The following is a 72,089-nucleotide window of genomic DNA, read 5'->3' on the forward strand; positions in this document are numbered from 1 at the left end:
CTGCTGTGGCCAGGCTGCAGGTGAAAGGCTGGCCTTTCGTCCAGACCTTAGGAAGAAGGCTCACTATCCGCTAGTTGGCTCTTTAGGACCTGACAATGTTGGAGCCACATGTTCTCCTTGAGTGAGGTGGGGACGGGGCTGCCTGAGCCACACAGGACTTACAGGAATGGGAGCCTTTTATATTACGTTGTAAACTTTTACTGAGTGTAGTGTGATCTGCTCTACCCTAAAACTCTGCAAGGACTCAAGCACAGACATCAGAAACAGAATACAGGACCTGCCGTCTCAGCGGGCAGAGCCTCAGAACTCAGTAAGGCCAGTGTCACTGTCCCTTCTTCCAGTGCCGCTTGATCACCCCGTCAATAGTCAACACCTCCCCCACAGATAAATGTCTGCTAAGTGACACACTTGATAAAGACATCCCAAAGCTTTACAGGCGAACACCGACGTGAGTCTGTACATGCCACTGGATGACAGCATTTCCTCAACTCTTTGAAATGTGTTATTCCCGAGGGTTCACAAAAATAAAACTTCAACTAGACAACTGGTGGTTGTAGATCAAATTATTTAATCAGTAGTCCATTCCATTCTAATTTACATTCAGCCCTGGGGCGAAGGGGTAGGGGGGGGAATCACCAAACACTCAATTCAGAAAAAAAAAAAAGACGGCAATTACCTATTTCACAATCTCATCTGCATGCTCACATCTTTGCGTAGTTTCTGTTGGATGGTAATCCATCTCTCCCCTGCGGGAATAAAGTCTTATCTGCTTTGTATATCAACATTTATGGAAAAGAAACCCTGCAAACCAATAAATGTATTCTATAGTGCATCCCACAGGAAATACTGGCAGGCTTGTGGAAGCCAAGCACTGCTACCATCACAACAAAGGCAGGCGGAGGACCTGGAGCAGACCAGACCAGATGTGTAACTAACACACAAGTGATTTATGACAATTGGGATTCTCGGTGATGGGGTGAGTAGGCCCATCTTCCGATCCTCAGGGGCCGGCATGACAAACACCGACGTGACAAACAGCAGGTCCTCCGCCATACTTACTGAATGGAAGAATGAACATGAGCACAGGCAAAGTGTGTTTACTACAGCCACACAATTCGACCCACGAGCATGTCCACACTGGTGCATACACTTCTAAGAACGCTAACAGCAGGGCAGTCACAGAAGGGCTTCGTTAGTTCACAGTGCTCCAAGCTCCCACACTTAGAAGCTGCCCCTGCGCTCCCAAGGCCTTTCAGATGGACCTACCCAGGGGAAGTTAAACAGGATTCCAGGTACCAGTCTCATCATGCACCAGAGAATACGTTCTCCTACAGAAACCAAGTTATTAAAAAGCCTTTCGACAATCTTACTTAGCTAGGAGTGAAGTCCCAGAATCACTCCCAAATAGCGTACTGTATCTCATTTATACAGCGAGGCAAACAACTGGCTGTGGACAGTCCTGTAAGCCTAAGTCATGTAATATTTGCTTCTGTCGGAAAATGCTCCTTTATTAAATCTTAGCATGGTTTTCTCTGTCACTGATTTTTCTATTAAGCTTCTAATCAATGTAAAGTTCCTTAAGAGAAAGAAACTATCTCAAGTTTTCAATTCCATTTTTAAGCTTTGAAAATTCAAAATGGGTATGTCAAAGTATGTACAAACCAACTTGAGGTACAAACTTTCAGAATTATTGGTATTGATAAACAATACCAATAATGATAAAGCATATACAATTACCAGGAGGCTTTTAAGCCAAGAGACACTGGCACTACCAATGGAGTCATGAGGACCAGCACGGCGGTGTTGCTTGTACATTGCAAAGGTCTGCAAAGCAAGAGGCAGAGTCCCGGGAGGTTTCCCATCGACTCATACTCTCCGACACTGCACACCCAACTCTCTGGGAAGCCTAGTGATTCAGGATCATTTTAAAATTGGAGTGGGCAGCGGGCAGCAAAACAAGAGAGCTAGGAAGATGTACGGCTTTTGGCAGATTCGTACACACCCCTAAAGCAGAGATCTGGTTCTCTTCTACGGTTTCCTTCGCACCTTAAAGTCTCAGGAATTTCTTTGTGGTATGAGAGCTTCAGCCCGTGCTGGAATGCAAACACAGCAAAAAAGCAGGTGTTCCTTTCCAGAAAACCCTCATGGAATACAACACAACTATGAAGAAAAACAGGAATGCTTCTATCTGACCAAGGCTGTCATGGAGACAGACCCTGTGGGGATGTGGGGTAGAAATAATCAGAAACTACTTCAAAACTTTGATTGCCTTTCTTCAACAGCAAGGCAATTATATCCCAGCTGGGTTTCCTCCTCTGGAGTACAGCAGTATCTCTGAAATGTCACATTTTAAAGATTAAGGAAACGATCATGCACCAGGCTGAAGGTAGCGACTCACACACATCAGCTAGTTCCTTGATCTATGAGCATGGCTACCAGCAAGAGGATGCTTAGTGGGCAGCAATGCCTCCGCAGGCCGTGCTGTCTGAGCAGCCCCACACAAAGTCACACAGTCAATGGACAACACAGTTTTCTCATTTGGTAGCATGATGAATTTAATGCAAGAGCCACAAACAGGGGCGAGGAAAGAGAAAGGCGGACAGGACTAACCTGCATGGTTGAGCAAGGACTCATGTAGGTGTCTATGTGCAGAGACAAGCAGGGTGAGGCACTTAAAAGCTTTTGGATGAATCCATCCAGGAGAAGCCTGGCCTAGGTCTACATTTATTATTACTGTCATCACTATCAATAATCACACACTTCTCAGGAAGAAACATGCAGCAGAAACATGTGACAAAAGAGCCTAAGATTGTTCTGAAAATGAATTGACATGAGCATCCAGAATGTCATATCTCAATTACAAAAGTCAATGTTTACACTGTCTTATTTCTGTAGTAGTAGTATCTAGTTGAAAATTTTTTAATTACAAAATTATTGGCAATGATATAAAGCCCTGCCTGGTACAGATATTACTGTACTGGCACCCATTTGGTAAGGAAAATATCACCATCCAGCTATATTAAATATCCTTTATCATCCAAATATCTTAAACCAATCCTCTTATACTATAATTCAAAGACATTTTTATCTTTCCCCCATTACTCCATAATCAATATTCCTCTTAGAAATGATAACATTCACATATATAAAATAAAATATAATGCTTTAAAAATCTCAAAAATGTAATGTTAGTAGTTCTAGTTGTCATGGAGTTGCTTTGAATTTTTATTGCCCAGATGGCTTAAAAATAAAATCTTAAATGTCACGTGGCAGTTGTCCTAGCACATCTGTAAACACAACGCCACTGGAGACACTGGCGTTAAACACTACACGCCAGCACTGTGTGGAATTCTAACCCTTAAAGCCTCTTAACATAATCATGTATATCTATGTACAGAACATACATAAATTTCACTTTATGTAAAACATGAAAGAGGTAATCCCAAAATCACACTAAACATAATAAATATAGAACTTGCTTTGTTAAAAATCTACAGTATACATTCAAGTAAAGGCTAAACTTCCAATGCCAACCATATTTGGGACAAAAATTTAATGTTTACAATAATCGGTCCCCTAAAAGTGCTATTTTCAATACCTGGAAGAGGAAATTCGTTCTAGTGCTTCTGTTTCCATCCAAACACACACTCCTCTAGTCACAGAGCCGGCGGCTTCTGTCCCTATCACACACCCAACACCTTTGCATCCTTTTCAACAGCTTAGCATTGCAGCTCTTTGGGGGAAGACAGAGTCCAGACAAACAACCCAGACCATCTTCAGTAAGATGACTGACTTTATCATACACCCTGTTTGACTCAGATGTGAACGCGGATGCACAGCTTAGCAAGAGCACCGCCGTCTGTGCGTCTAAGGTAAGTCATCTCTCTCCACGTGAGGCTTTGTGTAGGTTGAGGAGCAGCCACTGTAGCAACCTTCCCGGGAGCTGGGTCTTGACACCAAGCTCCACTTCTGATTCGTACATTCTCTTCCAGCCTCATTTGGTTTAGTTTCTTCAGGAGTTATATTCAGCGCATTGATTGAACTCCTGGAAGAAATAAGATAAATCTTAATAACTAATTATCTGCTCCTTGTTTAGAGCAGGCAGATGTTCCTGACATCTCAAGTCTGACTGCCGCATGTTTGTGCGAACAATACCTTTCGGGAAGAGAAGGCGGCACACTTAGAGCTGGCTCTATTTGAGACTTTCATCTAGTCATTAGGTACAGGCCTGAGCAGCAAGATCTTCCCAAGGCAGATCAAGGACTTCCTGTGTTCACAGGATGACCTGATTCCAAATGAACACCACCCCCATCTCAACCTCCACGGTGCCTCCTGACTGTAGTACTGACCACAGTCTGCTTCCCGTAGAGAAAACCGGAGTACTGTTCTTGCAAAATGCTTGTGTCTTTCTTCCCCCTCCTCTTAATATTTGTTCTGTAGCTCTTAGATTACTGACATAGAAATACAGACTAAATTATTCTATAAAATGACATGTTTGGGTTTAAACTGCTTTAATACTTTCTCCATAAGGCAGAAATCTACTTTATCACCCTGAGGAAGTAGTTTTTCTTGGCTCTTTGCCTTTCAACACCAGTGCAATGGGCATAACAAAGGAACTTAAACTATGTACTCTGAAAAACTATAAAAATGGCATTTTTCAATACAAACAAAATACTGAGATATTTAGGTCATCCCTGTCTTTCTTCTAAGGCAGGGTCTCACTAGGCAGTGCTGACTGACTTACAATTCACTGTGCACACCAAGCTTGCCTCAGACTTTGAGAGATTCACCTGCCTCTGTCTCCTGAGTGCTGGCATGAAAGCTGTGCACCATTATGGATCGCCCCTAAGTCCATACTTTAAATTTAAAATAAGCCAGATCCTCCCTTGTTGTCCATTAGATTTCTATATCTAGCACAAAGCCTCACACACTGGGCACCTCTGTGCGTGCAGATTTCTCTCCAAAGCCTCTACTGTCACAAATACTAGATATAACAACTTCTCGTAAGCAGGCCAACACTGACCATTTCAGAAGTACGCGGCACAGCCACCTAAAAACAATACCTGTGTTCAGACACACAGGAGCGTGTCTGGCAAATGTCTGAAGTAGAGGGTGAAGCAGGCAGAGACTTAGTCAGTTTCGATGTGCAAGCTGGCATCCCGTTTGCCACACCATGTGGCTTCTTCTGCCGTGGCCGTGAGTGCACTATAAGATTGTCTGGATCAGAACCTGGGTTTTTGGAGTAAGGGAAAGAGCAGGGCACACGGTAAAACATCAGACACAATAAAGACAGACAAACAGGATTAATCACTGCAATTTGGAGTGGGATTTGAGAAAGAACAAATTAATTGCCAACTGTCGCATATTCTGCAACTAGAAGGATCTAGCTTAAAAATGGTTAATAGCTAAAATCATGAATCTTCAAAAACATGGTATTATTATACACTCACAAAAATGCCTTGTTATATGCAAGGTTCTCCTATGAGCTCTATTGTGACTTCAGTAGATAAAACACTAAGTTGATTTTGGGGACCAGGGTACAATTCCTTGTTGAACTGTAGCCTATTATGGGTTGAACTCTGGGGTTCATTCACCAGCACTTCAACACACAGGCGGGCAGAGACTAAAAACAGAAAAGGCTTCCCTTGGACGAAGGCTTCCCACAGACAGACAGACAGACGGCCCTGTGTGCGTGTGTATGCAGAGTCCACAGCTCGGGAGCACTTACTTCCTGAGAAGGCACTGAGCAGCTTCACATTTTCTGAGTTGTGCGGGTCAAAGGTCGTCATGTTTAAAAACTGCTGCTTTAACCAGCTGGCTCTTTCCTCTTCAAACGCCTTTCTCTAGGGTAACAAACAAACCACAGAGTTGGCGATTACTCCACGTCATTCCCCACAACTTCTCCAGCTGTATTCTCTCTGGTCACCTGAATGCTTTTGTATGAAGTAGTTGCCTAGAAACTAAAAGACACTTGAGAAAAGAATATTTAAAAAATAAAAATTTGGGGCTGGAGAGATGGTGCCATGGTTAAGAGCACTTGTTGCTCTTAAGAGGACCTGGGTTCAATTCCCAGCACCCACACGATAGCCCACAACCATCTGTACCACCAGTCCCAGGGATTAAGGACAGAAGAGGGTCTTCTGGCCTCTGAGGACACCAGGCACACAGGGTGCACATACACATAGAACAGAGACATACATTAGGTTAAACACCTCAATAATTTTTAAACAATTTAAATAATAGAAAATCATAGCTTTTACTAACTATACCAACAACTGCTGGGTTTCACCTGAGCAGAGTATTAGCTGCATTTCTGAACACAAAGAACATACGACCGTAAAACTGGTATCAGAGAATACCCTGCTTCGTAAGTCAGCCACTTGGAAGGGACTTTTGATTACATTGGGCATTTCTCTCTCCACTAGCAGTTCGTCATGGCCACTGCAACTGAACCACAAGAGGGCAGACACAGGGTACACCAACATGGCCTCCTCTCTGGTCAGCGGATGACTCCTAACCCACATCTCTCTCTGTGTTCCCTGTGTTGACAAGCGGACGTGTTCTCAGAGAGCCTGAGGAAGACAGCTCCTGATGGAAGAGACTTTGCAATTGTGGAGGAAATCGGTGTTAGGCCTTAAAATAACCAGGACCGACCAAGTCTTCCACTCATAAATAGGAGTTTGGAACCAAGTGTCACCAGACAGCAAAAAAAAAAATCAATGGCAGATAAGGAAAAAGGCCAAGATAGGAAACTAACTGCAGATAACAACGTTTCTGTCACACTGTCACACACGTCAGAGATTCATAAATGCACACAAAACAACAACAGTGCACAAAGAAAAGGAAAATTGCAAACTCTGAAATAACAACTCAGCGGCTGAAGGAAACACTAAAACTGATCCAGAAAACAGCTGATGATGTAGGAGAAAATCCAGAACCTAGAACCCGTGTCAGGGGAAACAAGCAGAAGAAAAACATCTCCAAACTGAAGACATTAGATTCTTCTGGATGAAAAAAAAAAACTAAGACTTATCCTGGCAAAATTAGGAACTACGAAAATCCCATAAACTTCCACAGAAGGGCTGTGGGCAAGTGTCCCACAAAATTACCTACAAAGTAACAAAGGCCATAACAATAGGCCTGCCCTCAGCAACAAAAACTAAAACAATTCTTTCAATTAATTCTTGAGGTGAAAGCTAGAAGTTAAAATTAAACACCCAGCTGACAGATATTCCAGTGTTCAGATTGGTTGTCACTATGCCGTGCTTCATTTTAAAAGGTGGTGTAAGACGGTGACACAGACTTCACAGGAAAGCACGAAGGGGACTGACCTGAGTGGCAGGAACAGTCTGACGCAGCAGATTACAGCATCAACACTAGAGAGGGCTATGGCTTTCCTGGCAGGCAAAGTCTTACTACATTTTCAGGGCCAGGACTAGCTTGTTGGCAGAAGGATTGCTTTGCACGTATGAGGCCCTGGATTCAGCCCCTATCATTTATGCGTTCAAATGCATTATTTGCTTATAGAATGAATAATATAACATAATCATATTATCAACATTATTATCTGGTTTTCAATTCTGAGGTGCCAACTTTAGACAAATCACCATATTCATAGGTATTTTATAGTATTGGGCAGAATATAAATGTGATAGCACCTGGAAAATAAAAACAATCTCAACGTGAAGGGGCGAGCAAGAGAGGTAGGGAAAAGCTAGTAAAAGGATTTTTGCTTGACATGATGGTACATGCCTTTAATCCCCACACTCAAGAGGCAGAGCTCTGTGAGTCCAATTTTTATTTTATGTGTATGAAAGCCTGCACGTGCATCTGAGCACATGCGTGCCTGGTGCCCATGGAGGCCAAAGAAGGCCACCTTCCCTAGAAATGGAGTTAGTTTTAGATCCCTTGGGACTGAAGTTACAGACGGTTGTGAATGCTGGGATCCAGTCAGGGTCTTCTGTAAAAGCAGAAAGTACCCTCTTCTCTCCAGCTCTGAAATGGGATTAAAAGCTTGTGCTACCACACCGAGCTCCCATTAGACATTTCTTTTTCAATCTGTGGTAATATCTAAGGGATAAATCTGAAGATAAAGAGGACACTGTCTCACTCCATAATATTTTGTATAGTCAGCTGAGTTTTAAAACCATATTGGGACGCTTGTGTCTGTAATTTTTGAAAGGGCACTATGGAGGCAATGCATTGCTGACAGAATGCAACCCGTGGACACGTATGATACAAAATCCAAACCGCTAAGTGCTATACATTCCTCTTCAAGGTCTAGGAAACACTGTCTTTTACCACGCTTTCTGCTCTATGAAAAAAGGCTGCTGCTGGTCCTATCTCCTGGTACCACATGTATGCACAATGGAAAAGAGACAGGTGCCCAGAAGAAACTGAAAATCTAACAGAAGATCATCCATATTCTCAGCCTCCCTCCAATTTCCAGTTACTCGTAATGTACAGGCCTCCAGGCCTCAGCACAACTGACTCCATGATGGAAGTGCCACTCAGGCCATGAAACAAAGACAAATTCCTTCGAAGTCCATAGTTCTGGGAATGTCTCTAAACACACTAACCTTGCTTTCCACTTCTGTGGCTCTGCTTCTGGCTAACTGTTCTTGCTAACTGAAGTATGTCAACCCAAGATTGGGTTTTTGTGCTTAAAAGCTCAGCCTGAGGAAGGGATCCCAAACATACAGTGGTCACTGGCCGGATAATGAAGACTTTCTATTGGCTTAAATCCATGAAGTCTTCTCAGGTAGACCCCACAGCGAGGTGCCGTGTGACACTCAGATGAATGACGGCAGAGCCGAGCTGGACCCCGGAGCCCGATGCAGCGGCACTGAGAGCTCACCTCCAGCCCCAAGCGGATCGCAGCTTCTGTAAAGCTTCGTCTTTCCCTCTCAAAATTCTTTTTCTGCTCTTTAAAAAGTGACCACTCTTCTTTGAGGCGTTCCTTTTCTTCCAGCAAGTAACAGTCTCGCAGCAGTGAGGTGGTGTCGTCGTCACAGGTGGTGGCCAGCTGCTGCTGTTCAGGGTTAAACACGGGGAGTCAGGAAGCCCACACAGCCTACACACATTCAAGGGAGGGTTGGTGCGGGAAAATTGTCTGTATTCTGTCAATCATATTTTAATAAAATGCTGATTGGTCAAGCAGGCAGTATAGGTGGGAAAGCCAGACAGGAAGTAGGGGTGGAGCAAAGAGACTGGGAGTATTCTGGGACACAGGAAGCCCTCAGCCACTCCTGTGCAGACCACTGAAGAGGCAGCATGTAACTTGCCCAGCTGAGAAAGGTACGGAGCCATTATGGCTAACATAGATGAGAATAATGGGTTAATATAAGTTACAAGGGTTAACAAGGAGCCTGACCTAATGGGCCAATCAGCTTTATAACTTATAGAGATTTCTGTGTGATTGGTTTTCTTTTTGGGGTTTGCCGACTTGTTGGGGTGCCAGGCGGGATAGAAACCCCAACAAGCCGGCCCTCATACTACAGAGGGTGAGGAAGACGGGTCATAAACTATGAAGAATCAGCTAGCCATTGAAAACCTGCTTCCCCAAGTGCTGCTTCCCTTGGCAAAGAAGGAGCGTGTGAAGAAGGGGTGCAACTTATTACTACTCCTGGTGCAGAACTCAACTCTGCAGACCTTGGACGATGCAGGAGCAGGGATCTAGCAGGTTCAGGAGCACCCTGAGGCCACGCCCACCTACCTGCAGGAGCTGCTGCTGAGCTCGGATCATTTCTTTACACTGCTGGATCTCCAGCTCCAGCTTCTCAGTCTCTTGCTCATGGTCTTGCCGTGAGATGACGTCCTCATCGAGGCCTTCCACGTGGACCTTTGAAACTGACAGAATCCCGTCCGCTGGTTAGTCTGCTGTCACCTGACACAAGCTTGGGTTATCTCGGAAGAGGGCACCTCAGCTGAGAAAAGCCTCCATCAGACTGCTCTGTGGGCAAGCTCACAAGGCACTGTCTCTAGGAGGTTTGCTTTGTTTTTTGTTGTTGTTTTTGTTTTTGGAGACAGGGTTTCTCTGTAGCTCTTGCTACCCTGGAACTAGCTCTGTAGATCAGGCTGGCCTTGTAGACCAGGGAGGGCCCAGCTCAGTAGGGTGGGACCACCACTGTGAAGGTGGTCTTGTGCTGTGTAAGAAAGCAGGTCAAGGGAGCCATGAGGAGCAAGTCAGGGAGCAGCACTGCTCCGTGGCCTCTGCTTCGGTTCCTTCATGATGGCCTGTGAGCTGTAAGGTTAGGTGAACCCTTTCCTCCCAAGTTGCTTCTCGTCATGGTGTTTATCAAAAGACTAGAAGCCCTGCCTAGAGCAGCCAGAAACCAGCACAGGTTTTGTGGATATACATTGGTCTTGAACAGACATTTCAAAATACAAGTTTCCCAAATTTTCCCTTCCTACGCTTCCCACAGGTTTTGTAAAAGAAAGTTATTTTCTTTAGCATTTTACATTTTCCCAAGTCGTAACAAAATGAAATGTTTTAAAGCAAAACGACTCCAAGTTCTGACAACTACACAGTTACATAATTTTAGGGCTAAATAGATTTACAAATAAGCATTGCTGCCAATATTTAACTTATAAACCACATTTATTCAAGACTATCATGAGAAAATTAATAGTATGCCTCACTGTGCCTCTGGTTCTTGCTACCCAGTCTTTAGGAGCTAAAGGCCCAACCAGAGAAGAATGCTAACAAACCCCACGAATGGATAAACTGTTTCCATGGTGACAGAAAGATACTAATGACTATGTGTGCTCACATTAACTCCTACAAATGCAGAGTCCAGCAGCTGCTTAATAAATAGTGATGACGAAACGAGGTCATCTTCTGCAAATCAACGTGGAGTTGTGCTGTCTGCCCTAACAACCCACAGCATTGGTGCTAGAATCCACTGCTCTGACAATTTCAATAAATTTTAAGTAGACTTCACTTACTAAACAGAGATCTTAGTGTTGAAAAAATGGCGGGGTTAGACACGTACTCTGCTCCTGTAGGGCCCATGTTCCGTTTCTAGAAGCCATGCTAGGTGCTTAAAACTATGTGTAACTTTAGCTCCAGGGGAGCCAACACCTCTGGCCCCCACAGGCACCAACAGTCACATGATATACCCATTTAGAGACACACAAACACAATTAAAATGATAAAAATTAAAAAAAAATTAACTTTCCTGACTTAAAAGCACACAAACTTTAGTACATATAAAATGGTTCCCCTTCATGTTCTTGCGTTCCAAGTTAGTCAGTTCACTACGGAGCTGCCTGGGGACACAGCTAGGACGGGAGAGACGCTGGCTGCTCTCTAAGGCTCTGGAGCCAGGGGCAAACGACACTCAGAGCAGCAGGCGGCCTGTGACCAGCAGCTCTGAGCCCACAGTGTGGCTGTGCAGCTGTGCACGGGGCAGAAGTTACCTTGGTTATCAAGTTTTTCTACATGACTCTTCAGAATTCTCCACTGCTTCCTGATGCTGTTTGTAAGCTGCTCTCTCACAGTATCACAGGAGAGGCCCCATCCACTCTCTCTGCTCGGCTCCCCAGCATCATCTTCAATATCAGAGATGACCTACAGCCCAGGGGAACGAAAGAGGAGCGACTTACAATGGCCTCACACCAGGCAGACTGAGGCAGTCTCTCCACCCCTTACCTAGTACCTTATAAACACACAAGTAACACTGAAGACAGAAACTCCCAAATTCACATCTCTTCAACTGACTCTACAGAGCTGTCTGAGGGGAGACAGATGCCGTGTGTGCGATGCTGTTACAAACCCTGCAAAAAGGTAAACTCGGGCTCAATGTCACACGACTGGCCGACAGGTTGGACTGAGATCGGTCAATCTGTCTCTATTAGACTGCCCCCAAAAATGAACGTTTTGAGATTATCTTCGGAGTCAAACGAGCAATCCCAATTCCCTCATCATTTTATGCTAGACATGCTTTCCTTTTAATTGTACCAAGACATGAAATTATAGGAAAATGTGCCAATGTTGATTAAGTTACCACAGAAAAACAATACTAAATAGTCTTTATTTATTACTAACTTTCAGGAAGGTCAAAATCTTTGACTATGAAAAATACCCTCAGGAGAAAGCGGGCAAAAAAGTAAAAGAAAGAGGAGTCATTATACCCCTCCCTGGCTAGATGCTGTGACGTCAGCACTGGGGTACCCGAGGTCCTCTGAGCAGAGCAGCTGATTAAAGCTGGCAGAAGGCTCAGTGACAGCTCTTGCCATCGTGGGCCTATAACCCATCTCAAAGCCTCTGAGACTGCAGACCGAGCACCGTCCCAGAGGTGCAGGACCCAAGCACTTGGGAGCTAAGACACTCTGAGATTTTACAGTCTCTTTCTCCTCTCCTGCCCCAATCCCTGTGTGTGTCCATGCGTGTATGTGTGTCTGTGTGTCTGTGTGTCTGTCAGGGGTGGGACGAAAGCCTAAACATGAACTCTATTCCAAATGAACCTTGTACACACAATTTGAAAGCTATGTACTAATTTGGGGGACTCGATAGCCACTGAGCCGTCCTGGGAGATGAGATCTGTAACTCTCCGCCTGCAGCAGCGCGTCACCTCAAAGCTGCACCCTGGTTACAAACCTGCTACTAACACTCACCAGGCCAGGGAGATGGCTCGGCAGGTGAAGGCGCCTGCACCAAACTGGATGACGTGAGTTTGATACCTGGGCCCCACACGGCGGGATGGTGGAATAAGAGAACTGACTCCCACAAGTGGTCCTGTCTCCATATCATCCCCAGTAAAGTACATTTTAAAAATTCAAGAACCTTAGCAACAGGCAGGTGTGACTGCATACGCCTGAAATCCCAGCACTAAGAAGGTGAAAGCAGAGAGATTCTTAAGTTCTGTAGCCTACACTGCATAGTAAGATTCAGTCTCAAAACAACAAGAAACAAAATTACTCAAAAAAACCCCAAATTACTCCTTTTCCAAGACTGGGTAAAAATTTACAATCACAAGAAAAGTGATTCAAAATCAAAATCAAAAGAAAAAAAAAACAAGTTGGGTGGAAGTGGTGGCGCATGTCTTAATCCCAGCACTCAGCACTCAGGATGCAGAGGCAAATGGAGCTCTGAATTCGAGGCCAGCCTGGTCTACAGAGTGAGTTCTAGGACAACCAGGGCTACACAGAGAAACCATCTTGAAAAACATAAAATAAAACCAAACCCACCTTTCTTTGGAAGGTTCGTATTTTGGCTACTATACAAGCCAAACACAAGTGAGGTTCAGACAGTGCCGAGTGCCCAACGGTCTAACTCCTGTTCCTAATCTGTCCTAAAGCCTTCACTGAAAGGAAACAATGACAAAATCACCTAAATATTAAGAGAAAAGGGTAAAAAACAATCTTTTAACAACAGGGAAATCATTTCTGACTTCCTTTAGCTTTGAACTGTGAAGAACCTCTGGGGGTGTCACCACTGGGGGTGTCACCCCACCTGAGGAAGAGGAAGGCACTCCTGATTTCTTCCCCACATCCGCTGACTAGGAAAGTACTAGTCAGCCCAGAAGAGACCTCGTAAGTGATGTAACCTATGCTGGTCGAAGTTCAAAACTGGCTCAAAGTGACAGACACTGGGAGAAAAACTAAGTTTAAAGCAGCTGTCAGTCAGAAGTTATAAAAAAACAAAAACAACAACAAAAAAGCAACCAACCAACCAGTGCTACCCTTGTTCCAAGTCGGATTCTAAGGAGGAAGATCAGATATTCACATCTATTACCATATACTGTTATAATATTAGTTTCTGACATTAATCAGACTTTCTCACAGGTGTATATAGGGAAAACAGGACACATAGGATTTATTCTGGTAATAGCTATAGTTCCAGGAATATACTTTGGGACACAAAGGATTATGTCCTGTGCATTAATATTAAACAAACAAACAAAAAAACAAAAAACCAAGGAGGTGAGATCAACTTCTAAGCTGGTCAATTTAAGAGCCCATAAAATAAAGAATCCTCCAACATGGGCTAACAAAATGTTCTTTGGTGTCTTGGCTGGCAATTGACAGACCCAAATCAAACTGTTATCTTCAGATTTTAACCACTGTGAACTTAAAGTCTAAAGCCAGGATTGAGGTTCCCACAGCAGGTGCAGGAGTCAAGCAGGCTTTCTCTGTGCTTTCTGCTGTGAGAGCCTCCAGTCTGTGAGGTCGTCTTTGACTGACGAGAGGAGTCACCGCACTTGGCACATGTGGTCACCGTTTCTCTACACGCCTAGCACATGTGGTCACTGTTTCTCTACATGCCTAGCCCTTCCCAAAGTGTTTCTTGAGGAACTGTCGCCATCTTTGTTCTGTCTTTTTGAGACTTAGAACACAATGAGCTTCAATAAAGGCGTGGACTAATGTTTCTTTAGTTCCACAGAGACTACATAGAGTGAACACGGTCACACGCGGCATGGTGGTTGAGTGCAGACACAAACCCAATCCTAGTGCGGCTGTGCTATTAACTGCTGTGCCTCAGTTTGCTCACTGAGATGAGTACAATTAAAGAAGCGTCAAATGATTATAACATTTCAAGCATCATAATGCTGGAAATCATTTCCAGGAGAAACATGAAGGAGGTGATGCTCATGAAGTACCAGATGGTGGTCCCCAGGTGATTTCCAGGATGTGCCTGAAAATGCACAGGGCAGTTTTCAGTTGTCACAGTGACTACAGGGCCGAGCAGTGTGCACTCCCAACACTGCTACCGCCCCCACTGAGTTACCTAGTGAGGCCGGTGTTAGAGACACTTACAACAGCGCCTGTGCCATCGTCTGCCCTCTCCCTGGGTTTCTTCTTCTGGGGAGAGAGAAGGGAAATCATCTCCTTCTTCATCTGCTGGAGGACCTTCTTCAGCTCGGCGTTCTCCATCAGGATCTGCTTCTGGCGGTACTCATAGTCATTCAGCAGGGTTTTGTACATTTCATCTTCATTCCTGGGGAAGAAACCCCAGATGTGAGAACACGTACTGACAGCAAACCCCGGCTACCACTGTCAGGTCACACGGCCATACCTGGCTTCTGTTTTATCGGTCCTCCACGAGCCTCGTTTTCCATCAGCTCGACCCACATAGTTTAAAACGTCCATGGCTACAAATGTAAGCACAGAACACAATCAATCTCTGTACCATGTGCTAAAAACCCTACTACACCTGAGACACACGAGGGAATGACCCTGACCTGGTACATAAGTCAGGACCCTTCACTTCTTCCCTGGCTGGGGAATGAAATAACCCTTGAGCTCTCAAGGACAGAGGCGTGTGCTCACTAGAGGGAGCTCAGTATCACTATTAACTGCACTATCGGGGTGACAAACCACAGGCTGCAGGCCAGCTGCCTACTCTTGAACACAAAGCTTTCCTAGAACTCATCCGCCTACTTATATACTGCCAGGGGACCCTGCCCTGCAGTGGCAGAGGAGAACACTAAGCTCACTGTCTGGCACTTACAGAGAGGGCCTGGCCTGCCTTATTAACCGCATCACTGTTGTCATCCTCAAAGGTACTAATGCTCCGTCTTCCCCAGATGCAGACACATCATTTGGCATAGGGAAAGTTATTCTAATTTTGAACTAAGATGAAACCTATCATTTCTAACTGGGTTTGGGATAAGAAACGGCAACCCACCCCAGACTGCTACTGCTGACATTTACAAAGCTAACTCTAAAATCCCTTCTTTTGACATTTAGGAGCCATGTGATGCTTCCTATCTCCTGTTTTCTCCAGGAAATCAGTGTCCTCTGCCTTACTCCCCAATGCCATACCCATCGTGTTAAACACACATGTGTGGTGGTCTCAATGACAATGGCCCTATGGGCTCATATGTTTGAATACTTGGTCCCCAGTTGGTGGAACTGTTTGGGGAGGGTTAGGAGGCGTGGTCTTGCAGGAAGAGGTGTGTCACTAGGGGTGGGCTTTGGTTCTTCCTGCCTCATAGTTTGTCTCAGAATGTAAGCTCTCAGCAATGCTCCGGCACCATGCCTGCCTGCCTGCCGCCCTGCTCCCTGCCATGATGGTCACTACCGTCTCAGACTATAAGCCCAATCAACTCCTCTAAGCTGCCTTGGTCACTTCGTCTTACAGCAATAGAAAAGTGACTAAGACAACATGGAACTAGTGATGCAAACTAAAACCCAGTTTTTGTTTTCCCCACAAATCAGTTCTCTCAATTTGTAGTTTATAGGAGATTCCTAAATTCTAAAGCCACTTAGAACTTAGAGCGTATGAAGATGCTCCACCGCCACACTTGCGGACACACCCCTGCAGCTGCTCCTCCCGCCACCCACCAGCGCCATACCCAGTCTCTTATCCTTCTTGTTCATAACAAGCTGATGCAGCCGCTCCTTTAGCTTATTGTATTCACGCTCCTTCCTCTTCATGTCATGATTATACTGAGTAGCCCGACTGGCTATGATATTTTGTAATTTTTGTACCTGAAAGCAAAAATACTTTCTATCAAACAAGTATTGATAAAACTGCTAAAATCCATAAATTCAAAAGGTAAAGCAAGTCCTATGCCCATCTTCCCACCAATGAGTTTTTACTTCTAACCTTATTCTTCCTTTGTTATAGCCAGAGGAAAGCACCTAAAAACAGCAGGTGAAGGACAGCACACAGTGGTGCAGGGCTGCCAGCAGGCTGCTCTCTCTCTGCGCAGCAGGCACTGGGAGCCAGGGTCAGGGACTGCTCTTCTCAGTCTGTCTTCCTGTGCAGGCCAGGCCAGCGCCTACTGCTGAGCCACACTCCCAGACTGCCTTTTACTTCAAGGCAGGGTCTCACAGAGCTGTCCACACTGGGCTTCATTCTCAGTTTCCTGTCCACCTCCTCAGCAGCTGGGAAGATAGGCCAGTGCTACCAGGCTCAGCTGGTATACTTTGTTCTTTAGAGTTATTTCCAACCCTGACCACAGAATGGTGTTAGCTTACTCCATACCAAAGACAAACCACCATCAAACAAAATGTAATAATCAACACATTACATAAAAATTTCCTATGCAGTAACTTTGGTTAGATAATCACTATTCTCTATTAAACACTAATTAAACAGCATAAAAAGAAATCTATTTGTTCATGGGCTTTTTAAGAAATAGATTCCTGGGGCTGAGGAGAAAGTTCAGTAGTTAAGAGACTTGCTGCTCTTACAGAGGACCTGGGTTCAATGCTGAGCACCTACAAGCTGGCTCACAATCACCTGTAACTCCAGTTCCTGGGGATCCAATCTTCTGGCCTCCAAAGGCACCAGCCATGAATGTGGTACACAGACATGGAGGCAAACCCCCATACAAAAATAAAATAAAGTATAAATAAAATAGGAATAAATTCCCTTTTAAGTCCCTTAAAGAAAAACCATTAAAATAATATTTTTATAGCTATTATTGACAGGGCTCACAAGACAGAACAAGGCAAGCCTGGCGGTTTGCTCTCAGATGCATCACAAATAACGGCTCCAGGGCACTAGCGCTGTAGCTCCACGCCATCACACAGCTGCCACCCCCAGCTAAAGTAAGAGGGCTAGGTACCTACTAAGCAAAGATTGGAAGTAGGGTATTTTCAGTTAGAAATGAAATTTTTAATATGAATTGCCATAGCTTTGTGCATTCTAGGTAATCTAATAAGGTTAATTCTCTGCTAGAAAAACAATAACATTTAAGACATGCAAGAGGGGAAAAGGAGATAGTTTAGTGGTAGGTAGAGGCCTTGCCTAGCATGATGGGGCCCTGGTCAGGTGAGAGCCAGAGAGGACTTCACTATAGAGGAAGACCTTGCTAAAGCAAGGAGCAGGTGGAAAGGGGTGAGCAGTGCATCTGTGCCAACACCGAGGAGACAAAGGACGCCATGTGCTGAGTTCTCGTGAGCCCTAGAGTGAGTACGGAAGGACGGCACAGGGGGCACTGTCTGCTGCCAGCGATAACCTGAGCTACTAAGTAAGAAAACCTTCTTGGCCCGGCAGGGGTAGTGCACACCTTTAAACCTAGCACTCAGGAGGGCAGGGACAGGCAGAGCTCTTTGAGTTCAAGGCCAGCCTAGACTACAGAGCTAGTTCCAGGACGTCTAGGACTGTCACACAGAGAAACCCTGTCTCAAAAAAAAAAAAAAACAAAACAAAAAAAAAACCACACCAAAAAAGAGCAAACCTTCTTGGAGCAGGGCAGACGACACACACAAGAGTGTGCACCACCATGCTAGTGTGACACAGGCACACACAGGAGTGTGCACCACCACGCTGGCGTGACTCAGACAGGAACATAGGAGTGTGCACCACCATGCTGGTGTGACACAGACAGGCACACACAGGAGTGTGCAACACCACACTGGTGTGACACAGACAGGAACACAGGAGTGTGCACCACCACTCTGGTGTGACACAGACAGGCACACACAGGAGTGTGCACGACCACACTGGTGTGACACAGACAGGCACAGGAGTGTGCACCACCACACTGGCGTGACACAGACAGGCACACACAGGAGTGTGCACCACCATGCTGGCGTGACACAGACAGGCACACACAGGAGTGTGCACCACCACGCTGGCGTGACACAGACAGGCACACACAGGAGTGTGCACCACCACGCTGGCGTGACACAGACAGGCACACACAGGAGTGTGCACCACCACGCTGGCGTGACACAGACAGGCACACACAGGAGTGTGCACCACCATGCTGGTGTGACACAGACAGGCACACACAGGAGTGTGCACCACTGTGAAGGGCCGCATCCACATGCTCCATTACAAGATGGCGCTGGCATCCGGTTTCACCGCCAGGTGAACGCACATGTGCTAGGTAACTTTCCACTGCTGTCCCCGCCTACTCCCGAGGCTTCACCTGGGCTAAATGGGCAGCGGACCAATCCAAGGGTGACACGTCCGAAGCAAGGACTGTTTCCTATATAAAGGAGGGGTTCCCTCATTTAGGGGTCCCCGGCCATGTTAGCTGATGCTTTCTCTCTCAGGACGCATTAAAGCTATTTCTGCAGAAGAATCCTAGTGTCCCGCGTGGTTCTTGCTGGCGAGACTATAGCGTGGGACACACCACCACGCTGGTGTGACACAAACAGGCACACATAGGAGTGTGCACCACCACGCTGGTGTGACACAAACAGGCACACACAGGAGTGTGCACCACCACACTGGTGTGACACAGACAGGCACACACAGGAGTGTGCACCACCACGCTGGTGTGACACAGAGAGGAACACAGGAGTGTGCACCACCACGCTGGTGTGACACAAACAGGCACACACAGGAGTGTGCACCACCACACTGGTGTGACACAGACAGGCACACACAGGAGTGTGCACCACCACGCTGGTGTGACACAGAGAGGAACACAGGAGTGTGCACCACCACGCTGGTGTGACACAGGATCTTTTTTAAAGGTCAGGGGCCATCACGTCACACCTCAATTCCACAATCAAAAGTTCAGCTCGTGTGCGGCCACGGGAGACTCACCTCATCCTTTTCATTTCTCAGGAGCTGAAGCAGATTCCTGTTTTTGACCTGTAACTGTCTGTCTCTCTCCTGGAGCCCAATCATCTCTCGCCTCGAGGTCTCCAGCTGTTCCTGGGACATGAAATGAGCCGTCTGAGTGGAGCTGACAGGGGTCGGGGAGTCCACAGAAGGGCAGGGACGGGAACTCACACTAGCTGGGAGCTGGAGCCCAACTCCAGTGGTACACGAATGTTTACTTCAAGCAGTTACTATCAAGTCTGATGTATAAAACCACATGCCTTAGTTACATTCATTTTTATTCTATTTATACACAAGAACCGCAACATGGTCTCTCAAAAGGTTCTTCGTCTATGCTTCTGTTACTGAAGAGCCCAGAGTTCTCTGAGACTGTCACATTCTCGGAACACACTTAAGAAGACAAGACCCTCCCCTACACCGACACCTCCATCCTGCGAATGCTGGGCTCCAGGGAAGGATAAACGCCGAGTGTGACGACTAGGGACGTTACCAAGTCTGAACTCTGAGAAGTTATTTTAAAAATTCTAAAATTCAAAGAGGAACACAAAGTTCCCAAAACAGGCAAAACAATCATAAGCAGAAAGAATACAGCTGAAGGTGCCACGACACCTGATTCCAAATTATACAACACAGTCATAGCATCAAAACTACAGCCCTACTGTGACCATGGGAGCAGACATGAGAGCCCATGGAATTCAACACAATACAGCAACAAAAATACAGCCTATTGTGGCCATGGAAACAGACATGAGGGCCAATGGACTACAACACAGGACCCAGAAAAGAAATCCACACAGCTACAGCCACCTCATTTTTGACCATGGCATAAAACACATGCATGGAGCATGGAATCAAGTCAGTCTCTTCACTAAGCTGTGTTGGGAAAGTAGGAGAGATGCCTCATCCATCCTATGGATCCAAGACCTTAATATAAGACCACAACCCTGAAGCTGCCAGAGGAAAGAACAGAGAAAACAGTTCAGATAGAGGTGAGGTAAGGATCTGATGAGGACTCCTAAACTGACTTCAAGAATGGACAAATGACATCACAGAACCAAAAAGCTTCCTGCTTATTCACAGTAAAGAAAGCAGTCAGGAGGGGAAAAGGATGGGAGGAAAACTTTGCAAACTACAGGTCTGGCGGGGACTAATCCAATCTACAAAAAGAACTCAAAATATTAACTACAAAAGCCTCAAATCAGTCAATAAATGGACTATTGCACTGACGGGGTAGTTGTCCATAAACAGTCTTCAGCATCTCTAGCCCTACAGGAAATGCAAACTAAAAACTACAGCAAGATTCCACGTGGCCCTTGTCAGAGCAGCTACAACCATCCAGGGAAGAAGCAACTCCAGATGCTGCCCAGGATGCGAGGAAAGAGAAGACTGTGCACAGTAGCTAAGCTATGGAACCAGCCTAGACATATCAACAGACGCATGTATTAGGAAAACATGACAAGGTGTGCATGTGCGTGTCTGTGCACTGAAGTTATAACTACGGACTCATGAATCGGACTCCATTAGCCAGAAAACACATGAGCAGGAGCTGGGTTTTTTTTTTTTTCTAGTACTTGGCGAATTAATTACATTAGATCTAGAAACCTTACAAATTTCTGTCCTGAGCTAAGCAAAGTACCAGATTCTGGTTCAGGTTGAATCCACGTTAAAAGATATCCTCACAGAGCAATCTGCTCTAGGCTCTCTAGTCCATTCCCCACAGGGACGGCCTCAGTCACTGCGCAGCACGATGACACTCGGCAAACGGCACACACAGACAGCACCGTCCTCCAGGGTCACTAAGTCCCTTCTCCAGCCTGTAGTGTCCCCCCAGCCAAGACACACAGTGGGGTGCTCCCCCGTCCTTAAGGCAAACAGGATGTACAAGGAGCTAAAGCATTATTACAGAGACAGCATTACCGCACCAGGTCTGAAGACAGACAAGGTACATGGGCTGAGAGGAGCATGTGGCACGAGAATCTGTGACAGTTAGCTAGGGCATCCCCAAATGTGCCTGGTGCTCACGAGGAGGGCGGCACACACCACATGCATTCATGGCACACACTGCTGCCCTGCAAACATTACAGAGACTATGCGCTCCTGCAGCATCCAGAGAGTCAAGGTTCTCCGGCTTTCTTATCTGTCTTAGAAGGGGTGGGGAAGGAAGAAGATACACAGAAGAGGGCCAAGGAGCAATAGATGGAAAACCCCAAGAAAGCCAATTGCCAAGGGCATACACATGCACACAAAGGCTTTGTTCTCATAAGCAGGGCCTTACATACAATATTGAGGGAAAATATAATGTAACTATAATGTAAGCCTTTCCTATGCCATAATTTAAACATGTGTTCCTCTTTTCTTGGGGGGAAATGTATTTCTTATAGAAAAGCTTTTTATAAAGAAAAGAAAGCAAACCAAAACTGTCAACAACATTGTGTATGTGAAGGAGGCAGGCCAACGGCCTGTTCAAGTACCTTTGCCTTTTTACAGAGAAGGGTGACAAGGGAACTACGGTCTCCCCTGTAGCCGGGGACTCCTTGCTGTCAGTGGCTGTCTGCCTCGCTCCCCTCATGAGCTCTGCTCTTTGGTTCACACACCTTGGGAATATTTTCCGTGGGGTCAGCATGTTATGAAGCACCTACTTTATCAAGCAAAACTGGAAGAGGAGAGTACCCTGATTTTCCTCAGAACTCTTAAGTTCCTAACTTAACTCTTAAGTTTCCTAACTTGCTACAGCTTCAACAAGTCACTAAACAACAAAACCAAGGCCTTTAGCAAAGACAGCAAGAAGCAGAATCACCAACTTGTGCAGATTACTTGAAAGCATTCTCACCTACACGTGAAGGAGCACCAGGCCTTAAACACAGCTCCACTGTGGCACTGTGCCCGCAGCAAGCACAGCCGCAGGAGGACAATAAGATGTACCTTAAGTTTGGTATAGCAGCTCTGCAGGTGGTCCATGTCACTGCCCAGCTTCAGATTCTGGGTTTCCACACTCTCCTGGGCCAGAAGGTTCTTCCGCTGAAGCACAAGTAACTCATTCATACAATTTAAAACAGCAACTATATTTAACTCTCTCTTTGTCTCTTTACTTTTGGATTCTTCATATAAGGAAGGGAAACCGAAGGTCGTCAGTTCCTGAGAGGAGAAAATGTACTCTTAGCAGCGGATATTTCTGGGAGAATGTCAGTCACTGGCAGGATGTTTCAGTGTGGCAGGAATGAGCTACTGTACCCCTTGGTGATAAGCTAGTAACAATGTTGATTCTCAACACTGCAGAGTAGACCCAAGCCACCCTGACACCTAGCCAACCTCACTACATGCATTGTAGAGCCATCCCACAGTGTACGCAGATTTGATAAGATCAGGCAGCATATAATATACAGTTATCAATTTGTCCATTGGAACTTTCAGTATGTACGTTAATTTTTTTCAGTGGATTAATGTATAACTTAGTGAAAAGAAAAAAGTAAAAAGAAAAATTCCTAGATCATTAATATTTATTCAGAGAACAAAAACTTAAACAACTTCTAATTCTCTGCTGACCAATCACCCATGACCTGGCATAAGTTCTCCAGCTTTGTTATCAGTGAAATGAGGGCTGATGGCCGCACAGGGTCCTGAGGCAGATGGCGTCCGGCTGGGCAAGCAAGGCAGCCAACCTTGTGTCAGCGCAGAAGCTCCCGCAGTCTCTACAGACCTAACGTCTAAGTCTCGGCCACTATGTAATGACACACTCAGGTTGGCAAATGCTTTTCTTATAGCTTTGATATTTTCTGGTATATTACATGACTTATGCTCTTCTTACCAAAACAAAAACAAAAAAAAACAAAAAACAAAAACCAAACCATTACCTGATCAAGGTATGAAATACTCTGTTCAATGTTCTCTTCTGTGCAGAAGGCACTGAAAACACCGTGCACATGTTTTGATGAAGGTACTGAAGAGCAGAACACTTGCTGGGAGTACAAACTTGATGGAGACATCTTTGTTTCTGAGGTATATTGAGAGAGATTTTTGCTTTCTGAAAATAAAAAACATTCAAGCAATTAAAAAAACTACCATAATCTCTATTACCAAAGATTCTGAATTACACATAAAGTTAGAGCAAAATACTTTTGTGTGAAATATATACACATTTTTAATTTTTACAAAAATGAGAAAATGACACAATTGCATTAATGCTCTTTCTTGGTAAATATGTTAAATGGATTCACAGCTTAACTTCCACTATTGGATTTATAAAAATAGGAAAAACATATTTGTCCATGCCATTCAGTGTATGTGACTCAGAGTTAGAGACTGAAGGAGCCAAAACATGTATTTCAAATGTGTAAAATTTCCCTCAAAAATGGTAATAAATAATCTATTGCCCACTTGGCTTTTTATAACTTTACTGGAAATGAACACTGGGTGCGTGCTAACCACTGATGGCTGACATCGCATCTTCCATGTCTGTGGTAACTAGTATGCGGTTTTCTCAATAATCCCTCTGTGATGGTGTCTGCTGTTTGGACCCAGTTACCTGCACACAGACTGGGATCTGTAACAGTCATCCAATCTCCCATAGCAATTTCCAGAGCCAGGATACCTGAGGAGATGGTTCAGTGCTGAAACATGTACAAGGGCTTCTGGCGCTCTACGTGAGCATCTCCTTAGGAAGCAAGGGACAGAGGCGTCAAATTTAAAAAGGCGAGACCCAATGAGAGCAAAAAATAGCTTGTACGTTCTTTGAGTTTCATTTTATTTTTATGCAGATAAATGTTTTCCCTGAATTTGTATGTGCACCATATGCATGTCTGGTGCTCATAGAAGTCAGAAGAGGGCATCAGGTCCTCTGAAACTGGAGTTAGAAATGGTTGTGAGCCACCATGTGGGTGCTTGGAACTGCCAATGGCAGCAAGGGCTCTTACCACTGAGCCATCTCTGTAGTCCATTTATATGCCCCTTTCAACAGAAGGTTCTGTAGGTACACAGAAAAAATACTAGGTGTACAGTGTGCTGCTCAGTTTTACCTGGCAATTGACCCAGCTTAGAACCACCTGGAAGGGAATCTCAATGAGGAATTGCCTGAATCAGGCAGTCTATGAACATGGCTGTGGGGGAGTTTCCATTATTAGCTCAAGAATGTGAGCAGCACCATCTCCTGGACTGAACCCCAAACTGTGTGAGAGTGCAGACAGCCAGCTGAACCAAAACAGCGAGTAAGCAGAATCTCCATGTTAGAGCTTCACTGCTCCAACAATGGTGATAGTGAAGCCAACTGTCTAGACTCCCACCTCTGTGACCAGCTGTCTGGACTCCCACCTCTGTGACCAGCTGTCTAGACTCCCACCTCTGTGACCAGCTGTCTAGACTCCCACCTCTGTGACCAGCTGTCTGGGCTCCCACCTCTGTGACCAGCTGTCTGGGCTCCCACCTCTGTGACCAGCTGTCTGGGCTCCCACCTCTGTGACCAGCTGTCTGGGCTCCCACCTCTGTGACCAGCTGTCTGGGCTCCCACCTCTGTGACCAGCTGTCTGGGCTCCCACCTCTGTGATCAGCTAGCTGTCTGGGCTCCCACCTCTGTGACCAGCTGTCTGGGCTCCCATCTCTGTGACCAGCTGTCTAGACTCCCACCTCTGTGATCAGCTGTCTCAGGCACCTACCTATGACCTGCCACATGATAGACCATAACCTGGAATTATAAACCAAATAGATCCCTTTCCCTAAAGATGATTTTCATCAGGATATTTAATCACAACAAAAATGCAAACTAGAATACAGAGACACACAGGCTCTGTGTGTGTGTGTGTGTGTGTGTGTGTGTGTGTATGTGTGTGTGTACCTGCATGAGTGCAATACAAATAATATATATTTGTATCAAGGTTAGAGGTTTCCCAAGACACACGGTACCCGATCTGACTCTAAGGGTACAGGACTCTAATAGGAAATATTTCTGCATCATATCCAAGAACAACTCTTTTTTCTTTTTAAGTTTTTCGAGACAGGGTTTCTCTGTGTAGCTTTGGCTGTCATGGAACTCACTTTGTAGACCAGGCTGGCCTTGAACTCAAGAGATCTGCAGGCCTTTGCCTTCTGAGTGCTGGGATTAAAGGTGTGTGCCACCATCTGGACCCATCTATCTGTTTATATAGATGAGAAGGTGAAATCTTGTTTTGTTTCTCCCGATTACACCATCATATCTTTTACATTCTGAGCCCCAGTCTGGCACAGTGTAGGGAAGAAACTTTCTATGTATGGCCTTTTAGGCAACACCATCTCACACTCAAGGGGCAAGCTGGCAACATGGACTTGGAAACACTGTTTTATCCTCAGAAGATGATGTGCACAGAGATTTACCTACAGGATGTTGTTCATAATACGGAAAATCAAAGCAAAAAAATGTCCACGGAAAAGTGGCTCATGCAATAGAACACTGTACAGATGTAAACAAAGCTGCAGAATTAAAAATGGCTAAGGGATATCAGTCTAGAAATACAATGAGTAAGTGGACTAAATTAAGATGGAACTTTTCTTTATTATTCCCGCTTCTACCTTTCAACAGATGAGACACATTTCGACCACAAGAAAAGCAATTCAAATGAAATTATAATTGGCCACTGGCACCAGACTTTCAGGTCAGGCAGAGGCAGGGGGTAAGGGTGTGGGCAAATGGGAGGGCATGTGGGACACTGGGGACAGCTGCTTCTCAGCACAGCAGACTGCAGTCAAAAGGCTACCCCTGGGCTGGAGGCTCTTTTAATGTTCAAAGATGTTCTGTACTTTTATAGGAAATCTTCCAATTTTTAAATGTTAGAGGCTAATTATAAAACATTATGTGGTTTATCCCATGGGAAGAGGGAGTGAAGGGGGTATAGTGCAGCCTTATCTGAGGCTCAATTACATGGGAACACACATAATTCATTAAGTTGTATGTGTATGTTCTTTACTCTTTACTATAAGCTATAACTCACCATCTAACAAATCAAATTAAGTTTATCATAGTGTATCACAGCATATCATAGCATATCATAGTATAGCATGGGATATAGGGACATGATTACTAATTCTTCTCTGGATATTTAACATGGACAGAAAACACGGCACAATTTAGTGAGGATTAGATCAAAGTTTCCCCTCACCCTAAATGACCTGAGCTCCCACTACACAGCAAGCATGATTTCTAGGCACAAAGGAGACTGAATCTCTAGAGTTCACCTTCTAGGAAAGGTAAGCAGGACACACTACAGAAAAGCAGAACTCAGAGTGATTAGAGCTACAAAGAAAACAAGCTCGCAACATCAAAGGGTTGGGTAGGGAAAATCTAGATCAGTCAGAGAAAGTTACATGGTGATGGGCCAGTTCTAGTTGGCATGGATGTCCCTTAGGGGCTCTTTAGTTAAAGGTTCGGTCCCCAGCTAGAAGCACTATTTGGAAGGTACTGGACACTTCAGGGCTGGAACCTAGAGGAATCGGTTTCTAGGGTGAGAAGTGCTCTGCCCTGTTCCATTAGTGACAAGGAAAGCTAGTGTTTCTACTGTGTGCTTCTCACGCATGCTCAGCCACACCTCAGGCCTGCAACAGTGGGCCAGCACCAGCCAGCCATGGATGGAAACCTCTGAAACTCTGAACCCAAATAAATCTTCACTCCCTTTACCTGTTTACCTGTCACAGCTCACACAAGAGGTGATATTTGAGCACAGACTTAAATACTATGGAGTCAGTCCCAAGACAAGGCTGGAGGGCAGCAAATGACTGCGTGACAAGCTGCAGAGAGGCCCAAGGCAGGAAAGTAACATGAGCTCCTTTATGCTGTAAGCAGCATCATTGTTAGTACTCTGGGCAAACTACAGTTATCAGCAGAAAAGGCTGGGGACGATAACAAGGTCAGTGCCACACCACAGTTCCACCATAGAAACAAACACCTGGAAGTGGCGGAGATGTGTTCTAGAGAAAGAACCTGTAGGTCTCAAGATGGACAGGAATGTGCGTAAAGAAGCCAGGGCATTTCTAGATCACAGAGCATCACACAGTACATACAGCAGATGACACATGGCAGGCACTCTGCAGGCTGGGCAGGTCATACAGTCCGGCACTGGTACCTTGTTCTACTTGTGTGAAATGATAAAGAAGGTATCCGGGATCATTTTATCCCTCAGTGGATGTTTCCAGTGTCATGAAGGGTAAGAAGAATGAGTCTGCATCACGTAAGAAAAACACATTAACTTGATTTTAGGCCTCAGGGACACAGCTCTAAGCAAAACACAAGAGTAAACAAACCCACATATCGGTGACAGCTTTCTTTGGGTGATGTAGGATTCCCTTCTGTATGCTGTGAATACCACTGGTTAATAAAGAAACTGTCTTGGGCCTGCACAGGAATAGAGGTAGGTGGGGAAAACTAAATTGAATGCTGGGAGAAAAAGTAGGAGTCAGAGAGAAGCCATCGAGCTGCCCCAGAGACAGACATGCTGAAACCTTGCTAGTAGGTAACAAGCCTTGTGGTAAAATATAAAATAATGGCGATGGGTTCATTCTAGATGTAAGAGCTAGCAAGCAATAACGCTTAAGTAATTGGCCAAGCAGTGATTTAATTAATACAGTTTCTGTGCTGTTATTTCAGGAGCCTGGGCAGCCTTCCTACTACATTTGGGTAGGTTTTCACTGGTCATGTCTCATAATGGTTACATGTACTTTAGTGTGACTCCTTAAATGAGGCAGCGCATGAAGTATTTACCACACTGCTTGTACATGGAGTGAATAGTTAGTCTCAGTTCACTGTGTTTGTTTTCCTCATTGCCATGACCAACTACAGGAGACAGACAGAGGGCTATTTGGGCTCACTGTTTCAGAGATTTCAGCCTACCAGAGAGGGAGGGAGGGAAGATGCAGCCAAGTAGAGGAGCTACATCACTGGTGGGGAAGCAGAGAGAGAGACAAGGTGGGTACTGTGAGAATGTTAGTATCCACATGAGCAGGCTTTCTCCTTCAATCTATGCATAACGCCAGCCTATGGGATGTGGCTGTCCATTCAGAGTGGGTCTTCACCACTAGTCAGTCCTTAGTGGATGTGTACTCACATCTACAACTGTTCGGCACAACCATGGCCTAGACACAGCTTTGTCTGGTGTTAAGTGACATGATTCTAACACAGGCAGAAATGCACCACTGCTCTCAAGGAAAGGGGGACAGAGATTCAGAGTCCTGGAAACTCATGTCCACGTAGACGCTGGGCAGATCTAATCCACTGTAATCATAGAAAGCAGCAGTGACCTAATCCCCTGTAATCACAGGGCTGGGGAGACACAAGAACAGGACACCAGCTCCTTCCAAGAAGGCTTGCTTGTTTGTTACAGTATCTGCAGGTGAGAGAAAAGGTTTTCCTCACTCATAGAGACTCACAGAGTGCGCTCACCTGCTCCCTAGGACTGAAGTCTCTGTGCCTGGACTTAGTTCTTCAGCAGCTACAATTTTAGCCTGTGAGTTGTTTCCTGTCCTGTTCTCATTCTCTTGTTCTCTCTCTCTCTCTCTCTCTCTCTCTCTCTCTCTCTCTCACACACACACACACACACACACACACACACACACACAAACCATGCAATCTAAGGATGGACCAAATTATATACCATGAGACTTGGGAGAAGTTATTCTACCAGCGATTTTCAAGAAAGGGCAATGTACCTTGTCCTTGGAAAAACTCAAGAGGTTAGTTCACACAAAATGTACTGTAGCTCAACTTAAGATTTTATTTTTATGATTTTAAAATAAGTCAAGGCTAATTTCAAAGAAAACAGTATCAGGGCATCTCCATGTTACACAGCCTCACGCTACCGCAAACCCACTGCAGTGTGGGAGTACCAACAGTGAGCAAGGTCTGCCACAAAGCTGGGACTGGAGCAAAAGTTCCTACTACAGATGGTTCACAATCAAGCAAACAGTTGTACGAGACTGCAACAACCCATGACAAATCGCATCATCACAGGCTTGGCTACGCCCACGGTATTACTGACATTTCAAAATAGGAGGAAAGTTGGCGGTAACAATTTGGGTCATGTGATCTGGATCCTGGCATTTTCTAGCATCTTTTTCACTGTGTGCATGCACAACTAGCTGGGAGAGCCACCCAGACTCTGAGACAGGTGAGGTCTATGTGCGCATTTTGACTGATATATCAGTAACTTAAATGGCACCCAAAATCTATTTCATTCATCTGAAATGTAGAGGGAACAAAATCTACAACATGAGCAGTGAGAACATCAGCGCTCTCAGGCTGGGGCATAGCTCAATCAAGAGCATCCACCTAGAATGGGAGGCCCTGGGTTTCATCCCCAGAACAAAACAAAATTTCTTCTCTTCTTCACACCAGAGAGACACCATCTTACTATCTGCAGGCAGCATGTACATAGATATCAATGAACTCTCCTGTGGGAGAATTTCAACACAGATTCCAATCAATAGTCTCCATAAGAAAAAATTATATTACTTTCAGAAAATAGCAATAATTTCAGTAAAAAAGGTTACATTATCACTTTTGAGGTAGTTGGTTCTGGGTGAAAATGTTGTACCCTTCATACATAAACATAACAAGGGCTCTCTAGCCTTCTGGAAAAGTAATTATGCGAAGCTTAAGAGTGACCTAGTAGCAATTTCTTGGGTAGAATCCCGAAGGAAGACCAGGAAGCAGTGAGACATTGCACTTAGAGCTCAACACATCTTATTCAGGGACCTGAGGACTCGTGACCGGCTTCCCAGAAGGAATATTCTTTGGAAAGAAAGATTTCCCAAACTCATCATTCTCTGTCAAATGCTGGAAACTAGGCATCAGAGCCCTCAACAGGATACCTAAGGCTATGGTTCTGGTTTTGGCCCTCTGGGCCCCTTTCTTTCTCCCACCACCTTAAACAGTATGCATGGGAACCATCTACAACTGCAGAGATTTAGAAAGAGGTGTGCCTAGTGTCACTAAAAGACTGAGTCCTTTCCATCCATGGAGAACATCATTCCTGCAGACCTGGGCCTCAAATCCAGGCAAGCCTGCAAACTATCTCTGAACATCACAACTAAGACATTTCACACACACATTTTGAGTTCTGATTAATTATACCCAGCCTTTCCACCAGAGAAGTTTGCTATCCTCTCCAAAGACTTGGGTTCTTAACAAATCAACAATCTGTAGGGCTTTGGTGCAAGCAGTCTCTAAGAGTCCCGTGCTTGCTGGGACAGCCTTGGGTCATTCTGCTCCTAGGTGAGGGCTGTATCTAGTGAGCAGCTTCTTCAGTATAGACAACATGATACGGTTTCAGTTTGAGAAGTCAGGCTATCAATGTGTGGTTTCATTTCAGCTTTTTCTTCACTCTGTCAGGTTCTTTTCTGGACCAAGCGAGCTATCCTACTGTGAGTAACCTGAGAGCCAATGTGACAAGGACCTGACATCTGGAGCCAAAAGGACACAGGGTTTGCTGAGAGCCAGGAGCAAGCTGAAAGTGGATTTTGCCTGAGCCCTGGCTAATACCTAGATGATGGCCCCTGATGAGCGCCTGAGCCAGAGGAATTCAGCTAAGCTGTCCCAGGGTCCTGCCATATGGAAGCCGTGAGATGACACAAGCTTGCTGTGTTAAGCTGGTAAACTTTGCAATAATTTGTTATTCACTAATAGATGACTTTTCTTTTTTAAAAAAGATACATTTCTGTGTCCTCTCTAAGACTAATTTAAATACATCTTGATGAAATGGAACAAAAATGATACCAGGAACTACAAATGCAAATGAGTGGATTTATGGTGACTAAAGTCTCCTATTTAACCTTTCTGCAATCATGTTGGATGGGTCCCTACTAGTCCATAGGCTTCTGGAGAGGTAGGAAATGTCCCGTCTTTGTAGCTGATGTACAGCAAGGCTTCACACGTCTCCACTCATGGTCCTGAGGACCCACACAGTTCTGCTAGTCTAGTCACCAGCTCTCTTCTCTGGCCTCTCATTTTCACCCATTCCATCTTTCGCAGCTACACTCTTACCCAAATACACCCATAAATGACCGGCAGGAACGGATGAACAGCGCATGACAATATTAACAAACACGGCGGCGATGGGAAGATGCAGCTGCAGAGCCACTGCCTGAGGACGCGCTAGCCAGGGCCCTTTCTCCTGTCCTGGTCTACAACGGGACCACAAACGTGGCAGAGACCCTACCCGCATGGCATGGCCTCTTTACACCGTACATTCTCTAAGTGTTCTTTCCAAGCTGACTTGCAATCCAAGCTTGAGAAGACACGATGCCTACCTAATCCGAATTCCATAATAAACGCCCATCAAGTGTCAGGAAATGACAGCTTTCCATTACCCGGGAACAGAGTAATATGGTGCCAGCTGGCCTTCTAAATACTGCACACGATTTTTTAGATAGTTCACTAACATTTCTGCTAAAATATCACCGAATTGAGTTACCAGATTGTTGGAATATGAAAATAAAATTGTTAAGACTAAATCCTTAAACATTAGTCATCTTCTAAACGCAGTCCCAGAACCTGAAGACTCAGTTATCAGCATCCCATGTTCATATCGCCAATCTCAAAAATTAAACTGATTATTGAGAATATGAGTAACACCTTTAATTATAATTTCATTCCAGAGGAGACTATAGCTTTTAATTCCATCGCAAACACCTCTGCTAACTGCAGGTACAGAAACACACTACTCTAGCCTCTTAGTTTTACAAATTTAAGCCCTGAATTATTTCCCCTGTATGAACTAGGATAATATAACTATATAACTATATATGTATATATTTTTTCCACAGACGTAAACTCTAGAAAAGTCCAGTGATGCTACCATTAAGCGTGCAGAACCTACACAGACAAAAGAACTAGTATTAGAAGGGCTAAAACTAAAAATCTGCTATTATTCTTACTGATTTGCCTTCATGTTGAGTTTATGGCTAGCAGGAAGATTTGCAGTTGGGGAATGCAGTATAAACCATGATGGCCTCCTAGGCCTGGTCCCACATGTGAGATCCTATTCTGACTAAGTCCCTGCCCACAAACCATTTCTCCAAGCTGGTCTCCTTGCTTGTATGATAAGGTTACACTATTTCTTAAGTTTGCTGCAAGAACTTAATTAGACACCAGGTGTAGAACTAAGCAAAGTGCAGTCAGAACACAGGACACTGGTCTAAATGCTTCTCACGTCCACCCCACGCATCCCTGTATGCAATAGCAACACCTTTCCATGCACAGGATAATGAAGGCAGATGGGTTAGGTAATGCATCCAGGGTCACAGGGCTAATGAGGAGCAGAGAGCCGAGCCAGGATTCCAGTCCCGCTCCACACAGCCTCCCTGTTGGCCATCTGGCCCTGCAGTGCAAGACAGCAATCTCTTCTCTAAGAACTTCACCAAAGACAGGATTCTAATCCTATCTCCCGACTGGTCAAAGGCTGAATAAAATAATGTGGAGATGCAAAGTATGATAAAAGATTTCATGTGATGACACAATTTTAGTGATGCTCCTCGCCAAAAGTGGCTGTCAGAAAGTCACTTCCATTTTAGCACAGGCAGCAGGGCCCTAGGTGCTGTAGTTATAGTCCTCAAACTATTGCTGACTGCCCTGACTATTGCTGCGGTGTGTATGAGAGACTTTGTAGCACATATGGACTCCAGGAGGTTGGTCTGTAAGCAGCAGAGGGCTTCACGCCGCTCAGGGTATGACCCCACTATAACCCAGGCACTCATCCTCCAACCGCAGAAGGGAAAAGTGGGACCTACTCCCAAGATGGGCTGTAATGCAGCCATCAAAAATCTAGGGACACACAACACATGAATTATAAAGCATACACCACAAAAAGATTGTTTCAAGAGACAGGGCATGAACATCTGGTTTTTAATTATACACTCTGGAAATCAAATAATTTTTTTGATAAATCTGTATTTTACAAGACACAAGAATGATGCAGGATTCAGTGGTCACTGCCTTATGAAAGAAGAAGTCTACATACAGTCACAGAGAGGCTACTGTCAACATACCTCTTTGTATTCAATGGTGCTTTATTATTAAAGTAAAACAAATTAACAAAAGAATGTGTGATGAGAGTTTGTCTCAGGAGCCTTGAGTACCTGAGTTTGGATTCCAGGAACCCATGGGAAAGCGAGGTGCTGGGAGACATAGGCAAAGACAGGCAGATATAAGGGTGGTCCCTTAAGGACCCGTCATTAGCCATGTTGTTTGATAATGCTGAGACAGGCTCAAAGAATGCCCATCATTCACTCAGGAGACTTTAAGCGTGGGCCAGGATGTGTGAGGATTTGAGAATGCTGTGGCAGTATGTTATTCTTCCAGGTTTACAGTAGTAGATAAATACCTAGATGAAGTCCGTAATCTCTCTCTTTAGTTTTTTCATCAGTATGTGCAAGGTTCCAGACCAGTAACAGACCATGTCTCAAACAAAAGGGGGAAAGCACCCAATGACCCACATCTGAGACACATGCATGCTGTGTGCGCGCTCACCCATGCCATGTGACCCACACAGAAACAAAGGAATACAAACTAGCTCACTCTGTAGCTGAAATCCTTTATAGACTTCTAAAAATACATACTGTTCATCACACTGAAAATCATTTGAAATTCCTTCCAGTCCTTCTGGCCATGGGGCACACTGACTCAAGGGTTCTGGGAGTCAAGTGTTTTATGTCTTCCCTGAAAAGTGTAAAGATCAGGGACTCTGGCTTCAGTTTCAGAGATCTATGAAGCTATGCAGAGACTGACAAATAATGCGAGGAGTAAGAATAAAGAACGCGTGTACCATCTGTTTCTGTAATGCTAGTTAATGGAGAGGATGCCACATATGGCTCACTGTCTAAGTCCCCCGCTCCGTAGATGGCCACAGGAAATAACTGGGGAGGTACAGCCCTACTCTGATGGAAGATGCTGTGGGACCATGGTCTGTACCCTGCCACTTGTATTTTAAATAAATGCTGTTTGGCCAGTAGCCAGGCAGGAAGTAGAGGCGGGGTGACCAGGCAGGAAGTAGAGGCAGGGCAATGAAAATTCTGGGAAGAGGGAAGTTTCAGACTGCAGCCATCACCCAGAGGCAGAGGAAGCAAGATGTGACTGCCTCGCCGAAAAAGGTACCAAGCAACACAGACAAGACTTATAGATTAATATAAGTTATGAGTTAATGAGAAGCCTGAGCTAATAGACCAATCAGTTTATTAATTAATGTAGGCCTTTGTGTGCTTCTTTGGGGCAGGACAGAAGCCTCAGTTAACAGGAAACAACTAAGAGCTGTTTTATCTATAGCTACAAGCCCAGGAAGAAGAGAATAAACTAGTTACAGTCTCCAGGACCTCGGGATCCAGGCCCACTCCTGAGTCAGCAGGCATCCTGGGGAATGGTAGAGATTCCCTGGGCCTGTCTCTGCCTCACAGAATACAATGGCTACTTGCTGACGACTGCTTAGATGCTGTCTTACTTTCTCATTCCAGATCCCACACAGAGAGCTATTCCATACAGAACAGCACTGAAGGTGCTGTGGTCCTAGCTGGGACAACTAAGACCACGACCCAGAACACACTCCCCCGTCCTATAAGAAGTGGTGTCCTCAGCGTTACAGGACAGGCATTCTTTTAGAGCAACATAGTGCAGATTTCCTCCAGACTTAATATTTCTAAGTATGGTCTATTTTTAGCAACCTGACACAAAAATACTTTTCAGTGCTCACTCTACTCCAGGAACTAAAATAAGAAAAATCTAAAAGTACTTTGTTTATTTTTGCTTTTTATCCCACTTTTTTTTTCTTTTCTCTGTTTATTTGAAACAGGGTTTCTCTCTATGTAGTCTTGACTATCCTGGAGCTCACTATGTAGACCAGGCTAGCCTCATACGCACAGAGACCCACCTGCCTGTCTCCTGAGTGCTGAGATTAAAGGCATGCACCTAGATACCTAGACGCAATTTTCAGTACACAAGTGCACATAGTTTTTTATATACTACAATAAAAATATTCTCAAGAAAGACACAGCAAAAGTAGTAGTTTATGGTCACGATGGGCTCTGTAGTGGAAACGAGGACAGAGAAGGGCAGAAAATAAATGTGCCAGAAGCTGGGCATAAAGAACACATGTTCTCTCATGCAGGAGCCTGTCTTTGTACTAGACAAAGTGTCACTTAGAACAGAGGAGCAAAGGTCATGAAACTGGGTTTGGGTAGATGCGTACAGACAAGATGAGGTCAGAACACACTGAGATGCCTGCAGAAGTGTTCAATGGGGGACTACAGTTGAGGGCAGACACAGCCAACCTTTGGCATTGTGAAATGACACCATCCACAAAATTCACCCAATCCAGTTACAACAAAACAAAACAAAATTCTAAAAAACTTCACCCAAATTTCTTATTTTAAGTGAACTTAGGATTTTGTGTTGAATCACATTTAGGTTTTTGCTTTAGTTTTTTGAGACAGGGATCACCTAGAAGCACAGGGTAGCCTTGAACTTGGAACCCTTCTTTCCCAGCCTCAAGCATGCAAGGATTTTACATGTGCCACTAGGCCTGGCTAATCACAAGCACCTGTCACATAGGACATGTTCCAAACACACTTATGCAACCAGCACAGCCTCATGGAGTAGGTCACTGTCACCATCCCTCCTCGCCGACGACAAACATAGGAACAGCAGCGTGGTGACAGAGCGCCTGACTGGGAGAAAACATGGAGGGAGGAGAGGCGTGCACAGCACTCCAGACTGTCACTAGACAGTTCTCTTTCCTTTCCATAAGACCTCGCTATTCATGCACATGGCTCGTCTCTGAAGTCCGCACTGCTTCCCTGACATTTCTGGGCCTCCATCTCAGGCTCTGCCTGGCGCTGTGACTGTGGCCCACTGATGGGCAGCATCTTCACCAACTCTGGAGCTCTGCCACCCAGCCAGCAACAGAAGACAGTTCCACAGAACCTGTGTTGGGGCTGTTTGCACATTGTGTGAAGAGGTGTTGGGGTCATTGTGTAATAAAAAGCTGAATGGCCTACTGGACTGGCCTAGGTAGGAGAGGAGAGGTGGGACTTCCAGGCAGAGGGGAAGGAATCATAGGGAGGAATCTAGGTGTGCCAGAGATGTCAGCCAGACCAGAATGAATAGGATACACAATGGGAGAGTGGTAAAAAAATCACGTGGTAGATCACAGGTTTAAAAATATGGATGAATTTAAGTTTTAAGAGCTAGTTGACACAAGCCTAAGCTAACGCCCAAGCTTTCATAATAATAAATTTGGTGTTGGCATTTGTGAACTGGAGGCCAACAAAAAAGCTTGATACAGACCTGCTTGCGAGGAACCACTGCTGGTTAAGGTTTCTGTGAGCTCCTGTTAAGTGTCCTGTGAAAAGCGGTTACTTTCTGGCAGTCCCGGACCCATGGAAGTCTACAGTCCCACGGACTGTGCCACTTACTGACGTGGGTGGACATACTCTACCACGTCAGAAGCAACATAACCGCCCAGTAAAACGGTTTAGACATTCCTACTGGCTTCTGGTCAAGGTTCACAGCACTGCTCTGGGCTCTGATGGCTCATGCAGTTCCAGCAGCCACCTGTAACCTGCGCCTATCCGATGCTTGGTGATGCTTTGGTGTGTGACAGGACACAGCTGAGACGCCTTTTCTAAAGCCCTCCCACGCTTGCCTTTTACCCCTCCCCACACATAAAATTCCCTAAGTACAAAGTATTCAGCCTTAGGCCTGGCAAGTAGTCACTGAGTGCCCGATGTTTATTGAAAGAATATATTTATTAACATAATAAATCTGCTCTACACTATGTAGAATCCTGGACCTGCATCAAATGGTGAGTCTATGGTTTTCCGTTACCAATAATGAAATGAATGCCATATTTCTCTACTCTCTCATCCCATAAGCCCATGAATTTAAGGTCAGAGGTACGCTCATTACCAGGGGCCATAATTACACAAGACACAGCCTCTTCTTAGGAACAAAGGGCTACAACACGTTGTGCTCACAACTTTTACTTTATCTTGTAAAAGATAAAGTAGCTACCAATAAAAATCACTTTGGAAGCTGGGTCTAGTGTCACAGGGCAATAACCCAGCTACCTGGGAGGCTGAGTGACAAAGCAAAGCAGCTTCAGGATAAAGGAGCATTTGGCTCAACAATAGAACACTTGCCTAAAGGATGCATGGTCCTGGGTCTGGGCCCCCAAGGGATGAGTGAGGGCCTTTAGAATGGAGGGGTGTTGTTTCTTTTTAAATAGGATCAGAACATCATCCCACTTTGGCTGGCTGGCACTCCTAACCTCAAGTTATCCTCCTGCCTCAGCGCCTGTGTAACCAGGATAGAAAGCATGAGCAGCTACACTAGGCTTACCGTTCCAATTTAAAGATGAAACAAATTAAAATTGCGGTGGAAAGTCTTTCTCTCTAGCTGAATGCTAAATGAGGACACTTTCACAAAATCTGCATCCTAGGCAGTTTGGCCCAAAGAGCTGGTTTGTCCGGTTTTAAGAGAAGCCAGGTATATAACTTGATTGGGCTAGGTTTGAGGCCTCTGGGATTAAAACAAAACAAAGTAAGAAGCACAGTTAACCTTCCTGTTTCATATATACCTGCCTCAGCAGGTCCAGACGCTAGGCACAAGCCTTGTCACAAGCCTCACTGTGTTACGGAGAGCGCTCCACATTTCCACCTGGAATAACCGCGTCTCCACATCCATCTTCAAGCTGCTCCAAACCCCCCAACCCCCCACCCCCGTCACTTAATCCCTGGCCCTTATTATCTTCACTGTACAGATGGGGAATGAGAGGAAGCAAGGGTGTAAGATGACTAAGCTGAAGGGGCCCCACCAGTCACCAAAAAAGTCCTGGTTTGAATTCTATCCATTCCTAACCCTCCTCGCGGAGAACCATTTTGTGTGAGAGACTTTCATGCACACCAGGCGGGGGTCCAAAGTGTCACATGGGATCACAGCTTTTCAGACTTGTTTAGTCTGAATGAACACTGTCAGCTCCCTGGGCCCACGGGCTCTCCTGGAGGAAGGAGACTGGACGGGTTAAGTTTGGCTGGATGGAAGTTTACAAATCTGCCACTGTTCTAATTTCAAGACAGTATGTTTCTAATCCAGAGCTTTTCAAACTTTATCCAGCCTTGTAAACATGTCACATCATATACAGACCTTTCCAGTTTGAGATTAAATCACTGGCTAGAAGGCTTTTCTTCCAGCTCAACGGTTCCACAGCAGTACTATTCTCATGTAACTCCCAGCTTGGACTCTAACCCGAATGGAAGAAAATCTCAAATCCAGGAAGCTCTCACCCTTGGGCTAGGGAACCCTCCACCTTCCATACTGTCTAGATTCTAGACTCTAGAAGGAAATCCCAGTTCTCACAACTGCATCAGCGTTCCCACTTATTAGTCTGACACTCGGGACAAGGAGCCCGAATTGCGGGTGTTAATGCCAAAATTCCTTTACTGGTGCTGATGAATTATTTGGCAAGTTTTATTTCCTGGGCCCAGGTGACTTGCATAACCCGGGGATCTGCACTAGGAGAAATGCATGTTGACCAGAGCTCGCCGTTCACAGAACTGCACTGGGAAACGCGAGGCCAAATGATTTCTCAAGCAAGCCTACCGGGGCGATGTTGCAAGTTCTCCCCCTAAACGTGGGGCTGGACCACTACGAAGTACCTTCCCCTGCAGCAGCCGTGGAGCACTCGCTAAGTCCTGTGGCAGCCTCTGAGAAATCGCCGAGCCCGCGCGCCGAGCAGACCAGCCCGTGCTCGCCCGCGTCACATCCCGCAAGGGCGCGGGGAGCCCCCGGTACCTACCACGCACCTCCCGCTGCAGGCGGCGGGCAGCAACACTCTCCAACCGCCGCAACGGCCGCGCCGAGCCCGCCGAGAGCCGGCCCCGGTGCCTGTGCCCACGTCCAGCCCGGTGGCCTCCCCGGCTGCGCGTCACAATCCCGCCGCTCACCGTCACGGCACCGGGAGCGGCTCACGCCTCCCGCAGCCCGCGGGCCGGCTCGCCCGTACCCGCGGCGGCACGCTGCGGCTCCCCCGCCCGGCCCGCAGCTCCGCGCAGCCTCCAGCCCGCCCAACCGGCCTCCCGCCGCCTCCCGCGGCGGCCGCCCATCCCACCCCGCCCCGCGCTGGCGCCGCCCATTGGCTCCGCCGGTTGCCAGGCGACGAACAACCGCGACCCGCATTGGTCCGGAGAGGGCGAAGCCTCCGAAAACCCGTGAGCGAAGGCGGCCGAGCGGCTCTCCCCAGCGCAGCTGCGGCCACCGCACCTGTTACGCCCGGGTTCACCCGGCCGCGGCTCCCCGCCCCCCAGCTCTCCGCGGGGGCAGGGGGAGGGTCCTAGCCGCTTTAGAGCCCGGCCTCCGAGGTCCCCCGAGTCCCAACGCTCCTCAAGGAGCAAAAGTGGGGCTCCCAGGAGAGCCGGGTGCGCTCGCCAGAATGGAGAGACACCGAAGGGCACCCAAAATGAGGTCAGGCCCTGGCGGAGGGAAGTAGTGGCCTCGGGAATCTTGAGTGCAGAACGTGTTAATGGTACAAAAATCCGTGTAAAACTAGGGGCCAGGGTAGTGTCGGTGAAGTCCTGGGTTCAGTCCCCAGACCGCACACATCGCGCACGCACGGGAGGGTGCACGTCTGTGGTACCGCAGAACTGAAGTTCAAGGTCATCTTCGAGTGCAGTGGAAGCTCGAGGCAAGGCTGGGTGATGAGAGTAAAACACAGAGGAAAAATCAAACTAGGCGAAGAATCGGGCCTAGAGAGGAGACAGCTGCAAGGGGAAAACTAAGAAATGGCACCTGTGAACTGTAAGTTGATGAAAAAACTCCCTAGGCCCACGCGGTGAGTGCAGAGAAAACACATAACCGGCACAGGGCCAAATCCCTCTGCCCCTCCCTACTAAGTCTGCCTAAAATTCCCCCGAGGAAAGAAAGAGTCTAGATGGAAAAATCCCAGTAAAAGGCGAGGTGGTGGGGTTCTGGCCAGGGGTTTACTCAAGAGGAGAAAACCAGTTCTGGGTTTTTAAGTGACTCCTGAGAGCAGTTGGAGACCAAAACAGCACAAAAAGAAAACAAGAAATATGCACGCCGTGGTCACCAAAGAACCAGAGAGAGAAATGAGGACTACACATACCCTCAATCTTAGATGGAAGGTCCAGGTGCAGAAATAAATGTTGGATATAAGAAGAGAGGGACGGACTCGATGTTGAATACACATGAATGGCAGCCGGAAACATAGCAAGGACCCATCTTTATAAAGATGCTTTGGGATGCAGGGCTGAAGCTAATGAGAAACTAATTACTGCCAGTGATTATCTTGTTCCCTAAATCAGACCGTTAATGGGGTGTGGTTCCTCCTTCTGCACCAAAGGGGCATTCTGAAAGTTCTGTTGTCCACTCTCCAAAACGTCACTCTTTTTCCTGTCTCAATAAAACGTCATAATATGAATTTGTTCTTTGAAGGAGCAATTAAGGCTTCTTCTTTACCATGCCATTCTGGCAGTGAAACAGGGAACACTCACTCCTGGGTTAGCTAAGTCAGTCAGTTCAGTCTGTCTGAATAAATGAGAGGTGTTCAGCCTTTGTGTCTCGGGACCTGCTTCACACAGTAAAGTACCAAGGTCTCCCAAACTTCCCTTTCTATAGGCTACATCTGTGGATAAATACCATACTATGGAAATAAAAACAAAAATCCTTAAACAGCAATGTCAACATAAATAGCAGGTGTTAACGAACATCTATGTTACTTTAAAATTTACTGGCATTTAAAAATATGTGTGTTATCTTTACATGCAAAGACAATAGAAGGCATACAAATTTTCAGGTTGTTTCTACATTCTGTCTGTAATGCTGTTTCTGGTAGGATCTGGAACACCCCATTGTATACCCAAAGTGAGAAAGCAAATGCCTTAGTGTTATAACAGGAGTAACTTTGAACTCATAGACTCCCTTGGAAGGATTTTTGGGGAGACGCTTTCAAGGGTGCCACGGATCATCCTTTGAGATCCACTGATCTAAACCTTTGCACTCTGTTCCTCTTTTGCAGGGACTGATTGGGGGGCTGAGCACAGGACCAGCTTCTGGGTCATATGTAATGGGAGGAGGGAAGAGGGCACTCAGGGAAGCTTGCTCTCCTGCCAGCCCATCAGAAGCCTATTTCCTTCCTCCTCTTTGCTCTGACATCCTCCAGCTTAAGACATATTTAGAACTGCGGCAGCACATCTTCTAGTCAGGAGACTAAAGCACGAAGAGAAGAGAACCCTGGAACCCAAATGCCATTGAGCGGTTAAATTAGCCTTTGCTGGCCCTGTGTGATAGTTCTAGACTGCTCCTCGTACAACATAATAAAAGGCTCATTGCTCAAGGCTTTGGGGGTCAGGTATTCAGTTACTTAGACCAAGAAGATCCTAACTGGTACACAGGACAAGAGAAACAGTTGAGGCAGCAGTCAGAAAAAAGGCCCAGGGATACCTGCAGCACAGGCCTGAGAGAGAAGGGGCTTGAGGGGAAGCAATTTGTCATGGTGAAGAAAAGTAGGGTAGGCCAGGGTTGGTCGGTTGGTTTCTTTTCGGATTTAACTTAGGCTGATTTCCTCTCCAGACAGGAAAGCGTTCACTATTGTCCCCCTGTAGCTGATTCGCCTTCATTTAGAAAAATCCTTTTAAAACATCACTGTAGGCAGAGACTGCTCTTTTGTTTCCCAGATGCCCAGACCCAAGTCATCACATAGAATCTTCATTAATTACAACACTGCTTGGCCAATAGCTTAGGTATATTCCTGGCTAACTTATATCTTAAATTAACCCATTTCTATTGATCTATGTATTGCCACAAGGCTGTGGCCTACTGGTAAGGTTTTCTGGCGTCTTTTTGCTATGGCAGCAACATGGCATCTCTCTGACTCTGCCTACTCTATCTCTGTTCGGATTTCCTGCCTGGTTTATTCTGCCCAGCCATAGGCTGAAGCAGCTTGATTCATCAACCAATAAAGCAACACATATACAGAAGGCCATCCCACATCACTCTACTTTGACTTTATACTCATCATTAAAGCCAAAATGTTTTCTAGCTATGAGGTTCTAGTGACCTGCCCCTCTCCATACACATCTTTCCAGCACTCTGACCTTACTACAGCCCTGCCCACTAGCAGCTTCTCCTCTCTCCCTCACTGCTCCTCAGCCTTACTAGGCACACTACTGCCTTAGGAACACCTCACTGGGCATCCCGGTGTTCAAGTGCTTCATCTACTCATTGGACTACTTACCTCTCCCCTTCTCAAGCTTACACAAATGCCACTATCTTTTTGATTCCTAACTAGACAGGCTCCTTCCAGTTCCCAAATATCCACTTCCTTGCTCACATCTCACCATCAGCCATACGTTACCATTTCTTCTGACTGCTTGTTTGGTCCGCTAGACCAAAGCAAGAGTCACCTCATCTGCTGTGTTCTCAAAGCCTGGGGCTTTTGGTTGGTTTTCAGTACTTGATGACTGTTCCGGTGAGAGTTTTCTATTTCAGAGTAAACACTTTGAGCAGTGACATCTGTACATCCTGCAGAGATCTAGCTCACATCTGTATCCTCAGCATGTAACATGATGCTCTCCTTGAGACTACTCCTATTTCCCAGATTCTGAACTCTAGGACATGAATTACTTCCCATTATACTTAGTATGGAATGAACCTTCCACTCTATCACATTTGTCTTAAGCTCAACTTACTTTTCTGGAACTTCTTATTCAGCATAGAAAGTTGTTACAGAATATTTAACTGTGCAATAATGTATTGCATTTGTTTAACTATGTAAAGATGTGTTGCATTTAATTATGTAAAGACATGTTGCTGTTTACTTTGCCTTCCTAAGGCACCTGATTGGTCAAATAAAAAGATAAACAGTCCATAGCTAGGGAGGAGGTGTAGGTGGAACTTCCAGGCAGGGAGGAAGAATTTAGGCTCCAGAAAGAAAGAAAAAGAGACGCCAGGGGCCAGCCAGACACAGAGGAAGCAGGAAAGCAAGACATACAGAATGAAAGAAAGGTAAAAAGTCCCAAGACAAAACATAGATGAACAGAAACACGTTAAATCAAGTTAAAAGAGTTAGTGGGACAAGCCTAAGCTAAGGCTGAGCTTTCATGTTTAATAAGTCTCTGTGTCTTTATTTGGGAGCTGATTGGTGGCCCAAAGAAAATTCTGACTACAGAAGATGCCAGCACAGAGGCCCCTATAAATTCCACGGCCTCTTGCACCCCTCAATCACTCTCTCAGCTCTCCGTCACTGAGACGGAACACCAGAAATAACTTCTAAAGTAATGAAGGTGCATCATTGCTCACAGCTGAGAGCTTACTGGCTAGCCTGCTGCTCTGGGGCTGGGTCAAGGCTGAACATCATGGTGGGCAGCACCCGTGGAACAAAGCTGCTCACTTTGAGATAGCCAGAAAACAAAGCAGGGCTGGGGAGTCGTGGGCTGGTAGGGAGGAAGGGGCCGGTGTTCAAGGACACACCCCTGGAAACCACCTTTCTAGTATGTCCTCCACAGAAAAGCTCCTCTACTGCCCCATTTCGTCAATATCTGGGGACAAAGATGTTGGCCTGTGGATATTTGGGGGGCATTTCAAGTCAAACTGTAACAATATTTCTGGAGATTTCTTCCCGCAAAGGCTCAACACGGATTCTTTTCCCTCATTCAGATCCCACCCGAATGTAGAGCAGTCTTCTCAGTTTGTTTCCTTGCTTGTGCTCTGTCTCCTCCCACTAGAATATATCAGGAGGGCAGGGGCTATGTTCATCATGTTCATTTCTGTAGCCTCATCTCCTGATGGCTGCACCAAGCCTCCACTAACCGAACTGTTGTGATTAGGCAGAAGGCAGGTAGGGGAAAAAACACCTTACATTTCATCTTACTAACTTCTGCTATGCAAAAAAATTTTAGAGATAGGTATTATTGTGGTCTTTAAAATATCTTAATTCTGCTTAAATAGCTTCTTAACCACCCACAGCTCAATTCATCTGACTTTCGCAGAGACAAGTATTTCAAATAACCCAAGCGAACAAGCATTCAGACACACAGCTTCTTCTGGCCTGCAGACTCAGAGCTGGTAGTAACAGGCCAACACCTCAAGGCTGTCTGTTGCGCTGCATACCATCTGGGTTGTTCAATAAGCAATGATCTCTGGATCCACTGAAGTGCATTGCTTGTCAGGGCCTGCGTGAGTGCTGGAACAGACAAGACTACGGGCTGAGTCACTTCTGTTAATGATCCTGCTTCCATTACTCCTGGGTTCTGGCCAAGATGACATTTTTTGATGACAATAGGGTGGGTAAAATCTTGCTGGATACTGCTTCTGTGTTTATGGTCATTTTATTTGTGAGAACAGTTTAAAGCAATATGGTCAGAGTTCAAGAGCCAAGGGAATTCAGTCTTCTCTGCCAGGGAATCATTCACAAGGGAGTAGACAAATGGGTGTAGAACTTTAGGACAATCTTAATTCTGCCAACTGGGTAATCCTAAGAGAAAAAGAAAAAGAAGGAAAAGAAGAAAAAAGAAAAAAGAAAAGCAAGAGAGAAAGAGAACAAAAGAAGGAAGGAGGAAGGAAGGAAGGAAGGAAGGAAGGAAGGAAGGAAGGAAGGAAGGAAGGAAGGAAAAGCCAGTCCAAGAGCTGGGTTCAGAGGTAGAACCCTTGCCCTAGCATGTACAAGGTGGTAGGTTCACAACCTCACCCCCAGCACCACACAACAAAACAGTCTAAAATACAGCTGTAAATTTAAAGGGACCTGATCTCCTACTTAGCAGCACGGACATGGTAGCATCATGCTGTAGTTACAAAATGTCTTTCTGACCAATCCCTTGGTAAGAAATTGGGCCATCAGTAGGCCTAATTGAAATGACTGTGAACACTGCTTTAAAAGGGCTGTGTTTGAAAGAAAAACAGATAATGCCTACCCCTCCTATTGGTCCAGTTAAAAAGCCCCAGGAAAACAAATTATTCCTATGTGAAGGCTCCACCCTGCCCCACAGGTGGATGCCTGGGTGTTCCCTACTTAGCACTTTAGACTTCAGTCTGGTTTGCTGAGAGTATTTTACCCTGTGACTTATGAAATGAATCCAAGTCAGAATCCCTGATGAGTCCTAGAAGACACTAACAGAGCTTCCCGGCTTACCAGTTGTCTCAAGATGGAGTTAACTTTAAAAGACCATGCAAAACTCGATCACACACAAATCATTCAAACAATTGATAAAATACATCTTAGAGAGATGGTTTGGTACCACCAGAGAGTTCTTGGACTGGTATGTGTGTGTGTGTGTGTGTGTTTCAAGGGTGTACACCTATGTATGGACATTCACATGTGCGTATGTGCATGTGTGCACATAGCAGACATAAGTTGACATCAAGTATGTTTCTTTGGTAACTGTCACCTAATATTTTGAGACAGTGTCACCCATGTAACCTGGGACTCGTTTATTTCATTAGATTGATTGCTCAGAAAACTCCAGGAACCCCTCTGTGTCCATCTCCCAAGCACTGGAGTTACAGGAGTATGCCTTTGCCTGGATTTCATGTGGGTGTTAGGGACCAAATTCAGGTCTTTGTTTTATGGACTGAACCACCTCCTAAGACTGCATCTCTAACAGACAAGTGCATTACCTTCAGAAAACAGTGTGCACACATGTCTCACTCATGGATGGCAAGCACACTAAAGAGACTGATCTAAATTCCCATTTCACACACATCTTAAGTTCTTGACAGAAACTCGTCTTTGGCGCTTGTTCATATAAAGAATAATACGACTTTCCTTTTTAATAAAGTCCGTCTTTGTCACCCAGCCTGATCTTGAACTTTTGAGCTCACCTGATCCTCCTGCTTCAGACTCCCAAGTAGTGGGCACTACACATGTGCACTGTCATGCCCAGCTTATAATTTGACTTGTGTGAACTGAAACACTGTGAGCTCTCAAATTTAGTAAAAAAAAAAAAAAAAAAAAAAAAAAAAAAAAAAAAAAAAAAAAGAAAGAAAGAAAAAAAAATCACCTTTTACAAAACCACTGTTAACCCCCATTAAGCAAGACTAAAACCACTACCACTGTCTTTGAGTCAAATTTGAAGCAAGTATTTATTAAATACTGGCCAGGACAATGTACACTGGCCAGGCTCATACCGGGGATTCCCAGAGAACGACAACAAGAATTCACCAGAGAATAGTGTTTATAAAGGCTAATCCCACCGGGCTATGTACTTGAATACACTCTAACATGCTTCCTGCCCATGTACTTCCCACCTTTGTATGATCACGCACATCATGTGCAGTTGGGGCACCAGCCTTGATCACAAAATGAAAACACGTGGTTTAAGCAACAGCTTCCGATATTCTAAGAAGGTGTCTACCTTAGGCAAGTGGGGCTTACAGGTTAGAGGTATTTCTGTTTTTTAGATCTCTTAAGCACAGCAATTTAAACTTAAAACATAACTTTAGCCCACCTACCAGCCCCAAAACACACACACTCGTGCGTGCACACACACCAACACTCAAGCACACATCAACCATACACACATCATGCATGCACACATACACACATAGAGCTACCTTACCAAACAGCAGATGTCTCTGCCTTCTTAAAAACAGAGTAGTTTAGTCTGTTCTGTTCGCTTCAGCTTGAAAATTTAAATATAGAGCTTTCCTCAGCTGGCAAAAGGCCTTGCAAAGAACTAAAAGATTATACATCGTCCCCAAATGTCTTTCAGCTACACAGAAATGTGTTTCGAAGCACAATCCGGCATAACGAGTCATTTTTAAACATTTGATTCTGTACCTAGCACTCCAATTTCACCATGCCCTGGCCCCTCATGGCCTAGCGGATATTTACAGATGGTCACTGTGTGCCAAGGAACATGAGAATAGTTCTCTGTCCACAACAGGGACACCAGTGTCCAAGGAAGGGAAAATGACAGTGTTAAACTCTGAGCTATACCACCTGGATTAAAGGTTTGACCTGGCCACCTGGGTCCATGGTGATGTCACTGAGCTCCCAAACTCACTGGGATCACTTTCCTCTGTGTGTTTTCTTAGTAAACCACAAAGGTCCCAAGCCATTATTAGGCTGCTGTTCTTCCAACCAAGAGTGCTACCTAATAGAATAACAAGCAAGCAAGACACTCAAGAGGTGATCAGAGGCTGTGATATTTCATTTTACTGCTATCAGTGTGGTCAGCTGTAACAAGTCAATATAGGACTTATTTACAAAGCAATGGTCGAATGGCATAATTAAGAAAAACTGTGGGGCTTGTATTAGCTTTCCATGGCTGTGACAAACTACCTGGGTTACTAAACTTTTAAAAAGGTTTCAGTACTTGGGGGTTGGCTCCACTGTGGGGAATGTGGCAAGGCACAAAATCATGGGTCTTGTGGTTAACCCATCTGCTCATCTCATGGTGACAGAAGCAGAGAAAGAAGGCATAGCATTCCATTTTCCCTTGCAAGGGCACCTTCGCAGGGACCTAAATTTTGCCAACCAGGTCCCATCTCTTTGAAAAGGTGTGTGGCATATGTACCGTGTGTGCACAGAGACCAGAGGAGGATGTTGGGCATCCTTCTCTGTTACTCTGTCTTTACCTCATTCCTTTTCCTGAACGGGAACTAGGCTGGCAGTGAGCAAGTCCCACTGTGTTCCTCCTGTCTGCACCCCTTCAACAGGCACACAGTGCTGGGGTTACAGGTCTGAATACTGCCATGCCCAGCTGTTCCCCATCTTTAAGGTCCTCTGTCTCTCAATAGCACTATAAACTAGGGAGTGAGCCTTCAACATATGATGGCCCTTTCGGGGACATTTAAGAGCCAAATCATAAAAGGGCAATCGATCTATAGCTTGTGTTAGAATTATACATGGAAGGTAAGAAAGCGGTTCAGAATCGTATTTACTTTTTTTTTTTTTTGCTGTTTTGTTGTGTATGTATGTGTGTGTATAGGGGCACATAAGCGTGTTCATGTGCATACTCAATCTCAGTGGGATCTAAGGGCCCACAGATTAGGCTAGACTGGCTGCCAGCGAGCCCTAGGGATCTGAATGCCTCTCCACTTCAGCATCGGGATAACAAATTGCTATTACCATGCCCAGCTTTCTGACATGGGTTCCAGCAATGACGCTGAGGCCTTCTTCCTTGCATGGTAAAGCTGTCTACCCACTTCTTTGTCTCCCCAGTCCTGTTTATTATTCTAATTAGTCCAGAATATTAGAGAATTTCGAAAAATGCAACTTCTACAAAATGATTTATTGTTGTTTAATTTTTAGGTCATGTGACTATGTCTTCTTGCTTGCTCTTGCTTTATGTAATAGATACCTGCCAGGAAAAATGATATGTAAATAATACCTTTACAAATCTAATCGTATTTTAAATGTACTATTAAAGTCAAATATTTACTGGGAAAGTTGATACATTCTTTTGCATAATGAGCATGTCGGGGTAGAACAAACAGCTAGCATACATTCATGCTAGAGACCTTTCTCCATTTCTCTGCTTTCTCTTTCTGGTTCCCTTCAAAGAGTCCTCTCTGCCATCAGTCACAACTCTGGTTTTTTTTCTTTTCTTGAAAGGATTTTAATGTTTCTTGCAAGATGGATCAGACTACAGAAGGCTAAGTTGTTGGAATCTAACAAACATTTTAACCTATAAATTCTGCAATTGGCAATTCAACTTTATTTGTAAATATGTATTTGGCTTTATGATTTATATTTCATTAGCTTCTGTTTTTAAATTATTGTATCTTCTTTTCAATTATGTGGGGTTGGGTGGGAAGGCACTCTGACCTGAAGAGGTCGGAGGCCGCAGGTCCCCTGGGAACTCGAGCTAGAGGTGGTTGTGAGCGGCCTGCTGTGGCCCTGGGAAATGAACACCAGTCCTCTGCAAGAGCAGTCCTCACTGGTAACACTGGGCCACATCCCTGGCATTAGCAGTTTCTTTTCCCATATGTTCATCAGCAAATAACTGCTCAAGCTGAATAATTGTGGAACAGGATCCTCTCTATAATCAAAATCCAAACAAATACATAAAATTTCAGATGTGAGCATTTTTGTACCAAGTGAGATATTGTGCTTCAGACGACGCCATTTAAGCATGCCTGTCCCTTTAAGAAGAGAAACAAATGCATTTAGTTGCTGGGTTGTCATGGTTTTATTTTATCTTAACAGCTGCTCCTGAAGTCAGCATTATTCAGATGGGGATTTTCAAGTTTTGTTGTGTTGTTCAACTTGACTATGCTATCAAACACAAACCCAAATTTAGACTCAAGTGTGGGAGTGGATACACTTGGAAGTTTGGGGGAAAGAAAATAATATGAAAAGAAAAAGATTTCTCTTTCATTTAGCAAAAACGAAACAGTTGAACACAATCTCACTGAAGCCCCAGCAACAGTAGCCCTGAATGTCTAAGGGCAAAATGCTGGATATGTGTGTGGAGGGGGAGGAAGCATCATAAGTGGAAATAATGGATGTTCTGTGGAAATAATGAAAATAAAAGATGAGGGTAAAACCCGCAAATCCTTCTCACCACTGTGGAAACAGTGACACTGCATATCCTCCCAATGTGCCACCGTTTGATCTAGAAGGGATCATCTCCGAGCTTGCGCACTTCAGTTTCATATAATTTTGCATCATTTGTCTTTCAAGGGGCACAACAGAGTCCTTAAAGTGAAAACTCCTGACAAGAATTGCAGTTCTGACATATAACTGCTAGTAAAGGGGAAAAAATTATACTTTTGTTTTGTCTGTGAATAAAGCAAATTTCTTTAGGCAACAGTAATGTGTCCAAAACCTTAACTTATCTGTAGCTACTGTCCCCATTTTGTGTCATGTGTCACCGTGTCCCAGTATTATTTATTCATGGAGAGGCTGCCTTGCTGTGTCTGAAGCATGGCTCGGCACTCTCTGTCCTCACTTAATCCTTCTAACCCTGCCACTAATGCCTCCACTTCCAGATGAGGATTACCCAGGAGAGGTTAACAATTCCACTCCGTGCATTTCGGAGCTGGGGTTGGCCCAGCTCCTCTCCTAACCATCTGCCAGCGCCAATCTGCGTCTTCGTTGCTGCTGATTTCTGCCACCTTTGTTTGAATGACTGCTGATTAATTAATAGAAATCTTCAGGCTGGACTAAGTGCCGCTACCCTGCCAGCACTCCCTGTCCCAGCCTCAGGGTATGTGAAGTCTCTTAGAGAGGTACCAAGTTTGGGGCTCATTGGCCAGCCAACGTAGTCTCTACAAAAAATGTGAAAAGTTATAAGTGGCAGCATAAAAACGTGGGACACAAGGATGAAGGATGAGTGGGGAAGCAGAAGCTGGGGGATGGCTTCTCCAAGGGGCACAGTTAACACAAACGTTGTACGCAGAATAACACAGGTCCTAAAATGAAATAAATTGTTCTTCATGACCGGGACGTTCTTCCAACAGCTGAGAATTGAGCTTGTCTTTACCCAGAGAATATTTTAAAATTTATTTTTATGTGTATGAGTGTTCTGCCTACATGAATGCCTATCATCACATGAATGTTTGATGCTCAGGGAAGCCAGGAAAGAGCATCAGGTTCCTTGGGACTGGAGTCACAGACATGTGGGCTGCCGTGTGGGTGCTGGGACTCAAACCTAAGGCCCCTGGAAGAGCAACCAATGCTCTTAACTGCTGAGTCCCCCGTCACGTTTACTGAGATACGCTAAGCAGCTAAGATCTGTTTCCTGGTTGATTTTAATTGGAACAGGAAGGCTAGCCTTCAATAGCCTTGGTAGAGATCTCTTACTTTAATTTCAGTCTTAGCTTTGACCATTTTGCCTGTGGTTTAATCAATTCTGTAATTGGATTTTTTCCCCTATTTTTCCAAGCTTGTCTTGGTAATTCACTTGGTCAATATAAAAGATGCTTTAAAAAATAATCATCATTCTTCCTCTCTTTGTAGCAAGAGCAGGAATGATCTTAATTAGCAAAAGCCTGAGTATGAGGCCATGTTATTAACTACAGTGCTGTGACCGGAAGCACCTGGAAAGCCATCCATGGGTGTACAGCAATGGCGGCACCTACTGAAATGAACAGTCTGTGAAGAACACCCTGAAGACATGGGGGGACTGCTCAAGTTGGACAAGCTGTGTGTGAGACCAGGACACAACTGTCGTGACCCAGGAAGTACAGAGGACCCCAGGAAAGACAGAATCAGCCTAGACCAGGGAAAGGGCAGCTGGAGTTGGTGAGGAAAAAAATGAATCTTGACTCAGCAGCTTCTAAAAATTTAGAATTTTCCTTATCTCGTAGTTGCCTGATTCAAGTTCCAAGAATAATCTGAACTAATGTTCCCTGCTTTGAGCAGTCACCAGATGATTCTGTAAATATTTTTTTCAGTGACCAAAGAATGTCCAGGCTTCTCTGGTGAAAGCTCTCACGCACGTTCTCATCCCCTGACGCCAGAAGAGGACTCTCCTTTCACCAGAACTCTCTGGTGGTTTCTCGTCTTTCAACCCGAAAGTGATCCTGGCTTTTTGTCAAAGCCACAGGATTCTCTGCAGTTCTGCTAGCGGTGATCAGTTTTCTCCCGCAGGTCATGTTCCACGGGGCCTTCAGGTAATGAGCATGGCTTTCTTGTTCCTCGCTGTCACTTCAAACCTCTGTGTCCTCCTTACCTTTTCTCAGCAGTTGCTCCAAAGCTTTGCTCACCAACCGTACCTCTGTCTTATCAGCTTCCCGTTACTACAGCCAACACCTGAGACAACCTTGTGCAGAAAGAAAGGTTGTTTCCGCTCACACGTTTGGAAGTTTTAGTCCGTGACCTGTCGGCCCTTTTGGGTCTGTGGACCAACAGCTTCACAATTGACAGATCGCCATTCACATGATGATCAGGAAGCAGAAGAGAAGGAAGAAAGGGCTGGCATCCCTGTTTCCTTTGAGGGCATGTCTCTAGGGATTTACAGTTCATCCACCAAGCTCCACCTCTAAAAGTTCTGCCAACTCCCAACAGAGCCATCCTGGGATGTAAACCTCCACCATGTGGTCCTTTAGTGGGTGCATTTATGACCTACACCACAGTGACTTCCCTCCAGACGTTCTTCCTATGGTCTTGTTGTTTGCCCTAGATCACGTTCACGCTTTCTTGAAGACTTCAGCGCAGTTTTAGTGGCATATTCCTTTCTTTTATTTGGCCTTTATTCCTGCATACATGGACCAGCCCTCCTCTGCATTCCCATCAGTCTCTTTGTTCCCAGTGAGCTCGCCTTCTGCCGTCTCACTCCAGCCACTGTTCTCCATAGTCTCCTCTCTTCGTCACCGGAAATAGCTGCACCAGCCAATCATCTTCATTTCAGAAGTCCGACTCCTACATTTTCAGCTCTTGCTCCCTCATGCCCCGGATCTAAAAAATTCTATTTTGCTAAGCACTTTGTTCGTTTGACCTTACTGCATTTCCCTGTTGCTCTCCTGAGACTCTCCTCTCTTGCCCACCCCAGTTCCATTACCCCTCATCATAACTGTAACATGAGGGCTGGCTTGTTGGGGTATCTGTCCCGCACGATACCCCACAACCGGCAAGTCCCAGAGAAAATCACACACAGGACTCCATAAGGTTATAAACTGATTGGCCCATTAGGTCAGGCTTCTTGTTAACTCTTATAACTTATATTAACCCATTATTCTCATCTATGTTAGCCATAATGGCTCCGTACCTTTCTCAGCTGGGCAAGTTACATGCTGCCTCTTCGGTGGTCTGCGCAGGAGTGGCTGAGGGACCTTCTTCCTCCGTAGGCTTATTCTATTCTCATTGCCCCGCCTCTACTTCCTGTCTGGTTGACCTGCCTATACTGCCTGACTGGCCAATCAGCGTTTTATTAAAATATGATTGACAGAATACAGACAATTCTCCCGCATCGCATAACTACTCCTTCAAGCACGTTCTCACTTTTCTTGACTTTCTAGTGTTTCCATTGCATCATTCCCACTTGTCTTAGTTACCATTCTACCCCCATGACAAAACACCAAAGCAATTTAGAGAAGAAAGTGTTTAGTTAGGGCCTCAGGATTCTAGAGGGTCAGATCCATTCCCTTCATGGAGGGGAGCATGGCAGCAGGCAGGGATGGTGCTGGAGCAGCGGCTAAGAGCTTAGGTCTGACCCACAATAAGGGCAGAGAGAGGGAACAGGGAATGGCATGAACTTTTGAAACCTCAAAGCCTGCTCCCAGGGGCACACCTCCTTCAACAAGGCCATACTTCATAATTCTTCCCAAACAGCTCCACCAACTGGGGACCAAGCATTCAAATATACGAGCCTATGGCAGTCCTCAACCACCTCTCAAATGCATCCTCAAATCTAGAACTAGTCCCACCTTGTCATCATCTTGTCTCCTGCCCTTTAGAATCTGAATATGTCTCAATAAATCCATGGTTATGCTGCCTCTAGATATTAACTGTCTCCCAGTGCTGCCAATTAGTCTTTGTGCATGTTCCTAGTCAATGTCTTCTTTGATTTGCTTAGTCTCTTGTTTTCAAAATCCCGTTGCCCTCATCCTACTTCACTGGCCATGACTCATATTTTTTAAAGGAAACCACAAGAAACACATTCAAACGCACATCACAACTGTCCCCATATTCTCTGCTTCTCCTTTCGCGGTAATAGAGAAGCTGCTCGCCTTTCTGCCTGACACACCACCTTCTCTGTACCTAGGCTTCTTCTCCTGCAAATACCCACAAGATGCTTCCTTTCATCTTAGGTTCAAAGTTTTCTCCCACCATTGATTTGTTCCCATTAGCAAACAAAGATCCTTTTTAAAAAACTCCCCCTGTTCATATTATTTTCCTGCTTCTCTTTACAGAAAATGCTAAAGTCTTTAACTTTTGTCTTTGTAGGTAGCCCACCCTTTGCCAATTATATTTAGTTTCCACTGCGGGCATTTCTGTTTCTAGAAATCAGACCACTGTGTTCTAAAAGGGCAACAACTAGCCTAGCTTTGGTCATGGTAAAATTCTCTGTCAGAGGCAACATTGTTGCAGTTGGTCTTCCCACCAGAAACACAGTAACAAAAGAGAGGATGCAGAGCAATGATGCTAACACCAAAGGAAAGGAGATGGAGGATGTTAGGAAAGTCACACAGGTTTTCTGAAGTTCCTAAAGGAAAGGAGGAACCTGGAGACATGGGTAGAGGATGTTCAAGGAAATATGACTGAATTCTGTTTAGATTATACTTATTCCAAAACCAAGTAGACTTGTGTCAATGCATTGAACTTGTCTTACGTACTCATCCATAATTTTTTATAAAAAAATTAAGCAAAGGTCATAAGAAGTGACACCTAGAGAAAGGAAAAAGTCTAATCTTTATGTTCTAAGTTAGCAATACAAATCAGAAAAATCTGGTTAACATCTTCCATTACCAATTTTATTTTTAAAATCCCTTTTAGTGCTTGCTTCAGCAGCATATTGAAAATGAGAACATAGGGGCTGGAGAGATGGCTCAGGGGTTAAGAGCATAGAAGGTCCTGAGTTCAGTTCCTAGCAAAGACATGGTGGCTCACAACCATCTGTAATGAGGTCTGGTGCCCTCTTCTGGCCTTCAGGCATACACACAGACAGAATATTGTATACATAATAAATAAATATTAAAAGAAAAAGAAAAGAGAAAATGAGAACATACAGAGAAGATTAGCATAGTTCCTGCAGAAGGATGAGAAGCAAATTCTTAAAGTATTCCATATCTAAACAACAACAACAACAACAAAAACCTCAAAATAAACAACAACAAAACCCTTCAGGTCCTATTGTTGATAAAGGTGCTTGCTACACAGGCAGACAACATGAATTTTATCCTGGAACCCACAGGGTGGAATGAGAGAACTGCCTCATGTAAGCTGTCCTCTGACCTCCACATGTGCACAGTAATGCACACATTACATATATACACGTCACACACACACACACACATAAGTAAATATAATCTTAAACCTTTACATTAATTTTCATAGTTTCCTATAAACCTAGTATAGAAAGTCAACTGCACAAATACATTCTAAAATATTCAAACATTCATTGCCTTAAAAAATAAAAATGGATATTCAAAGTTTGTCTGTAAAGAAGATTTTACTATATCATTTATTTAGTAGAAGGTTAGTTGTCGGCAATCAGATAGTCTCTTTTTTTCAGCTTTGTTGAGCAACAAAGCAAAATGAATAAAACAGGAAGGGCCACCAACTCTGCTGGAGGTCTCGAGAGGGCGACATCTTCAGATTGCTGCTTGTGTTCCTAAAGCATGATGGGCTGTTTATAATTCAGGCATCTTAAGATTCTGGTTTGTTTAAACGCTGCTAGCTGACTTCATAAGCAAAGGGACTGAAGCCAGAACTGCAGTAGTGGACACAACAGACAAACCCAGGCCAAACAACTCTTGCTGCTTACTCAAGTGAAGTGGGCAGATAAGGTGGCGTTATCTAGAGATCTCCCCTTCCTGAAATTTTCAAAATTATCTTCCCAATTTAAAGTCGTGAGGCCTGAAAGTCCACCTTGCGCAACAGGAGTGTGAAGAAGACACGAATTTCTTTGGACAACTCAGTACCTCTTCCCGTACTGGTGACTGCATTCTGAATTGTCTTTAAGGGGTGTCTCTACAGTTTTAGGATCAATTGATTCTAACCCTAAATTTGAAGGTGATTATGAGACTCATTTTGGCCAATGAGAATGCTGCCCTCCTTGGCCGCAGCAGTTGGTTAGTGGACAGACGCAGAACCCAAAGGGACATGGGCATAGGATTAAGGAGGACATGAGGCCGAGTGTTGGGCACAGCTTATCTCCCACTTAGACTAGCCACCCAGGGACTGGGGTTGCTAAAAGCCTTCAGAGCCTCTTGCTCAGTCCCCAGAAGCAACCAGCGCCTCTCTCGACATCTCTAGCTCCCTCAATGCTCTATGACAATTCACTGAACTCTACAAAGTCCAAATTTCATATTTTCTATAGAAACTCCAGAAGGCACATTTCAGAAGAGTCATGTCGCTCTAAGCATATGTACAACATTGACTCTACTGGCATTCACACAGGCCGAGGAGAGAACTATGTATTTGCAAAGAGTCACTGGAACTCTCCTACTATTTGTCTTCCTGGGAAGAAGCTGGATGGATGTTTGAGTTTTCCGGTTGCACTAAGGCTGTAAGGAGTGAACTTCCTATGTTGACAGAAAAGAAGCCCTACAAACTGTAAAGACGTTGCAGGTGCTCTTGTCAACAAAGATCTTCAAAATGAGTCCACTTGCTTCTGATCTTGGACATCTTCTGTGGAAACCAGCAAAATACCAAAATGACAAGGAAAGGATATATCATTTCTCTGAATATTAGATATGAATATTCCAAGGGGAATTTGGCAAGGTTCCGTAAGCAATGGTCTACAGAGGGAGCAGAGCTTAGCAACAGGACCCGTCTTAAGAGCGTCTGGAAGACTGACCTCTGCCTAGCTGTGTGTGTTGTCCCTTCTGATCTCACGTTCTGCAAAATCTAGAACGTGTGTGATCATAGCTCAGTTGGAGTCACCTTAGGAACAACAGTCACGTGAACATCTAGGGCAGGCCACTCCAGCAAAGAGAATATAAATGCCAGGGTCTCGAACCAGCAAGAGTGAAATTGGTATGTCTGAGGTGTGGAGGGCCAGTGAGAGAGGATTAGCTTCAAATCCTGCAGTAGCAAATTAACAAATTATCGGATTTAGAAGCAGACTAAGATACAGAGTGACAGCTTGTGATTTGGAAGGCAGAAGCCCAAAATGGATTGACTGGACTGAACCTGAGATGACGAGGAAACCCTACCTCCATAGAGGTCCTAGAAAGAACACGTTTCCTTGTTTTCACAAGCTTCCAGAAGATTCCTGGCCTTCTTAGCATCCATCATCCAAACCGCCAGGGTTGTGTTTCAGAGCCCTGTGGCCCATTCTTTTCCTTCTAAGAATCTCTGTGTCTGTATTGTGTGAGTGTTGGGATGGAGGGGGTGGATGAGACAGACTTGCAGATGGCACCCAAACACCCATTCACAAATCCTATTGAACGCTGATTGGCTATTTGGTTTGGAACAAGGCTCCTAATCTCCCTTTACCTCCTTTGTTTTTGTTAAGAATGATGGTAATATGCCACCACACAAGTCTGTTGTGTAGTTAGATGAGACATTCATCTTGTAAGCTGCCTTGAAGACCTTGTAAGACCTTGAAGATAAGCAGGATCTACACCTCTACCCAAAACTCACCTGATTTCCATTCCTCTCCAACCCAAAGGCATGAAAACACAGAGCTTTCTGTTGAATAGCAAACCTCATCTTTCCCAGGGTTCTGCCTGAGTGACAACTTCCTAATGCCCCTGTCAGGATAATGCATCCCACCATGGTCGTCAGTTTCTGTTTCTGAGTCTTTCAGCATCCCCTTCACAAACTGACATTCCAACTCATCATGCACTTTCTCTAATAATGTGACTTGAAGTTCTCATTTCTCAGAGTCATTTTCTACTTGAAAATTCATTTGTTCTAAACGGAAATTCAATGCAATAAAAATACTCTATTCTTCAAAAAGATAGGATAGATTTGATGGTCTATGCACCTGACAAATGTATGCCACTGAGAAATTTTTATAGCAAAGTCAATCTAAGACTGTAGTTAGCTAGCTAGCCATAAACACACATGTCCATACATATATATTCCTTACATATATAATATATATTATCCTTACATATATAATATATATTCCTTACATAACAGGTTATAGAAAGCTATTAAAATACTAGGAATGACAAAGTTCTGAGGTCAGGTAAGAGAACATAAACCAATTCTTCTATCACCCAAAGGCTAAGATAAAATGATGGTGGTAGCTTCCAGCATTTACACACAGAGGGACAGTGAGGCCAACTCAGAAAGGCTTGTCTGACTTTTAAACTACAACACCCTCCTCTGAATATGACATGACACCCTCTTTCCCACGGGCTTTGCTTTCAGAATGAGCTCCCAGCTGTAAGTATATCCAATGAAGCCCAGGTTTAGGCCCACCTCCACCCAGGGGATAGCCCACTAGTCTGTCTGAAAGTAAGTCAGTCATTCAGTATGCCTAATCAGACAGAATTATTCTCTGAGGAAGAAAGCTAGCCCTGCAGTGAATAGGAACAGACCGGCAGGCATATCAGCACTCCCAGGGCACTAGACATTGTCTGGTAAACAAAAGGAAATTCGAAACACCATGGTAAGGTAGTGGGGTATAGGTCGCGAAGGGCAAGACAAATGAAAGCTTTGTGTGTGTTCGGTTTGCTGGCGTCCCAGGAAAGATTTGGGGAAAGGGTGAGTCACCTGTAAATAAGTGGTTGGTTAGACCACAGAGAGAAGGAAAAGAGCATGCTCATTCAGGAAGACATGTGAGATCTGGATCCCACAGGTGAAAGATTACACTCATTGAAAATAAAGAGACTGCTCCCCCTCTCCCCGCCCCTGAAAACCTTTTACGTGTTGCCTTTGTTTTCAGGCAGAGCTCATGGACTATAACAGACATGTGAATAGTTGAAAGGATGGAGAAAGATTTAAAAGTGAGACTAAATATAACAGGAGGTACACAGATTGATAGCAGGCAGAGGAACGGGTTCAATGATAGGATAAAGATCAATGATACTCGAATGTGCAAAAGCCTGCGGGACATGTGATCAGGATCTTTCAATAACTAAAATGTAAGGAGAGAATAATAAAGAGGGAAGAGGAACTTACACAATAAAAAAGACACAAATGTGTCAAATGAATACAATGTATGTACCTTATTTATTTGGATGTTAGTATAAATAAATAAGTATCTTAAAAAAAAATCTACCCATGGGTATAGCTTCCCTGTGCCTGACAAAGACATGGCAAAGAGCTTCAGGCAACTAGTGATTTCTGGGAGAGAGAAAATCAGCCTGGCCCGGGCAGGAACTCCCTGACTTATCTAATACCAAATGGTTAGCTGTGAAATCATTGCATATATGTATATGTCTATATACATTTATAGATAGATAAGTGCATGAATATGTAACAACAATAAAAAATGAGGCCATGAATTTGAGAGGGAGGGAGGCTTAGGAGGTGGTAGAGGGAGGAAAGGGAATGGGAAAATGATATAATTGCATTTTAATTAAAATTTTTAAAAACTTTAAAAATACCGTAAAGGGAGAGAAAAAAATCCACAAGATAACTGAAAATAGACTGAAGACTAAAAAAACATGTCTTAACTGTAAAACATGTGTAAAAAACGTGTCTTAACTGTAAAACTTGTGTAAAAAAGCACAGAGAACACTAAGGCGGGCGGATCCCAAAGCTGGTCTTGGCTGTAAGCAAGAGCCTCCAAATTCAGTCTACTCATTGCTGTTATTTTCTTCAATGTAGTGAGGACTTTTATTTGTGTTTGCAGCACTTGTAGCCAGCCTAGGGCCTTGCAGATGAGAGGTCAACATTCCACCACGGGGCTCTGCCCACAGCCCTTCAGTGTGAGTTTAGATTTTAGGGTCCAAACTCAAAGTGTTCAGGAGAGGGAGGTCTCTTTTTTCTGCACCTGAGTATAATCTCCTTTACCACCCGACCTGCTCCTGAGTGGCAGGGAGAGCTTCTGGTCCGTGACTCATGGGTGGTCCTGGACAGTGTCTGTTTACACAAACCCGAGGAGGAGTCATCCTGCTTCTGAGTTAATGCAAAAAAGCCACATGTTACTTATAAAATGGGGTCACCGGGCCAAGGCACAGTCAGAAAGCCTTTGTTTCCCAAAATATGGAGTAAATTAGAGCACAGCCCAGTCTTCCCACAGTACACAAAGGTTCTCCACAAAGATGGACAGTCTATTCCAACTGAATGAAACTGACAAGCTTAGAGCCAAGGTTGGGAGCCACCAATCATTGTACTCAAGTTGTAGTTAGAAAGCTCAAGTTAGGAGAAGAACATTTTTTTTTTAAGTGACAAAACAGAAACTAGCAAACATTTGTGCTTCAAGGCTCAGCTTGTTCCATTCGTTGCATGTTTAGAGTGTGGTTACACGCAAACTTTCGTGCGTTTTTCCATCCATGCCTTCAGAATGTAGGGAGTCACCCCACGGCCGGTCACAGGTCTGAGAACTTACAGCCTTTCAGTTTGCTCAGGCTAAGGCTGTGCATCTATCTGTACGACCGCTGGATCACAGGCACCGTGGCTGCAAACACGAGCGGAATGTGCAGTCGGGAGACGTGTGACCGAGGAAGGGAGAGGTCCGTGCTCTTTCTGAACGAGCAGGCAGAGAAGAGCATGAAAAGGCCCTTTATCCATGTGTAACCGCGCGAACAGAGCACAGCAATGAGCTGGAACTGAGCCTGACCAGCAGGTTAAATGCCACAGCGTTATCACTGGTCTAATGAATTTTAAAATTATCGTTCGACCGCAAATCCGGTGATCAGCAAAGACAAAGAAATTTTGTGGCACACACCCTGCCCCCTGTACAAACTAACCTGCACACACTCAGGCTGGCTTACATTTTGTGTTCATGAAAAACTCAAAACAAACATCTCTTTGAGCCTGAAGAGAAAGCTCTGATTGTAGTCAAATAGGTCAGGAAAGCAAAGGCCTTGCTCACCTGCGCTAGTTCACTGAAAGCAAACAAACTACTTTACTTGGGTTAGAAAAATTATTAACCCTTCTCACCCCTACACATCATGCATTCTTTCCACCAAAATATAAGATGTTGAAAATATTAGCTAAATTTCTTTTTTTTTAGATTTATTTATTTATTATGTATACAACATTCCTTCCATGTATGCTTGCACACCAGAAGAGGGCACCAAATCTCATTATAGATGACTGTGAGCCACCATGTGGTTGCTGGGAATTGAACTCAGGACCTCTGGAAGAGCGGTCGGTGCTCTTAACCTCTGAGCCACCTCTCCAGCTCCCTAAATTTCTTTTATCTAGTGATAATTACAGAGCTTGAAATCAGTTGAATTGGGTCAGTGGCTAAACAGAAAGCCCCTCCCCCACTTATGGGAGGTACTGGGTGGTTCTTTCTTTACTCCCCAGTGCCAGCCATAATTTATTTACATACCAGCTAATGGGTTAAAGCTATTTTCAAATGAAATGTCAACAAAGGGAGTTTTTCAAACGTGCTCCTTCTAGAGATGGGGAACTTTGGGAGTAAAAGAGAAACAGAAAGCCGTCCCTCTTCATCATGGCCCCTGGGCACAGTGTAAGGGCTATGCCCATTTCACACACCACTCTTACTCAATTCACACTGTTGAGGCAAAGGCTATGTCTATTCAAACCTGCCCAAGACAGCATGAAGGAAAACTGAAGAGAAGCCATGTCTACAGAGGCCGTTGGACTGGTTAGAAGTTCAGTACTGTGGAGAGGTCAGAATGTGACTGATCCAGAGGCTAATTTCCTTGTCTTTGGCTAGACTTAGCCTTCCCAGAAGAGCCATTCTTTGTACACCTCTGTGTCAGAACTAACATAGCGTGACTAACAGACAGATTTTGGGATCTACTAGCTTATCAGACCAACCCCAAAGCTAGGAATGCCATTAGACTGCCTCGTGGACCTAGAGATAAGCTCCCCCATCTTGCTCTAACTCCCTCTCTGCAGCAGCCACCACTGTATTTTAAACTTGTCTTGATTTATGACTTTCTTTGTCCCGTAAAACTATAAAATTTCATGAAGCTTCTTCCATGTTAGCACATGGGATTCCAGGTAAACTGAGTCTGTGTTCCCTGGGCCATGGTCACTCAAAATCACTGCAGAATAACCTATTATGATTCCCTCTGAGATGAGAGCAGTGGTTTTTGTGTTGATAAAACATGTAAATGAAGAAGAGTCTTCTTCAGCTAAGGAGCCATGAAACACTTCTCTGTGGAAGCACCTGGGAGCCATGTCTCTACTAAACACAGACCTCTCTAATGGAGAGATGCTGTGGAACAACGATCTCATACCTGCTCACTTGTATTGTTTGAATAAAATTCTGATTGGCCAATAGCCAGGAAGAAAGTATAGGCAGGGAGACAAGGCAGGAAGTAGAGGTCCGGTGATGAGAACAAGAGAATTCTGGGAAGAGGGAAGATTCAGTTTGCAGTCATCACCAGACACAGAGGAAGCAAGATGAGAATGCCTCAATGGTAAAAGGTACCAGGCCATGTGGCTGACACAGACAAGAATTATGAGTTAATGTAGGCTGTAAGAGTTAGTAAGAAGCCTGAACTAATAGGCCAACCAGTTTATAATTAATGTAGACCACTGTGTATTTCTTTGGGACTGAATGGCTGTGGGACCGGTGGGACAGAAACCTCTGTCAACAGAGAGAGTTCAATCCAATGGTTAAATACAACTAAGTAATTCATTTCTAACTTTTCTAGCTAACCCCATGCCCGGTCCATGGCTGGCTTCTGTTTTCAGCATCTGGCAGCCCCATGCCCGGTCCATGGGTGGCTTCTGTTTTCAGCACCTGGCTGTTCTCTCCTGAGAGCAATGCTTTCCTCCACTTTCTTCTTTGCTTTTGACTAGAAAAAGGAGAGTTGAATGAATTGTCTTCCTGGATTTAAATTAAAATTTGGAAATCCTCTCTCACAGTTTCTAGGTTTCATTGGAGAAGGGTTAGATGGTGTCCTTTCCTTTCTACTGAAAGGCAGTGGGCCAAGGAAGGGTTGGCAACCTAGTTTTCTGCTGTATACACTGAACATCTTTGCAGAGCCTTGTAAACAGATGGGACACCCAGAGTGCACTCATATCAACCTGGGGATGGAGCTTGTTTCCATGGTTTTGTCTTCAACACCTGCAGTCCTTAGACCGTCTCTGTGTAGTCAGTCGGTAACACTGCATTGAGCTTGGTGAGATACAGAGAGTCAAGTTCTCTGGCTGAAAAATTAGAATTCTGGCCCTCTGCTCTCACCATCCATCTGGTAGCAGCTCCCTCCTCTTCCCCACACTCTGTTTACCACAGTGTGCCACCTGCTTTCCTTTTTACTAGTCAGTTTGAACAACATGGGTTGAGATGTTCAGTTAGCCAATGCAACCATTGCTGAGCATGTTATACTGGCCCTCTCCTCCGCAAATCTGTCATCGCATTAGGTTCAACCAAAGCTTAAATGGTTAAGAAATGACGGTGCATGCCTTTAACCCCAGCAGTTGGGAGGAAGATGTGGGCAAATCTTTTAATTTCAGGTCAGAGTACTAGGACAGCCACGGCTAAATAGAGAAACCCCGTCTCAAAAACAAGAGGAGGGGAAACAAAGACAGAGCCTCAAGACATGGTGGAAGTAGGGAATAGATTTCCCAAAGGTTGTCTTCTAACCTCTATATGCATACTGTGACTGCCCATGCCTGCACCCACACACATAGACACACACAGACACACACCACACACACACATACACACACACAACACACACACACACACACAAACTGAACATATGAAATGGCTTTTAACTTGTGGCAAATGGGTTTCTATCAAATCTGTCTCTTGTAAAGACCTCTCCACCAAGTTGTCACGGGATGGCTGTGAGTCTCTGAAGCAAGCACATGGTAAGTACAGAATGGAGCGGAGACCATGACAGGGAGCTGACAGGTAGTGTGTCTGGACCCACACTGCTCGGAAGAGGGAGCTGGCATTCTCAGTTCCCCCTACTCTGATTGCTGCTGTGCTCCACCTTCCCTGCAGTCTACTTTGCCTTGGGAAGGAGGAAGAAAAGGGTCAGAAGGAAGCTGAGTGTGTTCTTTCCCTCTTTGGGGGAGAATAAGGACCGACTCTCTTTAACCTTGACCCTGGAGAATTCTGAGTTTGTACACTTCATGACTAATAACTTCTTCATCAATGGAATTCTTTGCTTCGGGTGTCCACTGGTACCTGTCTTCTTAATACGGCTTTAAAGCTCAGTCCAGGATACGGGAAGTGGAGCCCACACACCTCACCCGAAATTGGTGGCTGCACTGCTGCCCACCTGAAATTACTTAATTTTAGTTTTCTGTCTGTTTTTGTTTGTTTACTTATGACCTTTGGCATATTAGGATAAAAACTTGCACTCATGAATCCTAAAGAAAATCATTGAGTGATGCTACGAAATTTAACAGAATTAACCTTGGCAGGGGAGAAGAAAATTCTTAATTTAACCTAAAACGTTCCAAGATTCGTGTTTTCATCCTAGTTTTTTCACATCTTGGTCTTTTCAGAAGGCGGCTATCTTAAGAACCAGCACTTGCTTCTCTTTCCAGAAGAAAGAGGAAAAAAAAAAGAGAAAACTTTCAGAAAAGTAAATCACGTTTGTAATCTGGAGGGGGGGGGTCTCTCTTTTACCTACTCTCCTTAAAGACAACCATGAGAGCATTTTAGACCCACGAAAGGTCTGTGTATATTTACTCTGAGTGAGAAATGCTTCCTAGTAAAACAGAACACAATCTAATTAGTTTGGGAGAGACATTTAAGAGAGGATATTGAATATATTAGAGGATCATTATCAGAGGCCATGCTGTCAGGAGTCAAGGGTAAACTATTTTACAGGAGCTACGACAGCGAAAACACCGTAGCTCATGCAGACGGGAAGGAGACAAGACGCCAGGAGCTGGGCTATCCTGTGATGACTTCCACACCTCTTGCCAATGGAGCCATTCTGCACTATGCCTTTCTCATTTTCTTCACTTCAGCTAAGGTTTGCTTAGACAGGAATGAATCGGGGTGACTTGCCTGTTCCCCAGCGCCCAGGGAGGGCAGAGGAGTAATCTGAGGAAGAGAAAAATAATACAAAGGCAAAGTCAAAGGAGGCCAGATGACTAAGCTTGAATACAGCGGGGTCAGCTTTGGCCAACAGTAACTCAGCTCTCCTTCCCCACTAACAGTTCCAACTCTTCATTCTATTTTTTTAATTACTTAATTTTGATATATGGGGTGGTTCGAAAGAAAAATGACCCCCAAAGGGAGTGGCACTAATTAGGAGGTGTGGCCTTGTTAGAGTAGGTGTGGCCTTGTTGAAGGAAGTGTGTCACTATGATGGTGGGCTATGAGGTCTTCTATCCTCAAGCTGTGTCCAGTGTCACAGTTCACTTCCTGCTGCCTGCAGATCGAGATACAGAACTCTTAGCTTCTTCTCCAGCACCATGTCTGTCTGCATGCCACCATGTTTTCCACCATGATGATAATGGACTAACCCTCTGGAACTGTAAGCCACCCAAACTAAATGTTTTTCCTTTATAAAAATTACTGTGGTCATGGTGTTTCTTCACAGCAATGGAAAATAAGACAAGACAGGACCTGACTTTGTAGCCCAGCCAGGATTAGGGCTTATAGTGCAGTACAGTCTAGCCTTGAACTCATGGCAATCCATCTGCCTCAGCCTCTTACGTACTGAGAGTAGAGGTCAATGCCACTATACCTCACTCTCCCAGCTCTGCATTTCAAGAGTCATACAAGCTCTTTCCTTTAGACGTCCTGTAGTGTGAATCGGGACCTGAGGACCACTTCCTCTTTGGGTCCCCACTCCATGATCTCTCCACATTTGTGAGGTTGATAATTCCTTATGTGCAAAACCATGGTTTAATTTCTTGACTTTTACTACATGCAACTGTAGAATCCAGAATCTATACTGAGGGCTGAAAGGAAGGAAGTTAGGGAGGTGGTAATGGTGTGTGGGGAACTGATGGTGTAATTCCTATACCAGGACTAGTAGTAACTCCCTGGTGCTTAGAGTTGCTGGACTTTTTGTTCTATTTAGGCTCCCAGTTTCTATTAGAAGAGGTTTGTCTTCATTACAGAGTATTTTACTTACTCAAAATGCACTGATTTTCAAGCTATTCTCATCCAAAAATGCTTTCTAAGTTGGCACATAATTAGTAATCACAGGGGTTGCCTGCTTAATTTTGAAAGCAGATCAACAGGGATAAATATACATTTGTATTTTATACTATTTTATACTGTTGACAAATCCCTGTAGTTATTTATCTTCTCCTGCAAGAATGAACACAAATGATGCCGATGCTTGTGATCCCAGCACTTGAGAGGTGGGAGCAGGAAGATCAGGAGTTCAAGGCAGCTCTCAGCCATGTGGAGTACAAGACACTCGGGGCCACATGAGACCCTGCCTCAAAATTAAAAATAAAGTATAATTACCTCTTACTAATAATCCTAGTGCTCTGAACTGTAAGTAAAGTCAGCAGAGTTAGCTAGAATCCGTTCAATCAAAATATTTGTTGAAATTTACTTCCCACAGTCGACCAAATAACGCTTCGATTCTGAAGGCAGCAATTTCGAATATCGACAACCAAGAGCAAGGGCACCCACTCTGAAATAAAACAGAACTTGGTTTTCTACCACACAGCTCACATTCTGAGTGGGGAAGGCGACATCACACATCCTTTCCCTCCCTTCAAAAGTACGAGCTGAAGTCGGGCTTTCAACCCTGGAACTGTCACGTGGCCTGGAAACTGCTGTCTTCAACACAAAGTCTGGATACTCTACCAAGAGTATAATCATGTGTCAATTAATTTCATTCTCTTACACGAGTAGATATAATATGAAGAAATTTAGGCCCCACCTAGAGCAGGACGATAACAAAGTAAAAGGAAAGATTATTGAATAAGACATTTCCGCGTATTTGCTGGTGGGATGCGTACATTGGTCCCAGCATCTGTAGTAGTGTGTAGGAGTGAGAAACTCAACCAGCCACAGGCCTGGACATCATCCAGAAGACAAGCAGAAGGGAAAATGCTTAAAGGAAATATAGCTGTCCTTGACTGGGAGTCTGCTATGGACACGAAATAGCTTGGAGAATTATGATTCACGATGTCTTGACTAAATAGATATTTTTTGCTTGTTTATTTGTTTATTTGAGACAGGGTCTTTCTATGTAGCCCCGGCTGACCTGGAAGTATGTAGACAGGCTGTCCTCAGACCACAGAGATCCATCTGCTTCTGCCCACTGCATGTTGGCATTAAAGTTAGAGCACGATATTTCTAGTGAAGTATGCACACTGGTGATTTTCACACTCCTGCTTGTCACAAGGGATCTTAAAGTGGGCTAATCTGACAGAAAAATGTTCTACAAAGTAGAAGAATAATCTGGTTTCTGCGTCACTCTCTGAAACTTAACCTAAGGACCACATCTTGACACTGGACAGGAATGGTGGCCAACAGCTGGACACTGGACATGGGCTTCACAATGCATTTCAACACACTTTCATTTCACAGATACTTCTAAAGATATCCAAGTTTGGGACCAGGTTTGAGTCCGAGAGATCCAGATTCCTGGTACCATCTGTTGTGCTCAGAGTGGGCGTTTTTCACTCAGGCTTTTACATTTTGTTGGTGATTGTGGTGGTTTAAAGAAAATTGCTCCCAAAGGGAGTGGCACTGTTAGGAGGTGTGGTCTTGCTAGAGAAAGTGTGTCACTGTGAAGGCAGGCTTGGAGGTCTCATACATTCTCAGCCATCCCAGGGTCTCAGCTCACCTCCTGTTACCTTTAGATCAAGATGTCACCATGTCTGCCTGCATGCTGCCGTACTCCCAGCTGCTGTACTCCTACCTGCCGTACTCCTACCTGCCGTACTCCCAGCTGCCGTGCTCCCAGCTGCCGTGCTCCCAGCTGCCGTGCTCCCAGCTGCCGTGCTCCCAGCTGCCGTGCTCCCAGCTGCCGTACTCCCAGCTGCCATACTCCTACCTGCCGTATTCCCAGCTGCCATACTCCCCACCATGATGAAAATGAACTAAACCTCCGAAACTGTAAGCCTCCACCTCAATTAAATGTTTTCTTTATAAGTGTAGTGAGATCATGGTGTCTCTTCACAACAGTAGAAACCCTCAGACAGGGATCTTTCATCTGTGCTTATCAAAGGTTTGAGTCCAGTTTCCTTACTCTGAAGCAGCACTACGTGGGAGGTGCTTCCATTATAAATATCCAGTGCTCCTCAGACGAGTTTTGATTTCTGAAATATTGATAGTACCATGTCATATTATTTTGCTTCTTTTTTGGTAGGTCTCACCTAGGTATTATAGGCAAATAAAATAAAATATTCCAAATTAAAATTGAAGCTGATATAAGCAATGGATGGACTCTAAGTATGTTTGTCCCATGCAGTATTGTAGACAAACTTAAGTAGTATTTATTTGAAATTAAAATTGAACTTACTTGAGAAAACTGAAAATATATTCACATAAAAACTTATACATAGATGTTCATAGAAATATTATTTGTAAAACCCCCAAATAATAAATGGTGAATGAATTAACAATGGTCTCTCCAGATGAATATGAATATAATGGTTCATGTGTATTAGTCAGGGTTCTCCAGAAAAACAGAATAGTAATATGTGATAATAAATTTATTATAAAGAGTGGTTCATGTGATTTCGAAGGCTGATAACCAAGAATTTGATGCCTGTGAACTTTGCAGATGCTGATCCTTGAGGACATAGAACTGTCATGCATAAAGAGAAAATATGGAGATAACACATGCTAAAGGATCTCACTATTGTCAGTAGTCATCGTCGCTGGTGACAGACTTGTTACTGTGAGACTGGACTGCAGGCAATGTGGCACAGAGCTAACACCACCTAATTGTACCCCATCAATCCTATGAACCTTTGGCCCCTCAGACACAGAATTCTCTCTCTGGAAGAAAAGACTTTTGACATATATGCTTGTCTTGTTGGGGTTTCTATTGTTTAATAAAATACCACGACAAAAACAAGTTGCAGAGGAAAGGGCCTATTTGGCCTCTACTTCCACATTGCAGCCCATCACTGGAGTAAAACAAGGCAGGAACTCAAACAGGGCAGGAACCTGGAGGCAGGAGCTGATGCACAGGCCATGGAGGAGTGCTGCTTCCTGGCTTGCTCAGCCTGCTTTCTTATAGAGCCCAGGACTCCAGCCCAGAGAAGGTATTACCCACAATGGTCTGGGCCCTTCCACATCAATGACTCACCTTTAAAAAAAATGCCTTATATCTGGATCTTATGGAGATATTTTCTCAACGGGAGTTTCCTCCTTCCAGACGACTATAGCTTGTGTCAAGTTGAAATAACACTAGCCAGCACAGTAGTTGCGCTATTTGAACGGAAACGGTCAGTAGGAACAAGTGAGGAATTTTCAGCTTTAAGCAGCAAGCCTGAACTGGGCATGGTGGCCCACACGTATAATCCCAGCACTCTTGGGTCCAAGCAGGGCTGGTGCAAACTTGAAGGTAGCCTGTGCTACACAGTGAACTCCAGGCTAACCTGGGCAGTAATGTGAAATCTTGTTTTGTATGTACGAGTTCAGGGAAATAACAATCTGGTCAGGTCCCTATCAACTCCTGAGTGCCCAGATTGGGATTCTGAAATACTACTTCCCATTGAAATTAGCTGGAGTTCTTTCTTTAAAACTAACCAAAGAAATGATAAAACTGACTGAAGCCTTGGACTAAATAGGTAGGGAGCATCTCCTCATTCTAGACAACAAGGAAAACGCCAAAGACTATGGATAGGATTTGTCAGGAAGAATGGGAGCCAATTTCAAATCTGTCCCACTGGCCTATAATGGAACAGCCTGAGAGTTAGAATAACAACTACAAGGGGAGGGGGTTTTTATCCTTCTTTGAGCCAAAGCACCACGAGCAGGGTGGCTGGCCACTTTGTCTTCTTTGTCTTGAGTGATGAAGACAAGGTTGTTTCGTGGGTATGTCATTAAGTCACTAATTTGCTTTGTGTGGTAGCTTGTCTTTTTGTCTTATTTTCTAAGAAAGTTCTTTAAGACTGTTGATCCAGTGACACCATTTAAAGGCTTTGGGTCTTAGCTTCTTTACCTGGGTCATGAAGCATAGCTTAGAAATATACTCGGGAATTCGACCTCACGTCCTAAATGATGATGATCTTCTAGCAGCTGTTTGTCATGGCTGTAGGAAATGACTGCATGCACCGTAATTCTCCATGTGGGAGTCTAAGTCTCCCTTAGGGAGTAGAGGCAGTGGAATGGGCTGGCTTAGTTTTAATGATCCTTGTGACTCCCATCGTCTATTTACTTAGTTCTCTTTCCTGGGAGTGAGCTCTTTCACCAGAAGCCCATAGTGAAGAGGAGAAAACTGTAAGGACGAGAGGCCCCTCCTCTTTCTCTTGGGGGAGATGTGTTTATAACCATCTTCACCTGATCCCAAGGGTAATCAGAAGAGGCATCCAGCCAACTTCTGATGAGAACCACCATCGCAGGACAAGGTCTCCCAGCTTCTCCCAAGGCTTCACCAGCGCTGCATGGAGGTCCCATCCCGCCCATGGCCGAGCTACAGTTTGGTGTTGAAAATTCAGAGGAGGACTCAGCTGGGCACAAGAGACTCTCAACAGAACAGATGACTTTGCCCTTCAATAAGAGCAGTCTAGGGCCACCTCTGTGGAGTCCAGGAGATTGGCGTTTGGTTAAAACAGGACAAGAGGGCTAAAGGAAAAACTTCAACCTATGGTAAAAAACTGCTTGTTAGAAAGTTCTCGTCGCCAACTGTATGAAATGGAATGTAAGACACACTCATCCAGGAGTGTGAACAGACTCCTGCCTCTTCTGTCCTCCTCGAGGGCTGTAGATTTTGCTCCTTGAGGCTCTCGGCTGGTGAGTGTCACCACAGAGACCCAACATCTCTGCAGGAGAGGAGTGGAGATTAGCACACTGCTATGACTCCTGTTGCTTCACTGTCTGAAAACGTGTGTGGCTACCCCACTTCCGGCACAGCACCAATGCCCCCATTCCAGTACACCCTGTGATGGGGATCTCTCGGTGGCTACCCCACTTCCGGCACAGCACCAATGCCCCCATTCCAGTACACCCTGTGATGGGGGTCTCTCGGTGGCTACCCCACTTCCGGCACAGCACCAATGCCCCCATTGCAATACACCCCGTGCTGGGGGTTTCTCTGTGCAGTCAGTCAGCCCCCTTAATGCCCATTCTCCCTTGACTGTGAGGAGCACAGTCTCCTCTCCGTATGCTGTAGTGTAAGGAAAGGACAATCCTCCTTCTGAATTAGAGAAAACATTGGTGACGGAAGACTATATAATCTGCATTTATATAGGGCAGCTTTTTACACTGTTCATAATGTCACTCAAAACGTGGTAAGGATTTGTTAGACTCAGATACTATGCTAGAAAAGGCTAGGGACCTGACAACCACAGAATCACTGGAGAAGGAAGCAGGTCTGTCGTCACCTAAAGTTTAGGCCCTGAGCCCCATGTCTGACTGAGGGATCCACAGCTGTGAGATTCTTAAGCCGCTAGCTTTGTAACCACTTGTCACAGCAGCGATGGCAGCTAATACAAAATGTAAATCAGGGAAAGAGCCAAGGGCCAAGGCAGGAGACTCTGAGTGTGATCTGGGAGCAGCCATTACACCAGACGGCTCCTGTGGCCCTGCAACCAAGCTTCCAGCCAAAAAAGGTCAGCTTGAAGCAGATGGTGGGAAACCCTAACAGCGATGATTGAATTTAGGTGAAGAAGGCTACAGAAGGCGCAAATGTACGGTGCTGTGATAAATAGGACTGCAGAAGCAGGGACCGCAAGAGCTCTGAGGGGCAGGTTAGCTCTCAGTAGGGTTACCCAGGTCTGCCAGCGGCTCCGTTAGGATGTGTTGAGTGACAGGTCCTGGGACAGCCCCTGCTGCTGCTCAGAGCACATTGTTTCATATCTGTTCACTTTAGTTTTCATCTGAATTCAGG

General features: G+C 44.8%; 1 protein-coding gene and 1 pseudogene across 4 annotated transcripts; one reads left to right on the forward strand and one right to left on the reverse strand.

Annotated features, from left to right (window-relative positions):
• Positions 1-548: 548 nt before the first annotated feature.
• Positions 549-39,502, reverse strand: Ssx2ip (SSX family member 2 interacting protein). 4 transcript variants are annotated; one of them, XM_085677593.2, is made up of 14 exons: positions 39,268-39,502; positions 24,000-24,128; positions 23,329-23,498; positions 22,400-22,612; positions 19,460-19,570; positions 16,302-16,437; positions 15,020-15,095; positions 14,761-14,941; positions 11,422-11,572; positions 9,716-9,849; positions 8,858-9,028; positions 5,729-5,843; positions 5,064-5,229; positions 549-4,045 (listed from the first exon to the last, which is right to left on the reverse strand). In XM_085677593.2, the coding sequence occupies exons 2-14, from the start codon at positions 24,040-24,042 to the stop codon at positions 3,868-3,870; spliced, it is 1,845 nt and encodes a 614-aa protein (XP_085533719.1). In that variant the 5' UTR covers positions 24,043-24,128; positions 39,268-39,502; the 3' UTR covers positions 549-3,867. The 4 variants fall into 4 exon arrangements, with proteins under 4 accessions (XP_085533719.1, XP_085533717.1, XP_085533716.1 ...); XM_085677591.2 differs by having other exon boundaries at positions 8,858-9,031; positions 39,275-39,501; XM_085677590.2 differs by having other exon boundaries at positions 8,858-9,031; positions 39,268-39,501.
• Positions 39,503-55,076: 15,574 nt separating this feature from the next.
• Positions 55,077-55,162, forward strand: LOC148119319 (U6 spliceosomal RNA; annotated as a pseudogene).
• Positions 55,163-72,089: the final 16,927 nt, after the last annotated feature.

The sequence above is a fragment of the Myodes glareolus genome, chromosome 17 (genome assembly GCF_982192425.1).
Source record: "Myodes glareolus chromosome 17, mMyoGla1.1, whole genome shotgun sequence".
Taxonomy (NCBI): Eukaryota; Metazoa; Chordata; class Mammalia; order Rodentia; family Cricetidae; genus Myodes; species Myodes glareolus.

Bases quoted from the DNA above. Each gene is read 5' to 3' on its own strand.
- Ssx2ip (XM_085677591.2), bottom strand. From the start codon at position 24,042: ATGGGAGATTGGATGACTGTTACAGATCCCAGTCTGTGTGCAG. The intron at 22,613-23,328 runs GTAATGGTTTGG...TTCTCCTCTCAG, and splicing joins GTATTTCATACCTTGATCAG to GAACTGACGACCTTCGGTTT. The intron at 5,844-8,857 runs GTGAGCTCTCAG...TTGTTACCCTAG, and splicing joins CGATCCGCTTGGGGCTGGAG to AGAAAGGCGTTTGAAGAGGA.